This window comes from Sorex araneus, chromosome 1 (genome assembly GCF_027595985.1).
Source record: "Sorex araneus isolate mSorAra2 chromosome 1, mSorAra2.pri, whole genome shotgun sequence".
In the NCBI taxonomy this organism is placed as follows: Eukaryota; Metazoa; Chordata; class Mammalia; order Eulipotyphla; family Soricidae; genus Sorex; species Sorex araneus.
Window position 1 is genome coordinate 27312985 of NC_073302.1, and position 72089 is coordinate 27385073.

Consider the following 72089-nt stretch of genomic DNA (forward strand, 5'->3'; position numbering starts at 1 on the left):
TGTTGGCACAGGTGTCTGATGCAAGGACACGACGTAATGTGGCTGACCTAATGAGCAAGCTACAATTCAGAGTGCAGCACCCCAGAGGAAGGGAGGTGAGTGCACAGACCCCGGAGTCCGTCTTCAGTAGGGTGGGCAGAGGGCAGGATGAAACAGTATTGGGAGATTTGGCTCATTAAGGAGCACTTTGGAGCATTGGAAGTCATCAGGGAGACTCATCACTCACCTAGACCTAAAAGACTGACACAAAAAAGGGTTGACAGGCTCTGGGTGATGCCCCGGAAGTTAACCGGGACCTAAACACGGTCTATTTGGAGGAAGGGGAACCTGACACTGGAAGTGTTCGAGGGAAGGCTGGCTACAGGTGTGGGCCCAAGCCCCGTGTCTGGTGATTCCATGGCACAAAATTCCAAGTGCCTCTGGCAGACTGGGAAGACCGTCAGGAAAGCGTAAGAAGGTAGGCTTCAGTGGAGGACGAGAGCAGCCAAGGGCATTTGGTTGGGCAGGCGTGTGAGATTCTCCGCCCGGATGATCTGGAGGCAAAAGCAGCCTCCTAGCCTGCCTTCCTCTGCCTAGAAACCAACAGGAAAACACTTGGCATTGCTCAGGGCTCAGAGATGAAGATGGTTTGTCTCAAGGAGCCAAATCTGAGGCATGCTGCCCAGCTGAGTAGAAAGCCAACCCTGGCAGAAGGTGCTGCAGCCGGGGACAAAGGGCCCCTGAGATCAGACTGGAGAGACAACCTTCCCATCCTCGGGCCAAGGCAGGGAGGCAGCCAGCACCGTATCCAAACACCAAGCTGGCCATGACCCCCAGTGACACGGCCGATATTAGTGCTGACATGCAGTGTGAAGACAAACCCAGGCCAGCCTGACTGTGCAAACGCTGACCCCATATGGCTCCTGCCTGGTCTGAGCAGGGCTCCTGGGGGGGGGAGGGGGGGGCAGCTGTGGTCAGTGCCATCCAGCACATGGCGACAGAACCCCACCGGCTCCACAGCTCACCAGCTCCACCGGGCCACTCAGCAGCAGGTACCAAGGTCCCCACACCAAGCATCTGGAACATTTCATGGTGCCACAACTTTCTCGTCAGCCTCTGGATGGACGGGGCAGCAGAAGAGGCAAGGAGCCCAGAGCCCTGGAAAAGATGAATGTCTTCCCATTCGTTGTCCTTTTCTTCATTCAGCATTTGCTGGGGACCATTTAGTCCAGCTCAGAGGCCCCCCCCAGACCTACTTGCCCTCTTTTCAAGAAATGAGGGAGCTGGAGGGGGGGAAGCACACAGTGCTCATCGCCTCTCCACACTCCAACTGCACCCAAGGACCACTCCAGTAGAGGGCGTCAGCCTGCTGGGGAAGAGCCCTGCCGGACACTCTCCTTGTCTTGCAGACAATTCCACTTCTGGGTTCTCTGGTGGCTGTTCAGAAGTGACTAGGGAGGGCCCCTGGACCAAACTGACGGGAAAATGTCAGGTGAAGAATTCCTGGAGGAGAGGCCCCCTACAGTTCAGAGGAATTAGCAAGGAAAGGAGGTGGGGACAACTCACAGGCCAAGTGCCAGATCCCAGGGGCTGCTTCTTACTTGCCTAGCGCACGAATCAGACAAGTGCCCTGGGACAAGACACAGGCGTCAGAGGCTCATTCTTGGGGCCTCCTCGAGTAGTGCAGCCTGCACTGAGTTCCTCTCCTCCAAGGACTTCCCCCAGGAGCCGGCATTCTTCCACACGCACTGAAAGGCACTGGCGCCAGGCCCAAGCTGCTGGTCCCTGGGAAAAGCTCACCCCGCATTTGAGTTCCATGAGCTAAGAGATTCCAGGCGGCTAGAGACCGCGGCTGTGCCACAGCCTGGGAACAGACCACGGCCTTCTCCCACCCTGGCAGACACGCCGCTTGCCGCTAAATTCATGAGGAATTAGTAAAACACGTCCTCACCGCCACTGACGCCCAGTGAAAAGTCAAGTCACTGTAAACAGGAGGGCTCCAGCTGTGTAAAGAAGCGGCTGTGCCAGGGGCCAGCTTGACACCCCTAGAAGAAAGGCAGCCGAGGGCCGGAGGCTGATCTGACACACAGGGAGGTGAAAGACTGTGAGCCCAGCTTCTGCTGTCCAAGAAAGGCCTTCGAGACAGAAAGGGAGACGCTGCAATGACTCCTGTGGCGTTGGAGCTAAATCAAAGGGAAATTCACCCTGCAAAGTGTGTGCTCAATCTCTTACCAACAGAGGAAAAGATGAGGGGCTGGAGCGATGGCACAGCAGGTAGGGCATTTGCCATGCGCGCGGCTGACCTGGGTTTGAGTCCCAGCATCCCATATGGTCCCCCAGCACTGCCAAGAGTAACCCCTGAGCATCTCTGGGTGTGACCCAAATTGACCCAACCCGAACCCCCAAAACAAAACACCTCCACCATCACAGGAAAAGATGGCTACTGAGCAGACTCCAGGAGCACTGAGCATGTCTAGCACCGTGATGTGCTTTCAAAGTACCATCTTCATGAGGAGCAACCAGCACCTCCTAGACAAATCAGGAACCAACCCAAGAGGGTACGAAAACCACAAGAGCCTGAAAATAAAACCCATAAAGCCTTTTGGGGAGGGCAGGGGTAGAGAGGGGTTTGGGTTATCCACCTGGCGTTACTCAGGGATTACCCGTTTGTACTCCGGGGACCATATGGGAAACCGGGGATTGGACCCTGGTTGGCAGTGTGCAAGGCAAGCGCCCTACCCGCTGTGCTGTTCCAGTCCCTTGCCTGGAATATTGAGGCAGAAAGAAGTACTCAAGAGTCAGAAGGTGATGCCAAGTACAGAAGGCAGCTTTGAGAATAGACGCAAGGGCAAAACCTGGGGTAATCTGAGTATCAAATAATGAGAGTAATGAGCTGGATACTGGCTGATAAAGCAGGGAGCTGAGCCCAAGGAGATACACACAATAAAGGGGAACAGAGGTGCCAAAATACGACAGGAGGATGCTAGTAAGTGTAGGAATGACACCATTTGAAAATCACTACTTGGCAACCAAACGAAACAATAAATGTAAATAGTGAAATAAAAAAAACAAATATTAAAAATTTATTTTTGTGCTGCTGCTACTGCGGCCTCCTGACCTCATATCTCTTCATTCTCAACAATGGAAAACAAATTACCAAATGCTTTCTTTTCAGCAGATCGACTTTAGGGGGGAGAAACTCCAAATCAATAATAGTGAATTTTTTTGTTTAAATATTGAATGTAAGCAAAGTAAAGTGAAAGTAAAATGAAATTTACCAGTTACACATGCGGGGTGGGTGGCTGGGGAGGTGGGGGGAAGGGGGGAGGCATATCGTGATTCTTGGTGGTGGAATATGTGCACTGGTGAAGGGATGGGTGTTTGAGCATTGTATAACTGAGACTTTAACCTGAAAGATTTGTAACTTTCCACATGGTGAATCAATAAAAGAATTTAAAAAAAAAATTATTTTTGGCCTTTTCGGTCACACCTGGCGATGCTCAGGGTTACTCCTGACTCTGCACTCAGAAATTACTCCTGACAGTGCGAGGGAGGACCATGTGGGGTGTCAAGGATTGAACCTGGGTGTGCTGTTTGCATAGTAAATGCCCTACCTTCGTACTATTGCTCTGGCCCTACAAAGAAAATTAAAAATGAATACAACTTTAAAGTTGAAGATTAAATAAAAAATATTAAAATGGACAACTCCCCATCCAACACTTGCTAAATACAAGGGGCACTAGCCCTGTGCAGCTCCACGGTGGGGCAGTGGAGAGGAACAGAGTTTCTATGGCATTTCTCCAAGACCTTGGCTTGAGTCCTTTTGAGGAAACACCAAGCAAAAATTCAGGGATGTTCTATGAGGCTATTGTAATGTAAACGTAAAAAAAAAGAAAAAGAAAAAAGGTCAAGGTCATATAGATCAAGGACTTAAAAAAACCCCTATGCTTTTAAGGACGGTTACTAAATGAAGCGTGTTATCCTAGATCATATATCCTGTGAAGGACATTATGGGGACAAATGCAAAACTCTGAGTGGGTTGGCAAGGCTGGTAAACAGCTCTGTGCTGTTCCTGCAATGTTCTACAAGCTTAAAACTGTAAAAATTAAAAAAAAAAGTTCACGTTCTGCAAAAATGTGTAAAATTAGTAATACCAAAATCAGAAATATGAAGTATTTTAAAAAGTGAAATAAGCCTTTTCTTCAATTTCCTTAGAACTGTAGATTGCAAAAAGCAGTCAAAAGTCATAAAAGCAGAACCAGAAATCTGGAAACCCCTCCCCAAATACACTATAATGCTTAGTTGCAAGAAAAACAAATGCCAAAACCCATCCCTAGATTCATAATCTTTTAAAAATTAGAACTCCAATGCTATGTGCTTAAAGTAGACTATAGAACGAACATGATGGCCACTCAATACCTCTACTGCAGACCACAACACCCAAAAGGAGAGAACAGAAGGGAATGCCCTGGCCACAGAGGTGGGTGGAGGTGTTGGGAGGGATACTGGGATTATTGGTGGTGGAGAATGGGCACTGGTGGAGGGATGGGTACTCGATCCACTGTGTGACTGGAATGCAAGCACAAAAGTTTGTAACTCTGTAATTGAATCTCACGGTGACCCACCAATAATTTTTTTTTTGAAAGGAGAATATAAAAATAAATCTATCTGAGTGGCGGAAAAAAAAAAAAAGAACTCCAAGCTGTTCAAATGTGTATGCCATCATTTATGCTCACCTAATCTTTAAACCAATCAAAATCAAAGGAATTACGTGTTCTTTTAATCTGCTATTACATGCAAATAAAATCCAAGGCCAAAAGACAGCACAGGGAGTAAGGCACTAGCTTTGCACTTGGGGAACTGCAATTTGACCCGGGGCACAAATAGGTCCTCCAAGCACTGCCATGTGCTTTGGTTCTTACCCCCTTCACCCTATGCAACAGAAAACCCCAACAGATTATCAATTTAACCAGTCCTACCAGTAAATGTGGGAGGCCAGAGTTAATACAAGTGTAGAGCACCTCAACACCTGACCACAGCAAAGCTCTTTAGGAAAGAAAGTAAGGTCCCCAGAGGCTGAGGCTTGCAATGCCATGAAGTCCACCTCCTGTTGGGGAGAGGATACCATCTAACAGTATGATTCATTCTCATGAGTCAGATGGGAATGAATGAGGAGGATCTTAGAACAAGAAAGGGAAATGGAGACTTAAAACAGAGAAGTCCAGGATGACAATTTTCCTATGTGTACTCCTGAGGAAGTTATACTCCATTAAGGGATCCATTCCTATCCAGATGGGTTTTTAATGATCAAGCCCAGTGGCAGAGACCACTGCCTTCATTCCTTTGGAATCTGAAGAACCACACATACAAAGCTTATTTATCACAACTGATGTTTCTCTGGCCCTCACCACTTCCACAGTGACAATGCTTTTTCCAGATCTAACCAATTTGGGAAGACCTTTCACACTTGTCACTATCACTGGCCCTGTGGCTTCCCAAACATCGCTGGCCAGTGCTACATATGCTTTGCTCAAGCCCAAGCTTTGGTTCCTACCTTTCCCATCTTCCCATCACCGCCCCCCCCCACCCCCAGCCCACACACAATTACGAAAACCAGTTCAACACTCAGTCGTCAATAACTCACTCTAGGTAGGGGCCATCCACCCATTCTCTTTCCAGTCATTCCAAATCATCCCGGGTCCCAAAAGTTCGTAGAAATATTCATCTTTCTGCCTTGTTTGATTCTTTACTGTTAGATGTTTTTATTCATGATGCTTAGTGCTGCATTTATCTTACTTTAAGAGCAACAGCACAGAATAATTGACACGACAAACATGTCAGGCCGGCACAATACTCTTTCACCTGACAGTCAAGATACTGGGGGTGATACTCCTCCAGAAATAAACTGATGGGTCAGCAGCAGATCAAACTGAAGCTAAGACCCCCCAAGTCAAGAGACCAAGAATGCCAAAACCAGAAGAAAAATACCTAATTTATGACAAGCCAACTGAAGTTTAGGAAAGAGAAACTTAATTTTGTAAAGGGCTGAACAGCAATTATTTAGGGTTTGTAAGACACCCAAGCATAAATCTCTATTGCAGAGGTACTACAATCTGTAAACACACAAGCAGTTTACAAGCAGTTTTGTTTCAAGAAAACTACGGGCTACTATATTTGAATGATTTCTGTATCAGAAAAAAAAAGTTTAAAGGAAAGATTTGAAGATATAAAGACCACTCTTACGCAGTAAAGCCAGACTTGGCCCAGATCTGGCCAGCCCCTGGCTTAGAAAAGGCAAATAGAAAATGACGTGGAAGGTCAACTGAAGGAACATGTAGCTGAGTGTTGGGGCTGAGCAACTCATGAAAATACATTTTAGTCAGGAAGCACTTACTCCCTGAAACTGCTTAATTATTAGCTGGACAGTTGGTAGGAGTCTTCGGCTGATTGCCTAAGACAAGAAGTATAGAAAAGCTGGGAATTCACTGAACTAGTTAAAGCCCTAATGAACCTCAACTTACAAGCATCCCATCGGTGTTGATGTTTTGGTTTAGAAAATCAAGAGACCCAATAAAATTTATCTTGTGCCTGGTGATCTCTATGCTATGTTCACCAATTACTACAAAAACAAAAAACAAAACAAAAAAAAAAACAAGCATTGGTTATATAGGCATTGTCAATTTCAGCATGATTCTTTCACAAAACAATTTCAAAAAATGAGAAATGCAATGTTAGATATATTGAAAATATTTTATAATTCTAGCCATGTAATACAGAAGGAATTTATATGATGGAACACTACAGTATTTTTAAACAATGTAAAGACATATTTGGCTAGAGGATGGCAATTAGAATTTAACAAATATAAACTTAAGCTTCCTCACATTTTCCACAGAATAACTGAACATAAAAATATTTCATGAAATAGATGACAGAACACTTACTTCAAAAGCAAAACTCCAAAGTCAAATAGCCAAGTTAACATTGAGATTTACCAAGACTTAAATGAAAACTAACAGCAAAACTCATTGAGAAGCCTTTATCTCTCCATAGCGTCTTGGTTGATTCTGTAAGCACATTAACAAGGTACTGTAAACAATGATTTGAAACTTGGCCTGAACTGTCTTCTGGTAATTATTAATCCCAGTATTTGTAGTTTTGTTGTCCAGGGACAAAAACTCCAGGGCACAAACTCCCGCTGTCACTTTCCAGAGAAAAGAGGCAGCTTAGTATCTGCCCCTGCCCTCTGCTGGTTCTGAACAATTAGGGAGCATACACAATATCATAAAGGAGAGTACTCCATCATCCAACCACAACACCACCCCTCTTCCCAACTCATCACTCTGTCTTGAAAAATGAATGCACTTATCAATCCTCGTTTTATTCTCCTGAGACAGTTTGCATGATTTGTTATAAAACATATAGGTAATACAAAGTCCAAAGGCCTGTCACGCTTATGAAATAAACACATGAAGATTAAACTAAATGAAAACAGAGTGATGAGAAGTCATGGTTTCATTAATTTTCATGAAAGAAGTGATGAGTGTATGATGTAAAAGGTTAAAGGTTATCATTAAACTACTAAGGATCATTGCAAGAGATTTTTAGGAAGAGATCTGTGCAAATTCGTCTTCAGAACTCATTACAGATAACAGGGAAAACAGTACTATTTCTTTAAACATTCTTCTTTATATTCAGGAAAATAGACTTGACAAACTGAACAGGTAGACATCTACCCCACCCCCCATGATCAAATAACAATGCCAATGAATGAAATTCCAAAGAAAAAGCTGAGATGAAAAAAATATATCCAAGTAAAAGCCAACACTGCTATTCAGAGTTTTCTTTTAATAAGCCATGAGATATCTTGATTGTATATTTTCCAAAGTACTTTTTCAGCTGCATTTACCAAACCTTCCAAAAGACTTCGCCATTCTTTCCAACGCAATATAAGACTAAGGCTTATCATTTTGTCCACCATCTCTTTTTAAGAGCAATATAATCCTAATGACTTAATGGTCATACAGTCTTACCATAAGGAGAAACATTTACAAATATCAGAAACCCAATTTTGAAACATTTGCATTAATTTTGAACTGAATCAGACTTTTGCGGGTTTTGAAAAAAAGGGCAGCAGTTGTGAATTCACCATTTGCTGACCAACACATTTCTGCAGAGGAAGGGGAAGAAAGGGAGGACAACTGCTGCATTTCTCTATTGGCCCCAAAGTGCTCATTTTACAGAGGGATACATCAAAAGCAAACATGCATTGGTGTTTAAAACTTTACTGCAATGTAACAATGAAGTAAACAGTAATTAGACACCTACCATTTTCACCCCAAAAACAAACTAAAAAAATGTAAACAGGAAAATAACTCTGCCTATCCTTGTACGGCTTCTCAAATCATGTTAGAAGGGTCTCACATTCAGTGATCAGAAAATTTTAAAATAGCAGTTATTATTTTCATTTTAAGAGAAGGTTCTGCTCCCCACCCCCACCCCACCCAGTATTTAACATGAAAGAATGGGATTCCTTATATGTTTACTTTATACTTATTTGAGGCAGCAACAATAACCATTAATAATTTGGCATTTCTGTTTATAGTTGCTTCAAAAAAATTTTTTTTGAAATTCATAAAACCATTATCCAGTGTTGCCATGGAATAAATTGCAGATTCTAGAGAGCAAAGATTCTTTCTGAAACCAATGTTAAGCCAAAGAAATATAAAGCAGGGCATTACACTAAATTTCTGGATCTAGTACACTAAAAAGAGTAAAACCTAGGAAAAGTTACCTACTGTTTTACAGAAGAAATAAAAGACCTGCAAAAGCTGATTTTTGGTTGTATAATATTTTACACACTGTGTGGATTTGCGGCATCTGCTAATTGAAAGCAGACATGCACTGTATTTATCCCTGCCCTATATCCTAGATCCCTCCCTCCCACCCCCAACAATCAACTACCTTATACCAAGTATTGTGGATATGAGCCCAAGTCATCCCAGTCAATCCAGTGAACAAAGTTAGTGTAATGCACTGGTGTGAAGTGTGAGATTTTTAAAAAAGTTCCTTTCAATCTTCATCAAAGTTTTGCTGTAGAAGAAAATTGGCAGCCAAGTTCTCATTCTTCTCACAAGCAAAATATGCTTGTATCACAAGTCCTTCAGGAAATCCTAATGCCTTTAACTAGAGAAAAAAAAATAAGGATTACATTCAGCACTACTGGCTAATCAGCACTTGAAAACATATGATTAAAAAAAGACAAAGTTCTCCAATCTTTACATACAAACTTCGCTTATTTCACCCGTCGTCTTTCATTTTTTTTTGTTTTTGGACTGCACCTGCTGTGGCACCCAGGGCTAAGTAAAATAACTCTTGGTGCTGCACTCAGTAATCACTCCTGGCATATATCCAGTGCCAGGAACTGAACCCAGACCAGCCGCTTGCAAGATACACACCCTACTCACTGTACTATTTCTCCAGCCTCATCTTTACCCTTTAAAATATGGATAGGCAATGAATCAAGAAAGGGTCCAACCCATGGGACTAGAGGGAATCTTTTCTTCTACAAAATTCTTTACTAAACAATGATTGGCAGTAACACTAAAATGTTGTTTTAAATAAACAGAAACATGTGGATCAACTGGCTCAGAAGGGAAAGGACCTGGTCAAGAGCAACTAAAAGGTTCATTTAATTATTTGTAAAATAAAAATCATCTTGCATTAGACTATACGAAGAATTGACCTTAAAATACTGGGCAAAATTCCAATTCAACATTCAACTACTCATCCATAAAGGACACTAGAAGATTATTTTGTTTTCTAGATCTTATCCAAATTAAAGTAGTGCTAAAATATAAAGTAAAACGTAGACACACCACAATCCAAATATATGCATCTATAAAACATGCAGTTTAGAGTCAAAGACATATATGCTGAAGGTAAAAGGATGTTACACAGCCTTCTTAGTATGTGGAACATTCTCCAGAAAAACAATGTTATGCTGTAAATCCCAAAAGATTGGAAAAGATTAAAAATCATACAAAATATATTCTCTGACCAATCAACATAAGAGGGTCTGCAGAGAAAGGGCAGGAGGCCAGCCACTTGCTTCACAAATGCAGCCAACCAGGCTCACTGTCCGGTACCACATCTGGTTGGCTACCAAGCACCACTAGGCGTGACCTCTGAGCGCAGAGCCAGGAGGAAGGCCCCATTTTCACTAGATATGGCCCAGAAACATAAACAAAACAGGAAATATGTAGCAGAAGGAAACTGATAAACATGAACCTTAATAACTAAACAGCCAATGAACCATGGAAGTATAAATAAAATTAGAAAATATTTAATTACAATGTGCTAAAACTTAGGGGTTTCTGTGGCAGTGCCTAGAAGGAAGCATATGGCTAAAAACATCTGTATTAAGAAAGTCCTCAAATTAGTAATCTAAACTGCCATATTAAGAAACCGAAATGAAGAGGAAACAAAATTAAAAGCAAAGAGGGAAATAATATAAGACCAGAAAATTGACAACACCAAAACTTGGTTTTTAAAAAATCAGCAGAGCGACAAATCAAGCCAAATGACAGATTCAAGCAGCAGCAGAGTGTCTGAATAACCCTAACTATACAAGGATAAAGAATGATTACTAACCCCCCCCTAAAACAAAGGCTGAACCGACAGAGGTTCACTATTTCTAGTAAACATTTACAGAAAGTGACAGCTCTTCACTAGCTCTTTCAAACAAGAGAAGGGAATACTTCCCAACTCATTCCACGAAACCAGGATTATGAACCTAAAAGCGGCTTTGTAAGACAGGAGTTGAAGAAATAGCTGTGCATATTTTGCATGCAAGAGGCCCAGGTTCCATCTTCAGCAGCACACGGCTCTCCAAGCAAGCACCACTAGCAGTATACTAAATCCAATACAGAAACATAATTATGCATCATAATTTATTGTGGTATACTAGAGGGTATCGTGACTGGTGGGACTTATTCTAGGAAAGTATGTAAGACTGGCCTAAATACAAATAGCAGGAAACAGGGGCTGGAGTGATAGCATAGCGGGTAGGGCGTTTGCCTTGCATGCGGCTGACCCGGGTTCGAATCCCAGCATCCCATATGGTCCCCTGAGCACCGCCAGGAGTAATTCCTGAGTGCAGAGCCAGGAGTAACCCCTGTGCATCACCAGGTGTGACCCAAAAACCAAACCCCCCCCCCCAAAAAAAACCACAAATAGCAGGAAACAGAGAGAGCTCAAAGCACCGAGAGCATGCTTTACGTGCAGAAAGCCAGCATTCCTATTACTGGCACTGCACGGTTCTGAGGACTGCAAGGAGTAATTTCTAAGCAGAGTCAGGAGTAGTTGCCAAAACTCATTAGGTGTGCCCTCGCCCCCCAAAAATAATTTATGACTCAGGTTCTGATTTTCATTGTATACACTAACCAATTTACATTTTAGTGATGGCAGTGAAGAAAAATTCGAAGTATAATTTTAAAAAATGAGTAATGCTGAACTGGGCATATACTTTAAAATTACTTTTTTACCTCCTTGAATTTTAGAGGGCTGGATTTGAGGCATGGGGTAAACACCTGGCAGGGCTTGGGTACCATACAGGTTGCTGGGGATCAAACTTGGCTCCACCACATGCAAAGCAAGAGCCCTACCCACTGTGCTTTCTTTCTGACCTCCCTACTTGAATTTTAAAATAGCAATTAATGTTAATGTTGGGGCTGGAGCGATAGCACAGCGGTTGGGCGTTCGCCTTTCACTCAGTCTACCCGAGTTCAATTCCTCCGCCCCTCTCAGAGAGCCCGGCAAGCTACCAAGAGTATCGAGCCCGTGCGTATTGGATATGCCAAAAACAGTAACAATAAGTCTTTCAGTGAGAGACGTTACTGGTGCCCGCTCGAACAAATCGATGAGCGACAGGATGACAGAATTAATGTTGAGCTGACTTCATGATGGTATTTACACTTAACATATTTATGCTGACTTCACTGGTATTTATAAAAATGCAGCTGAGATTGCTGAACCAAGAAGAGACTGTCTCAATGCAATCTAACTACCGGGTTTGAAATGCTACTGTGATTAAGGAACCCAAATTTTATTTATTTAGGTTTGGAGGGTAGAGGAACATTTGGTGGTGATCAGAGATTACTCCTGGCTCTATACTCCTAACTCCTGGTGGGCTTAGGAACAATAAGGGGCACTAGGGATAGAACCCAGGTTGGCCGTGTGCAAGGCAAGTGCCCTACCCATTGTACTCTGGGCCCAGCACTTAAGTTTTAGCTGGACTTACGCTTACCCTTTCTATAGCTTCTTTTTCCTGAGGTGTTACTTGAATGTAGTTCATATGACCACTTCCAGCTTCAGCAATTCCTCCACTGCCACCTCCGCTTCCTCCTCCTTGACCACCAGCTTCTTGAACAGGTTCATTTAACATCTGAATAAAATGCTCCTGGTGTTGGCTAATTTGCTGTGGTAATTTGAAGGACAGAAAAAAAAAATTATATATATAGACACGAAGTATCCTCAGAAAAGAATTCTAAAACAAGATAAAATTGCATATGTAATATTTTAGAGAGTGCAGACTTTTCAGTCTTTGGGAAGATGTAATTTCTTGTATAAGACTGAAGTGTCAGCACTACACAGACACAAACGCTTCCACAAGAGTGAGCAACGGTGTTGTACATAACCCAGGTATTTCATGAACTGAGCTTTAAGTTAGTCCATGGCTGTATTTTCTAGAGGTAGTACTCCACTGAGTATAAGTTTAGTGGGAAAAACTCTCTTTAGTGGTGTTTTCTAAACTTATGTGATGAACTTAAATTAACCACAACTCCAGTTCCTAACTCTTTTTTCAGTGTGCCCATTACAGCAAGTGTAGATTACAAGAATTGTCATGAAGCTAAGGGGAAAGAAGGCTGGGTAGGGGTGAGTTTATGGGCTTTCACAAAATGAGATAAACACGAAACACACTTCTGAAGTTATTAACATGAATGAATAGTTACCTGCAATAATTGAGGATTTTCTCGACCTATTTGTTGTAGCAGAGCTGGAAGCAGGGAAGGATTCTGTTGAATAATTTGTCTCATCTGTTGAAACTGAGGCTGATTCCGTAAAAATTCAAGGGGATGACCTAAAACATACATATTTCAAAACGAAAGTTGAAATTGCAAATACAAAGAGCTCCTTCATTCACTATGCACAGCAACACACAAATATATTCTCAAAATTTATTTACTTTTGGATGGGGGCGTCAGACCTAGTGCTCAAGACTATTGCTTGGTGCTGAGGTTCAGGGATTGAACAATGTTGCCCCTAAGCATTATCTCTCGGTCCTCAATCATAATTTCTATAGTAAACACTTGCAAGTATAAGTTATTTGAGTTCTAAGTTATCTATAAGATGAAATAAATAATGACAAAATCTTCAACCTGTACCAACTTACAAGTCTAATACTGCAGAAATTAATGTTACCACTAAACAGAGTGCAGAATACAAGAGATTTTAGGATTACTAAAATTTTCCTACAATTGCTCTGGGAACTTTGGGAACTTGTGTCTTTGTGTCTTGTCCATGCATCCTATTAAAACAACAACAACAACAAAATCCACTGCAAGTTAGTTGTTGCTCTCAAGTTTCAAAGGGCTGGATTTAAGCACTACAATAGCAAATAATGAAATGGACACTGAAGAGATAGTACAGCAGGTAAGGTGCCTGAAATCGGTTCAAGGCCTGAAAACACACTTGGAGTGATCCCCTGAGCACAGAGCCAGGAGTATGCCCTGAAGACCACCAGGTCTATTTCCCCAAACACACAAAAAATACCTAAGTAAAACAGATGATATGAAAAATAAAAGCTTATTCTATAATACAACTAAAATTATCAAATACCTCCGAGTTCAAGTTTACAGATCAGAATTCTTATTAATAACAGATTAAAGTTTATGGATGATTTTTTATTATTACCATTTCAAATGGACTAGAGCGATAGCACAGCGGTTAGGGTGTTTGCCTGGCATGCGGCTGACCTGGGTTCTATTTCTTCATCCCTCTCGGAGAGCCTGGCAAGCTACCGAGAGTATCCCTCCCGCATGGCAGAGCCTGGCAAACTACCCGTGGCATATTTAATATGCCAAAAACAGTAACAAGTCTCACAATGGAGACGTTATGGTGCCCGCTCGAGCAAATCGATGAACAATGGGACGACAGTGCTACAGTGCTACCATTTCAAATATCTCAAATTTCAAATATTTGGATTCACATAAACTTGAGGTAAGTAAATTGCAAGAAATCCAATACTAAAAATTATTGGATTAATATCTAAATAATTGAGGATTCTTAAATGCAGTATCTAAACTCATTTAGAACTCTTTAGACCACAATCACTTTATAAGAGTATTAATGCCAAAAAAAAGTATTAAGAACTGTAACTTATTTCCAAACTACAACATCTAATCAGAGAGAGAGATCAAAAGGGACTACCCTGCCATAGTGGCAGTGTGGGGTGGGGGGAGACGGTACTGGGGAGGGTGGGAGAGATGCTGGGTTTACTGGTGGTGGAGAATGGGCACTGGTGAAGGGATGGGTTCTTGAACTTTGTATGGGGGAAACATGAGCACAAAAATGTATAAATCTGTAACTGTACCCTCACGTTGATTCACTAATTAAAAATAAATAATTTATTAAAAAAAAGAACTGTAACTTATGAATTTGGGTAGCAGTGTCTATTAAATTATGCTTTAGCAAACCAAAAACTACACGTAAATTAATTTTTTGATGTAGTTACCATGGTCTAAATTATACAAATCCTTTAAGTTAAAATGGCTATGTAGCAGAGGTAAAAAAAATTCCTTAAAAAGTCTTCACGTAGCATTAGTTTTACAGATGAAAAAACGAAACTGAGAAACTAAGTTACTCAATAAGATGGAGTAAACAGGACAGCATCCTAAAACTGAACCAAAGCAGTAATTTCTCCCCCATTCCCAGGCTGAATCTTAAAAGATGAAAAGTGTCCTTTGGGAGAATGTAATCAAAATGCTCAGGGATTTTTGTCTGTTAATTACCATAGTGAAGCAAGGGAATACACTCAAAAATGGTCTTTCAAAGCTAACAGTTCAAATTACTTATCAATATACAGAAGAATGCATAAGGAGAATGCTATACAATGTCTGTGCCTTCTACAGGATCCAAGCTTGGTTCTCTCGTTAAATGTTTGGCAATGGAAGTTTGATGCTAGCAAGTAGGAGATTATGACTTAACTCCAGATACCCTCTCTTCTTTCTCTCTTTTTGTTTTTGGGCCACACTTGGTGGTGCTCAGGAGTAACTCCTGGCTCTGCACTCAGCAACCACTCCTGGTGGGCCTGGGGGACCATGTGGGATGCCAGGGATCAAACCTGGATAAACCAGGTGCTAGGCAAGCACCCCACCCACTGCACTATCTCTCGTTATATAGCTTTCTGTCTCAACCAAGGAAATCAACCTTCTCTTGGCTTTATAATAATTATAGGATCCTATTTGAACTCACACATATTTCATTACAGTTGTAGGACAAAAATAGAAGAAAGCAAACTACTTCAAAGCAAGACCCATCTATCCTTAGAGTAAGCTCGCCAGAACATTCTCTCTGCCCAAACTGCAGCAATGACATTTAATATAAACAAGGGTATATCTTTTGTTGGCATTTTTTTCTATAGGGCTCTTTCCTAATACTGATGAACAGTTTTAACCTAAATGCTTTTGGGAATAAACCTCTCCCTAGTAACATTCCAGATTAAATTATTTTGCACTACCAATTCCGACAAATTCATTTTCCTCCCCATCCAGAAGATTCCCTTTTACCTCCAGAACTTGTTGTTGTAGTCGTTGCTGTTGTAGTTGCTGCAGCTGCAGCCACTGAAGACTGGGGAGTCACAGTACTAGCTGCCGGAGGGGGATCAACCACAGCCTGACTTTCTCTATCTCCAGGGATTCCCTACAACACAATTTCCAAGTTTTAAAATATCCCGTCATTGAAACTTTGGGTAAAGCACTAATCTGTTAACACCCTAATTTCAAAAAGCATCAGATGTTTAATTAAATTATTTGATTAAATGAAAAGGATCAAGGCATTGCTACAAAACATCATCATCTGCAAACCTGACTAGAAATAGTCAACGTGGCAGAGAAAACCTATACTGTTATAAGGAAGCACCATTCAATAAAACACCCAATAGCAACATCAAACTAATGAGAATTTGAACTGTAGTAATGTTGTTAATATATGCTACATCTAAAGTATCAGGCAAGATTTTAAACATGCATTAGCAATAGTTAATATTTGAAAGCCTAATCATTTAAAATTTTAAGATATTGAGATACAAATCGCCAAAACTGGACATGTCTGATTTTTATGCTACCTATTGCTGTGGTGTGTAGAGTTCTGAGCTCTAGATACATTTCCATCATTAGGTACTATTTACTGATACAAAGGATCTCATTTGTAACCCAAACCTTAAAATGACCGAAAATTTCTGATTCACACAAGAGTTCTGAAATAACCTCTGGAAATAAAGTTTTACCCAGAAAGTATAGAAAAAGAAATAAAATCAATAATGCAAAAATTATACAACAAATTTAAAATAAACCATTATTTAGGGAATGCACTAAACATATTTTTCTTGAAGCAAATGACTTCAGATTTATATGCAACTTATTACAAGTCATTGTAAGACTTAGAGACTTGTCTTAGAGAAGAAGAATGATGGAAATGCTACATCTGAATGAGATGGAACATGCTACTTTATTTCCCAATCAATAAGCAACATCCTAAACACACAAAGCATACAAGATGCTGAATGGTTGGGTAATGGCTGCCTACATAAGCTGTCACTCCTGAATTATTTCCTGGCTATGTAACTGTCACTGTCATCCCGTTGCTCACTGATTTGTTTGAGCGGGTACCAATAACGTCTCTCATTGTAAGACTTATTGTTACTGTTTTTGGCATATCCAATATGCAACAGGTAGCTTGCCAGGCTTGCTGTGCGGGCGCAATACTCTCGATAACTTGCTGGGCTCTCCAAGAGGGGCGGAGGAATCGAACACAGGTCGGCCTTGTGAAAGGCGAACACCCTACCACTGTGCTATCACTCCAGCCTGGCTATGTAACACAGTAAATATATCAAAAATACTTTAATCTGTTTGATGAACTTATTGCTCATGTATCTGTTTGCATATGATGCTAAATGATAGTGACAGCATCTTTGAAAATGGTTCATATTTTTCTATCCCAATATATCGAATTATTAAAGTTTTAAATCTATTCTGATACTATCAAAATTATACAGAATTCCGAACAATGCATAAATTCAGACAATTTTATAAAAGGGAAGGTAATAGGTGCTTTTTTTCCTGCAACAGTGAGGGCTGGGGGAGGGTAGAATAGAAGAGGACCATAAACAAATCGACAGTAATTCCTTATTTAATTACTAACAGATAAACTGCAATATTTTGGTTTTTAGCCCAATTCTGACAGTGCTCAGGGCTTACTCCCAACTCTGCACTCATAGATAACTCCATGAGGTGCTGGAGACTGAACCTGGGCCAGTTGTGTGCAAGGCAAGAGCTCCATCCACTGTACTACCTGGCCTGCATTGCTGGTGTTTAAAGACTTTTCTTAAGGAGGCAATGAAAGAGAACTCAAAGGATAAAATAACATGCTGAAAAAATAGTTCTTGTGAATCTCATATGCAAATGAGCAGCAAGTAAACTGGTGGAGACAAAGAGGCTATTTATTTGATGATGATCTTGCCTTTTAACCATTAGTATCTGAAAAGGCTATTCTAACAACCAGAAAAGGCCATGGACTCCAGTCACCAAGAGTGATTATTCAGGCTTTCTAAAGGGTTACTTAGGGCAGTTCAGATTTGGAAATACCCCAAGACACCAAAGAATTACAAAATGTTAATCTGATGTTACTATAAAACTCTATGTATGATGTTGGGCTGGAGCGATAGCACTGAAAGTAGGGCGTGTGCCTTGCACGCAGCTGACAAAGTTTGATCCCCAGCATCCTATATAGTCCCCCAAGCACTGCCAGAAGTAACTCCTGAGTGCAGCATCAGGAGTAACCTCTGAGCATCGCTGGGTGTGACCCAAAAAGCAAAAACAAACAAAAAAAAACCCCCAAACTCTATTTTAGTCTGTGCTACAAGTATAATCTCATAAATTCATCATGATAAAGTAGTTCAGTCTATGCCCACAATAACCTATTTAAAATTTCCTTGACTACTAATGATATGCAGAATCTCCTGCCCCCCCCTGCACCAGGCTGTCTTCACCCAGATCCCCAGTTTTCCAGTGGCTTGGCAGTCACACCCACAAACTGCCCCTGGTACCATGTCATCTCATCAATGGCTAAGATCCAAGATCTAGAGACTATAAAACAAAGCTCCCAAAAGAGAGTGATGCAGAATCTCGCATGGCAGAGCCTGGCTAGCTACCCGTGCCATATGTCATAAGCCAAAAACAGTAGCAATAACTGACCTCATTCACCTGACCCTGAACATGACAGGGACGAATGGAGACATTACTGGCGCCCACTCAAGCAAATTGATGAGCAACGGGACGACAGTGATAGAAAAATACTAATGATATATAAGCTAACATTAAAATGAATAATGAAATCAGGCAAAAAGCCTTAGGATCAAAAAGGTCTTTTAACTCCTGGTGAAGACCTAAGATTTGAATCGTCCCTATAAACTGGGCATCTGACTTCTGTTTTTTTCTACCACATCCAGCTGTGCCAAGGAACCTGTATATGATGCTGTGAAAGTCTGCTACATGCAAGCTATACTATCTCTCTGATATCTGAATTTTTAAGTGAACGCTCCCATTTTTAAAAGTTAATTACATTAGTAAAATGTTGGATTATACTGGGGATTAAAAATCTGCAACTGCCCACCCCCACCCCCTAATGAGGATATAATTAGGGTAGAAGGTACAAGTTCCAAGTGGACAGCCAACTTTATAATTTACTTTATCAATACAGTTGAAGTGCTATTAAAAAAATACCATGCAAATTATCTTATATAGTTTTTTTTTCTCCCTCCAGTGATTAGTTATTTTTCCTTTGAAAGCTTTGAGATTCCGGTCTTAAACAACTAGAATAAATAAAGCAATAAGTAAACATTTCTCACCATTAAGAGATATTCCACTGCTCTGTCAGGGTTGTTGAAACTGGCTCTCAGGGCTGCAATTACTTGCTCTCGTTCATAACCCATCGACATGATCTCAGTTACCATATTCTCGTAAGACTGACCTGTCACTGAAAGAGGATGTGTGGGACAGGAGAGAAAAGGAACATTAATGAATAAATGGTCTCCTCCTATATATATGTATACAATGTTTCATAGAGTAGACAGCTGGGAATACAAAGATGAAGAACAGCACTTAAACTATAATACATGATGTGGCAGGCAAAATAATACCCTCAAATCTGACTTCTATCCCAATTCCTAAAATCTACAAATACCTAAGTTTACAGAAGGCAAATAAAGTTGCTAAACAGCTGAGTTTAAAAGGGAAATTTAATGACTTATCTGTGTGAGCCCTGTGTAATCACAGAATAAGCACAAGGTCTCTAAAAGTAGGAAGGATGAAAATGAGACCGTCAGAGAAATAACTGTATGGTAGAAAGGACAAAGTGAGGGTCAGAGATGCTCTTCTGCCTTTGGTGACAAAGAAAGGGCCTTTGACCCAAGAATGTAAGTTTATAGAAATGAGAAGACCAGAATACAAATCTTCCTTAGAATCTCCAAAGAAGAATATATGCCTAATTTTTCTCTAGTGAGTTATGTCATCAGTACCATTATGAATAAATCTGTGTTACTCATCATATGCTTATTGTTACCAACAATAGAAAACATACAATCTAATGATGCCATTCTGACAGGTCTGACTGTTTGAGGGAAAACTCCAAATAATGATAGTGAGTTTTCGGTCAAAAATTGAATGTTATCATAGCAATAAGAGAGTTAATTGTAAATCATCTGCCACACAGGCAGAGGGGGAGAGGGAGGGAGGGGTGTCTGGGGTTCTTGGTGGTGGATCATGTGCACTGGTGAACGGATGGGTGTTTGATCATTGTACGACTGAGACTTGATCCTGAAAGCATAAATTTAAAAAGAAAAAAATCTGTTACTTTGAATCACTAAATTTGTGGTATTTTATGCAAAAGAAAACTAATATAGGAAGATCAATAGCAAACAAAAATCCAGTATAAATGAAGCTCAAATATATAACACGATATAACAAGATTATAGAAGAATTTATTTCTGAAAGCAAGTTGGGTGGATATTTCCAATAGTTAACTCTGCTGTAAACAAATTCAGTTTTCCTTTGCTGCCTTTTATTTTCAAAGCAATGGGGGTGAGAGGAGAGGTGGCTAAAAGGTAGAAATTCACCAGACAGAGTGGTAAGCACAGTTAGCCTACAGTCTCCAACCTTCTCTCAACTCTGTGACTTGCTGCGCATGGAAACCTGCGACAACAGACAACAGAAAACACCGATATGGAAAGAAGGGGAAATTCCTTCTCTTCCCTAACTTACCTCACATAAATCACCTTTATTCCACTTCTATTCTAAGTACCACTTCCTTTCTGACATAATAAAAATTTGGATCCTTTACTTATCTTCTCTCTTGCTCATCTTCTATGATATATTAAGTGCATTTGTTAACTATGCCCTATTATGTCGTGCTAATAGCAAATAAATATACTTCAAGTCCTTTTAGGAATAAGTGGTTCTTTTCCTTGCACATGACTGTCATATTTTCCCCTTTCCTTCAGGTCATACTCTCCTCAGTGGCAATAGTGATGCGCCTCTGAACTTCTACAGAACTTCCCTCCAAATGTATCACAGCACAATCCATTTTTAATATAAGTACTTCTATCCTACTAACTGAACTTTAGCACAGCGGGTAGGGCATTTGCCTTGCATGCGGCCAACCCGGGTTTGATTCCTCTGTCCCTCTCGGAGAGCACGGCAAGCTACCGGGAGTATCTCGCCTGCACGGCAGAGCCTGGCGAGCTACCCGTGGCGTATTCGATATGCCAAAAGCAGTAACATCAAATCTCACAATGGAGAAGTTACTGGTGCCTGCTCAAGCAAACTGATGAGCAACGGGATGACAGTGATACAGTGAACTGAACTTTAAACATCAGTGATTTCAATCCCTCTTCACATTTTCTACATCTCACAAGATCTTCCTCTAAATGACACCCTAGACCAATCTGGTGTCCTCCTCTCTACTGCCTTCACTCAAAATCAATCACAACACAGCTCGAACCTTCCTCTGACTCCCAAGCCTACAGGCTGTTGCAAATATAGGTTTAACACCCCCCCCATCCCATCATACTCCATCTCAGTGTCCCAGCCTTTGACAATCCTTTACACACAACAAACTTTAATCACAATGAGCTAGATTTTGCTTCACCAGCCATACTATCAACTACCCCAAGCCTATATATAACGTTATAACATACTTTGATAGCTAGTTATGTATACTCTGGTTCTTAGTGTATTACAGCTTCAGAGATGTACTGCTTCATTATTCAAAACAATCTTTCATTTTTTCCTTATACAAAAGGAGACTAGTAGTGATGAGGAACCTATAAATGTCATTAGAATAAAGTTCAGACTTATCTTTCATACCATGAGAAGAAAGTGCTTCAATTGACCTGCCTTCTAGAAAATTGTTTAGTATAAGGAAGAGAGCAGCTAAAAGAGATAATGCAGAAGTCCCAGTGACTGAAGAACATTAAGGAAATGAGGTGTCATGGAAATAAATATTTCAGAGATATTAATAAGAGGATCAGTAAGACTCATGGGTTCACGGAGTTCAGGGAGGCAGAGGGTCAAGGATGCTTGAGTAGAGGGTGAGAGATGATGATGATGATGATGCCAAGAAGAAACAGAAGATACAGATATAATAAAAGGCGAGTCAATATTGATCTTAAGAAATCTGTGGAAGTTCCAAGTATTCCAGTATTCCAGATGGTTTACAGAATGAATCTGGCAAGAACTGAGTGCTGAAAGGAGGTAAAATGATGTACATGATAACCATTCAGTACCAGTACTGTAAACCACAATGCCTAAAAGGAGAGCATTGTAAGAGTGAAACCCAATTATAATCAACCGTGTAACTGTACCCCACAGTGATTCAGTAAGAAAGAAGGGGAGGTGTGGAAGGAACAAGGCTGGGACCTGGGGAAAGCTCTGTTGGAGCGCAGATATCTGCAGCTGAGAGGCATGAGAGCCTGATGCCTGGAACCACCGCGCATGCCGAGCATGATGGAAGCAGTGGCTGCTGTTTGGAATTCTCAGCACCACAGTGTGTGATCTCCAGTGGATGGCAACCAAGTGTATGCAAGTACAGCAAGCAGGAGTGTGAACCCTGGACACAGCAGCAGCAATAACAATAGGAAGGGGGAAAAAACAACAACAAAAGTAGCCTGGAGATCTGGAGATGTAGTTTAGTAGTAAACCACAAGCCCTGTACGTGTGACGCCGTGGGACACCCAGAAAAAAAAGAGAGAGTGCAAATAAAAATAAAATTTAAAATATGACTGGGAGGGGTCGGAGTGATAAAACAGTGGGTAGGGCATTTGCCTTGCATGCAGCTGACCCCAGTTCAATCTCTGGCATCCCATATGGACCCCCCTGAGCACTGCCAGGAGTAATTCTTGAGTGCAGGGCCAGGAGTAACTCCTTGAGCATCACTGGGTGTGATCCAAAAAGAGAGAAAAAAAAAAAAAGACTGGGCATTTAGAGGAAAATGTGTAAATGTGTACAGAAATCTTGGGAATCCACAATGTACGCAAGTCGTATCTCTCATTTTTATAGTTTGAACTTCTGAGTTTGGGCCCAGAGCAGAATCACAAACCCACCCCAACCCCTTACACACTCACACTCAAGATTAAAAAAATTTAATAACAACAAAACACTAACTAGAAAGTCTAAGAAGAAATGGTCAGAAATATTATTCAAGAAAAGAATGGTATCAAGAAGCCAAAAAAAAAAAATTTAGAGAAGGTATCAAGATAAATGCAGGATGAAGAACGCTTAAAACGTCAGGGGTCCGGAATAAAGTCGGGAATGGTTGCTCTGGGAGATGTAGTAAGTTGTGAGAAAGTAAAGCGCCATCAAGGGTTTGGGTGGAAAGCAGCAGCTACAGAACAGCTGTGTACAGATACACAGATCCTTGGTATATTACTGAGCCCTTGCAGCATCTTCGTAACAGTTGCCCAGGACTGCCTAAACCTCTTCTCACTTGAAATAAAATGGTTAAGCTTTCCTGACAGGGACACTCACTCCTGCTCATTTTGTAGTGAGCGGCCCCAGAAAATAGTCATAGATGAGTTTGAAACATGCTGGCAATATAAGCTTCATTATTCCACAACCACTCTGCCATTACTGTGTCCATGGGCAACCAGTACAATATTTTCCACGCAACGGGTACCTGGAAATTCAAATCAAGCAAGGGAAGAAGACCAATGCCAAATCTGAGGAGGTACAGTTGCTGTTAGAACTCTGCTGCTGTAGTAGCAGAGTAGGACTCCAAAAGACTTCACTGAAGCTGCTATCCCCCTGCTCCTTTCCACCCTGCCACCGTTTCCAATAACATAGAAGAGTTCCAAAGGGAAGGAACAAGGCTGTCAGCCAAAGACAAATAATTAGAGGCACAGCAGGAGCAGTAGAGATGTTTTAATGAGGAAAAAACCAAAATTACTTCTGACAGATTGGTGTAAAAGTTGAGTTAAGATGGTATACTCATTTCAAGTACAATAAAAAACAGGATGAAGGTGGAACCCTGGAAGGCTAAAAAATGGAATAAAGGCTGGAAATGAAATGAAATATATAAAATGAGGCACCTGGAGTGACGTTTTATACCCATTGCAAAGATACCATGATAAATCAACACAAAAAGCATTTACTTTTTGTAAAGAGAGGCATATGCTTAACTCTCAAATTTAAAGGATTAAAATAAAACGCACTCTCTAAAAAAATTTAATCTTTAAATCAATCATTTAGCAACTTGACTAGAAGGAACCATAAAAATTATTCTATTAAAAATAAATCTTAGCCCTCTTCCCTTCCTTTTATAAGGCTATTTACCCTGTAGCTACTTACCAAGTGCACTTGTTGCATCTTCAAAGAGGTTTGACCTAGAAGAATCTCCTGGTGTACTGTAAAGATTTTTGGAAAACAATGTATCAGAAAGTATTACATTAAATTTCAGGAGCTGTGAAATTTACAAAGAGATTTTTCTTCACTTTAATGAAATGTGAAAGTCTGGCAAAAGGTGTTTTAAATTAAACTCCAAAGTTTTATCTGTAAGAGCCATGACTTTGCCTGACCTTCCAATCTTAATGCTCAATTTATTCTGCAAATTCACATTTGGGGGCCGGGCGGGAAGGGAGGAGAGAGCTGGGCCACACCCAGCTGTGCCCAGTATTTACCGCTGGCTCAGCACCAAGGGATCACTCCTGGAAAGGGGACAGAGATTAGAAGATAATGTTTGTGTTGCTGGAGCAAGTGCCTACTACATTTTCCAGCTTTCTGCAAACTTAAACGCCCAAAGATACAAAATAATGCCCGTATCCCCATCTCCACAGTTTACTAATTAAAGATTATGGATTATCAGTACTTTCTGAATTTGGGGATTCATATACAGGAATGATTTCCCCCAAAGTTGTTATTTCCACCCTATGTTCTCTTCTATAGTTTTACGTTAACATTGAAATATTTACCTAGTTTACTTTTATGAGTGTAAGGTATGAGATGGTACCACTCCCCCACTTATATCCACTAAGCATTTATCTGAAAAGCAGATCCTCATGTCCAATGGTTTGAAATTACCTTATGTTAAATTACCTTAAATTACACCTTTACCTTATGTTACATTTCTGTATATACCTGGGTTAAATCTAGACTATTTCAATGAGCAGTCTTCCTATTAGGAACCATATTAAATCCTGTTCAGTATCATGCTTAAAATATTTTTGAATATGTTAGGGCCCAGTCTACCTCATTACTAGTTTTTATCTAGCAATCGGTATTATTTTCATAATCACTTCAAAACTTACCGTTAAACATTAAGACTCAGGTACTATTTATTCTCCGTTCCTCAATCTCAATCTGGCTTTATTTCCCCGTCCTCAGAGAAAACTGCTTACAAGTGTCATCCCTTTCCTCCTGCTTTCCTCCACATTGACAGCACAGCCATAGGAGATAAACATTGTTGTTTTGGCTTCTGCTTGGTTTATTGTTATTGCCTTGATTACTAGCAATTTTACCCTGAATACGTTGTTCTGCCTTTTCCATGTAGTAACAAGACCTTGAAATAATATCCATTTAATATACATTCATAGAGATCCAGATGTGGCTCAAAGCATATATAACCTAGATTTGATCTCCAGCACCTCGTGTTAGAAAAAAAGGTGCATATATTTGACCAGCAGTTCCCAAACTAATTTGCCCTACCATCCTCTTTCAGAAAAAGCACTCAGCACACTGGAGATCTACTTTAGGTCAACAGAGAGCACCCCATAGTTGCACCCGAGGTTACTACTGACCCCCTGAATCAGCTTAGTGCCCCTGGAATTGGACAGGGTTTCCCAAACTTTAGTAATTGTAAGGATTCAGAAAGAGAACTTGTTAAAATCCTTTTCTGGGATTCATCCTAGAAGCCTGGGATTTCATCAACCCTCCACAGATGTTACTGCTGACTACCACATTTTCAGTAGCATTGTTCTTCTAAATGAGTCAATCACGGAGCAAATTACTCTGGTTGGAAATTCAGGTTGTGTCCCCTATTTTCCTCTATTACAAACATCAGTCATTTTACTCAAGAGAGCGAGGGGGATCTGCATCATAAAGTGGTTTTCCAAGAATAAAACTAACCTGGACAAACAAATTCCGAGTAATGAAATCAGACCAGCAGCAAGGGGCCAGCCTCAAATTCATACTGCTTACCTCCAGATATGTATCATTACTCTAAATGCTGTGCTTTAAAAGGCATTACAAATGTTTTACAACACAAAAAAAGAGCTGCTCCATTCATCACTCTCCAGGTTATATTTCTTTAAGGTGTATAGTTTGGAGAATAAGAATAAATAGCGCATGTATGAAGCCCTACTAAGCAAGGAACTCTTGGCACTCTATGCTTCTGGATCGCTGACCATCAACTCATCGCAACTTCTATTAAGTCTGTACAGGCAAGCCTAGCTCTGTTAGAAAGGTAAATAGGGGCTGCAACGACAGCACAGTGGGCAGGGCGTTTGCCTTGCACGCGGCCGACCTGGGTTGGATTCCCAGCATCCCATCAGGAAGGATTCCTGAGTGCAAAGTCAGGAGTAACCCCTGAGCATCGCTGGGTGTAACCCCCCCCCCAAAAAAAAAGAAGAAGAAGAAGAATAGGGGGCCAGGAAGAAAAAACAGGGATTAGAACACAAAGGAGTCAAATTTGCTCCCAGCACCACAAAGCCTGAGCAACACATACTGTATCCTTGTGCCTGAGCACCAACCCAAGGAATCACTCAGAGTAGCCCTGACGCCTCTGGGAGGCACCTACATACCCCAAACCCTCCCTGCCCTCAATAAATAAATAAATAAATAAATAAATAAATAAATAAATAAATAAATAAATAGATAGATAGATAAATAAATAGATAAATCAGCAGATAAAACCAATATTCCCAGAAAGAAACAAAACACAAAAAAATAATAGAATTGACAGTACCCAGCAATTTCACAATCCTCATATCATGAGCCTTATAAGATTAAACACTTAATAAAACATACTGAACTGACTCAAGACAATAAATAGCTTTGAAAAACAATTTGTTGAATTGGTATGATCCCTACCATATACAGATCTAACCAACAGCCTTTAGAGATAATAACGGATCCTGACTTTGGGTTATCTCCTATAGGTTGAGTTAGTTTAACACAATTAACAGGCAAGTGAGATTTGCTTCTTTTGAGATACTGCTACTGACTTATGCTCCTTCTGGGACACTGATGTATCTCAGAAGAGTTAAGTCACATCTAAGACAGGTTTAAACAATTTATCTATTAAGTTTCTGGGTCTCACAGTCAACAACTCTCAGGGGTAACTCCTGGCTATATGGAGTAACTCATGAATGACTCCTGGAGTGCTTGGGGAAACATGGAATGCCAGGGATTGAACCAGGTCAAGCACACTCTTGGCAAGCACCCTACCTGTGTACTATCATCTCTCTAACCCCAAAACAATTTATCAGGGACTCTGTGTCCTCTTCCTGATTCTTCGTGAAGAAGCCCCAAGGAGCAAGGAATTAGTTAAACTAGACCCCTCCACCAAGGCCGACTGGGTCATACACTTAAAGATAGAGAATACTAAAAGGTTCTTTCTGATCATCATCATCACGATCACGATAGCCCATTAATCACCAATTTCTCAGGCGGGCCCAGTAACATCTCATTTCGTCCTTTCCCTGAGATCTTAGGAGCCCATCTGGACTTGGACTTCCCAACGATGTTGCACTGGGGGCTCTTCAGGGTCACAGGAATGAGATCCAGCTTGTTACTGGATTTTGCATATAAATACACCATGGGAAGCTTTGTATGGCTCTCCCATGTGGGCAGGAAACTATCAGAAGACTGCCAGTTTCTCCCAAAGGGAGAAGCAGGCTAAAGATATCGCGCTTCTGAGAGCTTGCTTTTAAGTCTCTTTCTGGATGTTGGCCGTTGATGGGATTACACACACCTGGGTTCCTCTGTCGGTACCTTCATGCATGAGGCCTGTCCGAACGTGTGGAGAGAAGCCTCCAGCATGGCTGTAGCTAGGTTCCGGTGGTCATCGGCCGCCGGGAGCTCTGCTCAGTGTGGGAAGGGAAGATGGAGCCCATCCCCTCCTAGGGGTCCCGGGGAAGACAGCCAGGCATGCGGGCAAGAGACTCTTTCTAATCATCATTATAAATATCAAAAACATGCCCTCACGTGACTTTTCTAATTGCTAGTTTTCCACTGTTTCTGGTTCTGACTCCAAGGAGACCATTTACTCCACTGAGGTCAGCAGTGCAACCCTGACATATTAACAGCGCCACTGCCAACGCACACCAGGCAGTGTAACACTCAGAGGGGATGCCCTTGTAAAATTCCCATCCAAGAGAACGGAAAGCATTAGCTTGGGTTATTTTATCACTGGCGGGGTAGGATGGAAATCTTCATTATTTTCATAAGGAACTCTTGCTTTTTTTATTTTAAAGTTCTACGTAAGCCAAAGCTTAAGTTTTCACAAATTTAATTCTTATACTAACACTACTAGATGAATCCCATTTTCACCCACTTTAATAGTGAAAAGTTTTATGACCCAATACAATGTTATGTGGCAAATAAAAATATTAACTAATGTGCAAGAAATTTTATAATATATATTACAAAAGAATATAGATTAACTATGAACAGGAAGGCAATGCCAAAATTTTCATAATATGAAATGTTTTTTTTTGTTGGGAAAGGGTTTGGGTGACAGCCAGTGGTGTTCAGGGCTTATTCCCGGCTCTACCCTCAGGGATCGCACATGGCGGATATGGGGAATCCTACAGTGTGTCAGGGATCAAAGTTGGGCAAATGCCCTGCCCATTTTATTATTATTCTGGCCCCATCAAACCTTTTAAAAATCTGACAAGTATTTACTAATATTTTTAACTAAAGTGAGTTCAATCCCCAGCACTGTTATGAACCTCCAAGCACACAGCCAGGAATACCATTGGTGTCTTACTGGTCCCCCAAACCAAAAATATATATGAAAAGAATAAAATGAGTAAGGATTCTGACCTCTTTCCTGGGGTAGAAGAGAATACAGGTAGAAACCGTGGTAAACAGCTGGCCTTAACCCACATTACAGAAATTTATGCACACACAACTGTTTTCAAGCTCACAGCTCAGAAAAAAGGTAAACTGTAGGAATTCAGTTAGATCAAACCAATGATCAAACCACAACACAGACCATTAGTTCTTGGGATGAACACATCCTGAGAGCCTACTTCCTAGAATCTTGCTCTTACCTGTCAGTTGCTGTTGGGCTGGCAGCCACTACTGGTGTTTCTGCTGGTTTTTCTGCAGGTTTCTCTTGTTTAGTTGCACTGGCAGGTGCAGGTTCAGAAGATGCTGTGGTTGAAGCTGGAGTGATGGATGCAGGTGTGGGAGTGGGAGCTAAAGCAGGGGTGGGAGTTGAGGGCTGAGCCACAGCTGGTGCTGCAGGGGAACTAACTGTGGTGGTGGTGGTGGTGGTGGTGGTGGTGGCGGGGTTTGACTGCTGGGCTGTGGGTGGTGCTGGTGCTGGTGTTGTCACTGCCTTGGGCTAAACACAGGAAAAAGAAAAGGAACGAGTCATGGATAGAATACATTTCTTCCCAGTCTCTAACTAAATGCATAGTTTCATGTTTTGTAGCATCTTGTACAAATACAAACTCGTAACTTAAAAATAATTTTGTAAAATGACACAATTTACGAATTTAAATTATTTTATGTTAATTCTTTCAAAGTTGATGAGTTTAATATTAACAATCAACTTTAATAAGCTTTAGTTAAGAACTTCAGGCTCGGGGGGCTGGAGCGATAGCATAGCGGGTAGGGCGTTTGCCTTGCACGCGGCTGACCCAGGTTCGATTCCCAGCATCCCATATGGTCCCCTGAGCACCACCAGGGGTAATTCCTGAGTGCAGAGCCAGGAGTAACCCCTGAGCATCGCTGGGTGTGACCCAAAAACCAAAAAAAAAAAAAAAAAAAAAAAAAAGAACTTCAGGCTCTGTATCCAAGTAAAAAAGAATAGAAATCAATACCCGAAAAAGACCACACAATTTCCTACCTAACAATTAGCCTCTACAGTACTAATAAAAAAAAACCCAAAAACCAAAAACAACACCATAAATGTAACTAGAATCTCGTGTAAAGGTAGACTAAGTTCAGATCTTAGCTAGCTATTCTCAAATGCACACACCTACTGAGACCTATTCTGCTTAATTCTTAGTCATGCTCTAAACAGTCACGGTTACTAAACTATTGAGCACCAAAAGCAAGTATATATCTAAATGTATGACCATCATATTTCCCATTATGTACAATAAAATTACAGGATGACATTACACTAAGAAATAATTACAAAGGGCAAATAACGCAGAGGTGGGGGAAAGGTGGAATGGAGGGGAGGGATACTGGGGACATTGGTGGTGGAAAATGTAGGGATGGGTATAAAATCGCTGTATGACTGAAACTCCAACACGAAGGTTTTGTATCTCAAGGTAATTCAATTTAAAAAAAGGGGGCAAATACTGTATAATTCCACTGATGCTACAAGATGTTACAAACATAACCCTAAAGCCATTAACTCATGGTCACCTAAACAGTGGTTGGCAGGAGCATGGCAGAGGGGAAGAAATGGGAGAGCTACTGATTAATGCGGGCAAAGTTCTAGTTTGGGAAGAAAAATCCTCTGCACACTAATGACGACACTGGTGGTTTAGCAATGCTGACGCTCACAGAACTTTACATATTAAGACGCTAACTGGGAAAATTTTGTGTTATGTACATTTGACCACAACAAAGTTTCCTCATTTGATTCTATTTCCCTGTGTTCAAATTGCTTGAATATGGCATGTCAATATAATTCTTTTTTGGGAGGAGGAGGTGGCGGTGTTCAAGACTTTCAGCTGGCTCTGTGTTCTTGGATTATTCCTAGTGGGCTCATGCAATAATACAAGGTGTTAGGGGAATTGAACCCAGGTCTGCTGCATGCAAGGCAGATGGCCTACCCACTGCACTACCGCTCGGGCCCAATATTACTCTTCATGGATTTAAAGAGGTTTAAGTCCACATATGTAAACTGGTTTGTTTCAGCTCAAAAGTGCAGTAATTAAAATTTCTTTAATTCTACTGCATATATAATTTTGTGAATGTAATTAATATCAAGTGCTGTCCCTTCTCTACCTCAATGTTCATGATAATGTCTTTTTGGGCCACACCCAATGATGCTCAGAGTCAGGGATAATTCTTGACTCTGCACTCAGAAATTATTCCTGGCAGTGCTCATATGGGATGCTAGGGATTAAACCCAGGCCATTCTTGTGCAAGACAGGCACCCAACCTACTATGCTATCTTTTCAGCCTCTGATTTTGTCTTTTGAACAAGTGCATGAGCAAAACAGAACCCTTATTCATTCTGTGCTTCTTAGGAAAACTTTGACTTTTACAAACTATTCTAAATATAATGCCTTAAAATTTATGGGTGAGGAAAAAACCCACACTATTCCAAATATATCACAGTGCAATTGAATCACAAAAAGTTCCTGTTGAAAAATTTCCTCACAATAATCATTCTATTATAGCTTTACTTGCCTTTTCCTTTGGTTAGTATCTAAAAGTCTATGTCATTCACTAAAAAGTATGGAAATACGAATTTACATGATTCTCCTGCTTTGAGAAGTTTGTCAAATTGTGTGCACAACTGGCAAGTCAATTTATGATACCCTTATTAAACACTACAAAATAAGAAACATACTAATTCCTACAAAGCCTGCTTCCCAATAGTACATAATTAAAGGTTTTGGTACTCTGTAGCACTGTCATAGCACTGTCGTCCCATTGTTCATCAATTTGCTTGAGCGGGCACCAGTAACGTCTACTTGTGAGACTTGTTACTGTTTTTGGCATATCGAATACGCCACGGGGAGTCTGCTAGGCTCTGCCGTGCGGGTAGGATACTCTTGGTAGCTTGCCGGGCTCTCCGAGAGGGACAGAGGAATCAAACCCGGGTTGGCAAAATGCAAAGCAAACACCCTATCCACTGTGCTAACGCTTTGGTATTCTAGCAAAACCTAATAATCATTTTATTGTTTGTTTTGGGGCCACACCAGATGATATTCAACAGTTATTCCTACCTATGCGCCCAGTAATTACTGCAGACAGTGCTTTGGGGACAACATGGGATGCCGGAGATTGACCTGTGTGAAAGGTAAGCATCCTACCCACTGTACTAGCACTTCAGCCCCCCAAACCCACTCATCTTAACATAACTTACATGAGAGTAAGTCACTATGAATGTATATAACTCTAGTCATTTAAGATGCCAGATTTGGGATAAATATTTTAAAGACATGCATAAAGATAATGGGATGAAACAGAAACTTACTTTTGTCACCATAACCACCACAAAATTTTTCTCATCAATTTTATATTCTTTCAGCGCAGTCTCATCGTTGAGGATTTTACCTAACATAATGAGAAAAAAAAGAAGTTACTTAGAGTAAACACTGTCTTATGTATACATAACAAACTAGAACTATCGCCACCACCAATCTGCCCCTCCTCACAATGCTGGGGATCAAACTCAGGGCCTCCAACAGGAAAGGCACTTCTATCAATTAATACTCAAAGAAAAACATGAAATGATCATCCCAGATAAAGGGAAATGGAAACATGATCAACAGGACATGAACATTTGACTAAAAGCTATCAGACATAACCTGTACATAGAGATCCAAAGCCAATCTTTGAAAAGACATTACTTTCACAAAGCTCTGCTGGTGGAGTCGGAGTGACAGTCCGTCACGGCAAGGATTTACTTGCCTTCCCATACTGTCCTCCATGTCTGCCATAATGATCCCTGAGCAAAGAGCCAGGAGCAAGCCCTGAGCGCCAGCAGGCGTGACCCCACTCAAACATATAGTGTTGCTGCTAGGAGAGATCCCTGAGCACAGAGCATGAGTAAGACGTGAACACAGCTGGATATAATCCCAATCCCTCACCCCTACAGATAAAACATCACTAAAAAGAAAATTAACGAAATGTGAAAATTAATATCATTTTCAAATATCTGCCCATTCTACCTATATAATCATGTTTTTCTGATCAACTTGCATATAATACTGTCACTGTTACTGTCATCCTGTTGCTCAACGATTTGCTCGAGCGGGCACCAGTAATGTCTCCATTGTGAGACTTGTTACTGTTTTTGCCATATCGAATATGCCACGGGAAGCTTGCCAGGCTCTGCCGTGCAGGTGAGATACTCTTGGTAGCTTGCCAAGCTCTCCAAGAGGGGCGGAGGAATCAAACCCGGGTTGGCTGCGTGCAAGGTGAACATTCTACCCGCTGCCCTATTGCTCCAGCCTGCATCTAATACAATTGAGAAAAACAACAATTTCTAAAACTAGATGTCACTGTGATAAAGTAAAAGACACATTAAATTTACCATTTAATTCATACCTGCATAAATTAATTTTTGTCCTGCAACAGGAAAGGCATCTTTCCCCTTTTCGGATTCAATCTTCTCTTTCAGTGCTTTCACCTATCAGAAAAACAAACATTTCAGTTTTAAGTCTAAGCAACAAATAGACCCAGAACCTAAATAGAATGCAAGATGAAATTTTTACATTTTAATTAAGGCTACCCAAGACTTCCATGTTTTTACTATACTGCATCAAAACAAACGAACAAGAAGGCTGTCAAACTGCTTTGCTGGCTCAGAGGCTGAATTCAAATCCTGGTCCTGTCGTTTGTGATTCCCAGTCAGGAGGAGCTGGAGGAGGCTTGAATGCACTTGCCTGGCAAACATGAATCTGCCAGTTTAATCTCTGATGCTCCCCAGCTAGATGCTCTGAGGTGATTCTGATATCCCATGATCTGGGATGCCCAGTGAGGAAGAGGGAAAAAAACCCCTAAGCTTGTTTGTGGCTTATTTCCAGAGGACAAAAAAGTAAAGAAAAAGCAGTCTCTCAAAGGTTTCAGAGGGTTGGGAGAGCGCTCAATAGACTGAATACATGCACCAGGATTTGACCCTGGAACTATATGGCTCCCACAAGAACTGCTTAAGTGATCCCCCAAACACCAAACTTGGAATAATCCAAGAGTCACAAATTGACAACAAAAAGGCGTAAGAAATAGAATTAAAAATAGTCTAACAACAATAATTCAATGTTAATAGCTAAAAGTGAGTGTTAAAAGGCAAATGATTCATTGTGCAATCATTTCAGATGAACAATTTCTGAAGGTGTGGCCTACACATCAGTATGTCTAAAAAGCTTTAGTTCCAAAGTTCAGACAAGGCTAAGAAACACCTACACTGAAATTATCTTAAACCAGTACACTGACATAGGGTCCTCTATAAAATAAGGACTAGATGTTATTTAGAGCCTGTCTCTTTAATTCCTAAAATGACACAGAAAGATTATAAAACTTAAAACCAATCATTTTTGGGAAACTGATCAGGAAATAGCATGACAGGAGTCAAAAACAGGCAAGACCCAATACTTGAAAGTAATTCATTACTTAAGTAACTCATACCATTTCCTTCCATTTTTTAATTACTCCTGATAACTGCGTAAAGTATATTGTTCTGAGTTTTATATAAAAAACTATTTGATAAAAAGGGACAGAAGTTTCATTTGCACAATTAAGAAGCAAAGGCGTACTCTTCCAAAGCAAAAAAAAAAAATACTGCATACAGCTTTAAATATATTAATATACACAATTTCACATAAGCCTCAAAACTCTGAAACAAATGGAAATAACATCCATATAATTTTATTTTATTTTGCTTCTGGGGTCACACCCAGCGATGCTCAGAAGACTACATGGGATGCTGGGAATCGAACCTGGGTTGGCTGTGTGTAAGGCAAACACCCTACCCGCTGTGCTATTGTTCCAACCCCCCCATATAATTTTAAAGATGAGTAAATAGATGTAAAGAAGCTAAATCATTTCACCAATTCACACTGCTACCAAAATGTAGCTTAAACCCCAACTGGTTCTTCAGTAATTTGCACTCTATAAACTGACCTTATTTTACTAACTTTTCATTTAAAAAAGGTATAGTAGCATCACTGCTATTCTGATGTTCTCTAAAGTAGAAATGTACCAAAAAAAAAATTACTAGTCTCAGTCTTCTATTATTCTGAATTTCTAAGGCAAGACTAAGGATAACACAAGAAACAATTCCCTCACCCCCCCATCCGCCAAAAGCTCACAGAACACTTGATCTCAACAGCAGGAAATTCAGTGTCTCAGTGATAGAGATCATGGCTTACATGTGTAGAGGCTGTGGGTTCTATCCCTAATACTGCAAAGCATGAAAGGAAAAAGAGGTTTTGGATTTCCCGTCTTTTTCCAGTTCAGTACAGCAGGCCCTCAAATGTTTCGTTTTTATTTTGATGAGAAGAAAAAAAATCCAATTTCAATCTACATTTAGAAAGACATTATGGAGGACTTAGTTGTCATTTTAGTTTAAAGTGCCTGTTTCCAACAACTCATCCATGATTGTGTGAACTGACTATATACTATTGTATTAAATCAGTGTTTCCCAAAGAAGGGGGACAGTCTGGAGACACTGGAAAGAAAATATGTGTATGGGGGGTTGGGGTGGTGGCAGCAGCCTTGGGTGAAATTGTGAAACATTATTTGTGCACTTAAAGAAGGTAGAGGGGCCAAAGAGACAGTACAGTGTCTTTGCAAAATGCAAGGGCACTTGTAAGTAGCTAACCTGGGTACTGAATGACGTTCCCCTGAGTACTGCCAGGAGAGATCCCTGAGCACAGAACAAGTATTAAGTCCTTAGCATTGCCAGGGGTGGCTCCAGAATAGTAACAACGGACTTCCAGGGGGACACTGAGTAATCAATCACTCTTCTTTCCCGGAGTGGACAACAAGTCAAATAAATTTGGTAATGAGCATATCTGATGGCATATTTAACACTACAAGTGGTTCAGAATAATGAATAATCCACAATTTATGGTTTATCCCTGATTATAATCACGTTGATGGTTCTGATCTTATACCCTGTTAATATTTGATGAAGATCATGATGAGACAGGAATTAAGGTAATTTCAAAGGTATTATGGTTTGCAGGTTCAAGGCCCCTGGTTTTACCCCTGGCACAGCTCATTTCATCGAGCACCTCACACTGCCCTAGTGCCCCTGATTCAGCACTCCTTGGGATCTGACCTACCAAAAACAACAGTACCACATTTCTTGGGTAAAGGTCAGAGACCACTGCCTACTGGTGCCTTTCAGGGAAAAAAATTTTTTCTTAATTAGTATACCCCTGGAAATCGACCTTCTTTAAGCAAGCAGGAAGTGCCTCCAATTCCACCACCAGTACTGTGTGGGGGAGAAGCGCATCCTACACACCCCCACCCCCACACTCACACTTGTGCAATTACTCATCTGGGTAAACAACTAGTTAACCCTTTATACAGCCATCAGATAAAAAAGATCTAGAACACCCTTAAGGTGGTGCCCAAGGAGTCAAACCCCAACTAGGTGGCTTATAACACCAAGACTATTTTGCCTTTTTTCCTCCACTGTCAATTTTTCACACGTATACATGAGTGTCTCTGAAGTTCTAAAGCAGGTAATACCACAAAAAAATTGTATACTGAAGCAGATGAGAATCCATCTTTTATCAAGTCAAACATTAAAAGAGATTTCATGGGCAGGAGAGAGACAAGACACTAGAGGCTCCCTTGAGCCCCACCAGGAGTAAGCCCTCAGCAGTCCCCTGTGGCCCAATGCCCCTGGCCCCACAAAAGGTAGAATTGTATGTTTCAGACAATAACATAATTGCTATATGATGGCCACTCAACACCTCTATTGCAAACAAAAGGGAATGAGAGAACAAAGGGAATGCCCTGCCACAGAGACAGGGGTGGTAGTGGGGTGGGGGGTGGAAGGGATAATGGGAACATTGGTGGAAGAGAATGGGCATTGGTGGAGGGATGTAAACGATCAATGTATGACTGAAATGCAAACATGAAAGTTCATAAGTTTGTAACTGTACCTCACGTGATTCACTAATAAAAAAATTTTTTTAAAGTTATAAACAATTTTCCCCCATGCTAATAGCATAGTGTTTTGCAATGTCAGTGTCCTTAAACTGAATGTCTGCATTAAGAGTTCTAGGGTCACTGCTTGTTTAATAGATAAGCAATAGGATATTCAAATTAACACACTAGCTTCTTCACTATAAGGTAGGATTTTTCTTATTCTTGTCATAACTATATGTAGCAGAAGAATTAGAGAAGCTTTAACTGACATTGACAGTCCTGAAACATGAAGGCAGAATGAATAAAAATAGCTCATGGGTGCTACGCCTGCCTGTAACATGTGCCATACAGTACACAAAAGGCTTCATATTTAACTCATTTGTTCTGTACTATGTGTCTGAGATCATGATATGCATTCTCCAGGCAGGCCTCAAATGATCCTTGCCCTCCTTATTTTCAAGCTTTTATATAAACAGACCGAATTCTCACTAATCCACGAGAACTAAAATAATGCCAAAATGACAGTGCGTTGGGGCTGGATCGATAACACAGTGGGTAGGGCGTTTGCCTTGCACGCAGCTGACCAGGTTCGCTTCCCAGCATCCTATATGGTCCCCGGAGTAACGCCAGGCACCACCAAGAGTAATTCCTGAGTGCATGAGCCAGGAATAGCCCCTGTGCATTGCCGGGTGCCCCCCCCTGCAAAAAAAAATGACAGTGCCTGAGTGACTTCCAAGACTAATTTATAAAGCCACCACCTTTATCTTGCTCTCCTGAGTTGAGAGAAGCCTACACTGGAGAAGCCAGCAATAATGTCATACAGACTGGTAAGAAGGGTATTTGGAGAGAAACTCAGGCAACTCTAGTCAACAATCAGTAAAATTTGCTAGCCAGGACAGGAAGTCCCTGGTGAAGGCACCCCTCAAGTCACAGTCAAGTCTGCAGATAATTCCAGCCCTTGACACAATCACATGCGTTACAACAGTCTCAACCTTTTGCTAATCATGGCACCCTTCTGACATGGTTTCCTTCCTAGACCCACCCCCCATCTTACCAGCTGCCCTCCTTGGTCTCATGCTGTGTCCTCTCCCATTTACTCAACTTTCACCTGTGTGCCCCGGGTGAGAATCACTGAGTTAGAGAACTCCACAAATGTCTCTTCTCAGATAAGGAACTGTTCAGCACACTCCCTTTGAAAGCTGCCATCTTTAAGAAAACAAAATGCTCCTCAATTGCATCCTAGGATATGATCCCCCCACCCCCCATATTTCCAGCATTCCCTGGGCAGCAGCAGCACCTACTTTGAGAAATACAGAAATAAAGTGACCAACCGGACTCTGAGCCAGAGTATCTAAGTTAGTCTTGAATTCACAACTTAAAGAAATTATGAATAATGTCTATAAGCCTGGCAAGCTACCCGTGGCATATTGGACATGCCAAAAGCAGTAACAGTAAGGCTCACAATGAGACGTTACTGGTCCCTACTTGAACAAATCGATGAGCAACGGGATGACAGTGACAGTCTATACTTTAAGCTACTGAATTTTGTTATTCCATTATGTAGTAAAAGTGAACACACACACACATATACATATATAATTTATTACTACAGTTCTCAGTTTGAGATCACTGTCACTGTCGTCCTGTTGCTCATCAGATTTGTTCGAGCGGGCACAGTAACGTCTCTCATTCAGAGACTTATTGTTACTGTTTTGGCATATCCAATATGTACGAGTAGCTTGCCAGGCTCTGCCGCACGGGCTCGATACTCTCGGTAGCTTGCCAGGCTCTCGAAGAGGGGCAGAGGACTTGAACTCGGGTCAGCTGCGTGAAAGGCGAACGTCCAACCGCAAACACAGAAACAGAAAGACTAACACTTGAGGTACAGTATTCAGCTCTAAATCCATATTGGTGCTCCTATAATCTGTGAGTAGAGAGGGGGGCATTTTTTGGATAGTCTGTTAACTTTTTGTGATTCCACATCTACCAATCAATTCTTTGGAGATGCTCAAATACTTCAAAAACATGAACAAAAATTGTAAACCACAGTAATTACACAATATACAATACTGAAAACCACCCTAAATATCCATCAGTGGTAAAATGATAAAAATCCTTCACTGCACTCACTTGAATACTATACACTACAACAAGACTGATATAAATGGCCCAACTTCAAAAATAGGTAAAGGAACAAACATAATAACCTCTCGGTACCTGTATGGCAAACCATAACCCCAAAAGCGGGGGGGTGGGGGGGTAGGGGGGGAGGAGGAGGAGAGGCCTGCCATAGAAACAGTCTGAGGGGAGGGTAGAGGGAGGGAAACTGGTGGTGGGAAATGGACACAAGTGGAGAGATGAGTTTTCAAACACCCATCAGTTGAAACTGAACTTTGAACAGCTTTGTAACCCTGTATCTCACGGTGATTCCATTTAAAACAAACAAACAAACAAAAAATGGCCCAGCTTCACAAATGATCTTGGAAGAGATACCAAGCCAATGAAACTCACCCAGGGTCTCTGAGCTGAAGACTGGGCCTCTCTGGAGGCAGGCAGGCTATGTAGCCACACATGTGGCCTCATGTCACCAAAATTCCACAGCAGGAGCACAGTAAATTAGGTGGGAAAGCAGCAAAGAAGCCCACTAAACTCAATAAGTGAAAACACTAACACAGAAGGCCCAACTAGCAAAATACAGTTCTGTAAAGCCTCAATGATTTTGTAACACTACTGTGGGATATAACAATTTTTTTAAAAGCTATTTTTTGATAATTCCACTTAACATCTTGTAAAAAAAAAAAGTTGATTATTCTGTCCCTGCTAAGGGGACAGGCTTGAGAGGTGGATAGGAAACTAAGAAAACAGGGAGAGAAGGTCACACTGGGGTAGGATTCTGGTGCTGGAACATTGAATGCTCAAGAGAACTGTATTATGAACAGCTTTGTAAACCACGGTGTTTAAATAAAGTTAAAGAAGGAATGACGACATTAGATATGCAAAATACTAACTGAACACACACACAATGTCACCCCGTTGCTCATTGATTTGTTCAAGCGGGCACCAGTAACGTCTCTCATTGTGAGACTTATTGTTGCTGTTTTTGGCATATCCAATACGCCACGGGTAGCTCGCCGGACTCTCTGAGAAGGGCGGAGGAATCGAACTCGGGTCAGCCGCGTGAAAGGCAAACACCCAACTGCTGTGCTATTGCTCCAGCCCCACACACATGAATGAATAAAGTATAAACTTTATAAAGGAAAAAACTCTAGTTGCTGATTAGGGGTGGGGGGGGGGGGGCTTGAGCCACAAACCACACTCAGGAAATCATTCCTGGTGGTGCTCAGGGGACCACTGGGGATGTCAGAGATTGAATCGTGTCAGACTCTTGCCTTACCTGATGTATTGTATGTCCAGCCTCCTGCTAATAGATTTTTCAAAATATGTAAGACATAAAAATATTTTTAGTTCTAAAAGAAAAAAACCCACTGCACTGCCCAACTACTGCTTACCAATATTATAGTGCAATTTTGAAAGCAAATTTCATTTTTTAAAGTATCAGGCAATAGTTTTAATACTTAAATGAAAAAATAAGAACTATAAGAATTAACAATTAGCAAAAAAGAAGTTCCCTAAACCAAACAACAATTTCCACTACAGATAAAGCTATTCCTGTCTGGTTCTTCAGCCTTTCACCTGAAGGCTTCCATTCAAGCCTTCCACTTGAATAGCACCAGGGAGGACTTCCTAAATCTCTCACAGAAAAACAGGGTCCAGCTAATTCTAGAGGTCAGGAAACTTCAGTGCAAGAGAAGAAACAACCCTGTGCGACCCAAGGAATGAAAGAATGTAAAAGATAGTTTTCATTCAAACAGGAGTACCACAATATGAAAATGAAAAGCAATCAAACACCAAACTGGAGCTATAATCCAAAAGGCAGCAGTAATTTCAGGTGAAATTTGAAATTCAGAATGCAATTTTCAGAAAACTATGCTATTTATACCCCAATGACTCTACAAGTATCAGTGCAACTAATTTTATCATAAAAAATACATTACGGCAATGATTAAAAAACACTACCACATAGGCACTGAAGATTGAGTACACTGGAAAACTGAAAGAAAGTAAAATGGGGCTGGAGTGATAGTACAGGGGTAGAGTGGTTGCTCTGCATGCAGCAGACCCAGGTTCGATCCCCGGCATCCCATATGGTCCCCTGAACACCACCAGGAGTAATTCCTGAGTGCAGAGCCAGGAGTAACTCCTGTGCATTGCTGGGTGTGACTCATTATGCAAAAAATAAAAAATAAAAAAATAAAAAATAAAGAAAGAAAGTAAAATGAGGGGAAAAGTAAACAGAATTGAGCTACTCTTAACGCTTTATTTTGAGGGAGAGCAGAGAAATGGGACAATAAAGCAATGTGTCGATAAAGGAGATTTTTGTTTTTATGATTTTTGAGGCCGTACTTGGCAATGCTCAGAGATTAGTCCTGTTTCTGCACTCAAGAATTATTTCTGGCTGTGTCTGGGAACTGGAGCAATAGCACAGTGGGTAGGGCATTTATTTGCTTTGCACACGGCCAACCTGGGTTCGATTCCTCCTCCCTCTCAGAGAGCCCAGCAAGCTACCGAAGTTTCCTGCCGGCATGGCAGAGCCTAGCAAGCTACCCGTGGCATATTCAATATGCCAAACACAGTAACAAGTTTTCACAATGAAGACATTACTGGTGCCCACTCGAGAAAACCGATGAACAAAGGGATGACAGTGCTACAGTGTTTGGGGGATCATGGGGGATGCTGGGGATTGCACCAGGGTACACCACGTGCAAAGGATAGGTTTTATTAAGATGGTGAAAATGTCCGCATGCTCTGGAAATAGAAAATATGATGCAGACAAAGAATCGATAAAGGTGATGTCCTTCACAGGTAAGTGGAGACAGGCTTTAGCCCCATTCTTAATAGCTATCCTCAATAAAAAGAAGCACGCAGGTAGGTAGCTCAGGAAAAGGTCCTTGTGTAGCTGTGTCCCAATTGTTTTTACAGTCTCAAAAACTAAAACCTACAGTCATCCACTGAAAATAGGAGACAGGAAATCTTCCTGTGGCAGTAGAAGGGTAACAAACTAGTGAACGAACAGTGTGACTCTCACGAAATAAGACCTAACGAACATTCTTCAATTTAAGTGAGAAAACTGAAATGTTGCTGTATGTTGATTTAGCTGACCAAGTGCAAGTAAAAACAATGAAATGCATTTAATCACATTTGTCATTTTCTAAGCAAGACCAGAGTGTGAGTGAGCCCATGCTGCCCAACACTGTACTATCTCAAACCTTCACAGCAACACTCTGAGGTAAGTACTTCTAGTATCAGTATTCTCATTTCACGGATGAGTAAACAGGCACAAAATTGGGTCACACAGCAAGTGTGTAACCAAGGACTGAAATTCAGGCAGCCTAGCGCAAGGGCCAAACTATGAAGACCCTTGCAAGGGAGTGACTATAGTCAGTGACCCTATTTAAGTAATAACATGTAGGGAAGGGCCAGAGATTAGCATCAGAATCAGAAAAAAAGGTAAAGTAGGCAGATAACTGGAACTTCCCCATTCTACAGTACCAGAATGGAATGAGCTGGTTTATTAAAGATGGGAGTTCATAACTAGGAAGAATAGAAAAATCACTAGATAAGATTAATGTAGAAAAATCAGGATGCAGGCAGTAATACCTTTCTTTTCCTATAGAGAATATATATAATATTAAATTCCATTTCTATATATAGAATACATTTCTATATAGCACTGTCACTGTAGCGCTGCCATCCCGTTGTTCATCAATTTGCTCAAGCGGGCACCAGTAATGTCTCCACTGTGAGATTTCTTGTTACTGTTTTTGGCACTATCGAATACACCACAGGTAGATTGTCAGGCTCTGCCGTGCAGGCGGGATACTCTCAGTAGCTTGCCAGGCTCTCTGAGAGGGACAGATGAATCAAACCCAGGCCAGCCGCATGCAAGGCGGCCCAACCTACTACGCTATCCCTCCAGTCCATATTTCTACATATAGTATATAATTTCTTAATATGTAGAATATAGAATATATATATTTTAAATCAGATATTTTTTTTTTCTATATTCTTGAGCCATACCTGATAACAGTAGTGCTCATGGGCTATTCCAGGTTCTGTGCTTAGAAGTGTCCCCTGGAGATGCTCAGGGGAACATGTGGTGCCAAGAACCAAATGGGGGTGGATGGGAAGGGAGGTCTGATGCATGCAAGACAAGTACCTTACCTTCACCACTATCATATATGGTGGGTCAGAGAGATTACTATACAGAGAGTCCTACCAGACTTGCATGCAGCCAACCCAGGCTGGACCTCCCAGCGCCACATATGGTCTCTCCTGGGCACAGCCAGGAGTGATCCCGGAGCACAGTGCCATGAGTAAGGCCAGAATAGTTGGGTGTGGCCCCCCCAACTCTAATAAAGAACTGTCACTGTCATCCCATTGCTCATCGACTTGCTCGAGCAGGCACCAGTAACATCTCCATTGTGAGACTTGTTACTGTTTTTGACATATAAAATACGCCACAGGACTCTGGCCAGGCTCTGTCGTGTGAGTGGGATACTCTTGGTAGCCTGCCGGGCTCTCCGAGAGGGATGGAGGAATCGAACCCAGGTCAGCGGTGTACAAGGCAAATGCCCTACCCACTGTGCTACTGCTCCAGGCCCATCTTTATCAGTGTAATGTAGATTTATAACAGTATCATGCTGTGAAGCTCAAAATTATTGTGAAAGCTTTCACAAAATTTTAACCCATACTAATGGCTACTACATATCAGGAAAATGGACAAGTATTAGAAGAAACTAGCAATGTCTCCATTACTATGTATACTCATCTTAGACTCATTCTTCTCAAATTTAGCTTCTACTCGACTTCTCCACGGAGACTAACGGGTCACTAATCTTCAGGCTGCCAAAATTGAAACCCATGTCTATTTTTTAATCTTATTTTTGATTTCCAAGCACTAGATATATCTGACCTTTTCCTACTCTGTGAAATGTTTTCTTTGATTTCTCCTATCTCAAGATTACTCCTGCACTATTCGTGTTTTTTTTTGTTTGTTTTTTTTTGAGCATTCAGGATTCAGTCCTACTTGCCATCTTATCACTGAAAACTGTCACCAAGATTCCTCAACTCAAGTAGCATATAATATGCAATGGATAATACAGGAATTACAGTTCAATTTTCTTAAGGAATGGGCAATGTAAAAGACTGCTCTTGTCCAGTGACATTAACTGAAACAAACCATATACAACTAGTTACACACACAAACACACACACACACCAACCACATATACTATGAAAATTTTGATTGCTATTTCCAGTCAAAACCTCTCTGTATCAGAGCTCGTAACAAATTTCTCGTGATCCTTATTTGTATGTTTAACAGGCTATTTTTTTTTAATGAACCATAATTTACAGTTATTGCTACTTGAGTTTTAAGCATGCCAACACCAACCCCCCAACCAAAGTCAACTTCCCTCCACCAGTGTCCCTAGCCTGCCCTTGCCCTCCTGCCACCTTGATAGGCACATTACAAAGTTCAGTGGCTGTGCTTTGGATCTCAGGTGTTTCAGTGCTCCTGGGCCTGTGCTTTCGTTATGTAACTATCCACTCTCCCACATCACCAGTGTAACCAGATTCCTTTCCCCATCACTTCCCTTTCTCCATCTTCTTCCCCCACTTGATTTCTCTCCTTTTCTGTCCTTCCTAATCTCTGGGGTCAAGGGTGATCTAAGCAATCCCAAAAAAGGAAATTTTTAAAAAAATGAAACTTCATTTAAACACTGTGATGTACAAAGTTGTTCATAATTCAGTTGTTTCAGACATTCAGTGTCCCAAAACCAATCCCACCAAAGTGTGACCTTCTGTCTACCGACACCCCCAGTTTCCCATGCCCCTCCCGCCGCCCCCCTTAGCAGGCACAAAATAATTTTATATTGCTTGTTACAACATATATCTCACAACGGTGTTTATACTAAAGCCTTTGTCTGAGGATTTACTGAGCTATCAGATGTGAGTAGAGCCTTCCATATTACTGTTTTCCCTCACTGAGCTCAGCAGACTTCTATACAACTTTCCTGCCTAATTTTCTATGCTTCTATTCAGCTGTCAGTACTGTTGAGATATGGAAATGCTGCACGGCCAAATATATGGCCGTGTGCTCCAGGAGGTAATGACTAACTTAAATTTTAAATTTTTATTCTAACTCAAAACCAGCTTATTTCCCTGGTCTCTACATTTCAGTACTGAACGTAATTATTCATACAAATTATACAGCCAAAATTTAGGTTTAACTTTTGCTTTTTAAATTACCCCCCACTCCAACCCATCAAAAAATTCTCACAACCACGCTAAATCTACTCATATCTCTCCAATTAACTGCTCCTACCTCCCTACTCAAAGTTTCGATTCCTTAAGACTGATTTCTTTAACCCAGGTATGCAGGACTTTGTGACTGAGAACTCTGGATTCAACGGGACCAGGAAGGGAGATCCCTGGTCTCAGGCGACTCAGCAGCCACACCCATAAACCACCTCTGGCTGGCGCCCAATAATCTCATCATAGGCCACCATCCAGATCGCATGTCCTTCTCTCACGGAAGGGAACATAACATGACACTCTCCACAACCATGCCCCAGGACCCTGAGTCATACTTTCACTCGAGGCACCCTGGAGGGGGGCGGGTGAGAGCCCTCCCTGCCCCAATGGACCCAGTCCCCGCAGCCGAAAACCTCCAGAACCCAACTGCCACCACGCTCACATGCTCAGGCCAAGCCTCACCCATGAGTGAACATATTTTCCTGGACCTCACGGCCGCAAATGCTTCATAGGACACACCCTACCAATATTCCAAGAGTACCGCAACATATTTCATGGGGTTCACAGTAGTAGGCAACCAATTTTAGAGGGAAAATATATACACATCACACACACACACACACGCACAGAGGGCTAAACCTTTAACAACATGTTAGTGATCTTAGAGAAGGTCTTAATGGCCCCTGTCGAGATCCAACCTTCAATCTTCTAAACCTTCCAATCCTCTAAGGATACTTTTGTTGTAGCATCTTCAGCAGTTTTTTTCACAACAAAAATATATAAAATACATTATTTTGGCTGTTTTGGGACAGGAATTGGGGTTTGGGATGGAAACATCTGAAATATACTGGTGGGAAGGTGTAATGATGGTGGAATTGGTGTCTGAATATTAAATGTAATCATATATTGTGAACTACCCTATCAAATAAAATTTTTTTTAAAAGTCTGGTGTCTTTGCTTTCAGTCTTCCACATCTTACTATCCCTTTACATTATAACTATGAGGTGGGGCAGGGCATATTGTCAAGGCTTACTCCTGGCTTTGTGCTTAGAGCTCTCACTTCTGACAGGCTCAGGGGACAATATGTGGTGCCAGGGATTAAAACCACGTCAGTGCAAGCACCTTCACTTACTGTCTTATCTTAGGCCCCAATATAACATTTTTTTAAATCATAAAAAAAATTTGCTTAAATATTTTTTAATGCTTAAATGCTCAATGGCATTCTATTTTATTGTGAAATGCCCTACTTTTTTCAAAGCTTCTTTCAAAGTCTTGCCTGACTCCATATCTCAACTGCCCAGGTTCCCCTCACCTGCTAAGATCAGGTAAGACAGGCCCTCTGTTGATTTAAAACACACACACACACACACACACACACACACACACACACACACACACGAGACTGGAGATGTTACTGGTGCCCACTTGAGCAAATCGATGAGCAATGGGATGACAGTGATACAGTGATATATATACATATACCTATCCCATAAGGCCTGTGAGCCATTAATTTAATCATCTGCTCATTCACTATCACATCACACACTTTTCTAACTCTCTACACATAGCCATTTGTCAATTTTATTTTTAAAATTAATTCCAGAATATATGTATCATAACAGCACAGTAAGTAATCAACAAACAGCAAGTAAATGAATCAATATGGAAACACAAGAAGAGGGGCTGGAGTGATAGTACGGCAGGCAGGGCATTTGCCTTGCACACAGCCAAACTGGATGCGATTCTCAGCATCCCATATGGTCCCCCCAGCACTGTCAGGAATAATTCCTGAGTGCAAACCCAGGAGTAACCTCTGTGCATCATCAACTGTGACCCAAAAAGGAAAAAAAAAAAAAACCAACATATATAGTTCACCAAATACTCATTTCACCCAAAAGTTCTCTGTAAATGCCTAGAGTGGCCAGCAAACATAAATTAATCTGGTAGAAACTATACACACCAGATTTCCCAGGTACAACGATTTTCCAGTGTTTCCCCAAGTAGGTGAGGGGAGCTGGAAAGAGGGGATTAATAGCTTTGGGTGCAATTAGAAAACACTTTGTTAGTTTAAAGGTAGTTGGGGAATGTGGGGGGGAGGGGCCGGAGAGGTCTGATCTCTGAAAAGGGAGCAGCAGCCTGAAGTTTGGGAACCTCTGTATTATACCAAATATGCTGAGAAACCTTAATTTCACTTCTGCTTATGACACATTAATAATTTAATACTTAATATTTTAAGAAACCTCTATAATAAGTCACTGTTTTCACACTTTCTATTTAGCTTTTTGAAGTTTTATTTATTTATTTATTTATTTATTTGATTTTGCTCAAGGGCTTCTCCGGGTTTAGTGTTACGGAATCGTTTCTGGTAGCACTTAGGAAGACATAGTTGGTGGTGAGGAGAAACACTGAGGTAGGACAGGCTGCATGAAAGACAAGCATCTTAATCCCTGTACTATTCCTCCAACTCCCTGAATGACTTTTTAAAATACGGTGATTGCAAAAGGAAAAATTCAATATACACTTGGCAGCAAATATTGTATACAGGGTGGGAGGATAGTATTTTATAGCTGAAACACCACTACACAAGTAGTCCATAAAGCAAAATCTTTTTTTCAAAAACTGACTAACAAGCTAAATATATTAAGTTATTTAAAACTGGGATGAAGCGACAGTGCAGCAAGTTGGGTACTTGCCTTGCGCACAGCTGACCTTGGTTAGATCCCTGGCGCCACATGGGGTCCCCCACCCTGGTCAGAAGTGGGTGTGGCCCCAAACCAACCAAACAAAAAACTTGTGGTTAAAATTACCCTGTCTTTACAATTCTTTTACCAAAAATTTGAAGTGTACACACATAGCTTTGACGTCACAGAGTAAACCTCATTTTTTGTGCATTTCAAGTCTCACCTCAACCTGTTCAGACTCTTTGTGGGTTAATTTCACAGAGGAAGGAACAGAGAACCTGTTCTTCAACAGGCACTCATCACAGGCAGTTGCCATTTACATGACTCAAACTTCACCTTCTTTGACTATGGTAACTGCTAGGTTTTCTGTTTTTCTCCCAGCAATTCAAAGTACTAACAATGGCAAGAGTTAACAGGCTGAAGGATTTAACTTATAAAGCACCTATTTTTTATCATCTCATTACCATTTTTAGTGAACAACAAAAATGTCCACTTGACAACCATCCAAACTTTTGTTCTTTGATATACCTGTTCTTTGTTTTGGGGCCACATCTGGCACTGCAAAGGGGTCATGCATAGCTATGCCGGGGAACCTTATATGGTGCTAAGGACCTACCACCTACTGGGGACCTACCTACCACGTGCAAGGCAAGTGTGCACCTTATCTCTTGTCCTCTCTTCTCAGGTCCAATATACCTGTTCTTAATGAGCTTAGGAGCAAAACGAAACTATTGAGTGACCATAGATTTGATTGTAAAGGCTGCGTATATACCATCTGCCTCCAAATGTCCATCATAACACCACCAGAAGTTTAAAGAACAGCAATTAGGTATCTCAGAACACTATTAATCCCATCAAATTTCTCTTACTTTTTTTTTCTTTTTGGGTCACACCCGGCGACGTTCAGGAGTTACTCCTGGCTCCACACTCAGGAATTATTCCTGGCAGTGCTTGGGGGACCATGTGGGATGCTGGGAATCAAACCCAGTACAGCCCTATCCGCTGTACTATCGCTCCAGCCCCTCTCTTACATTTTTACAGCAAGTCATGTTTCATAATAGAACACCAGACATACAACATTACTCTCTTAGCTAGTTAATTCATCCCACTAGTTTTGTTTCTAAGGGTCTGAATTTTTTTGTAATAAGGGATGTGTAGGATAACATAGCATCAGGTAGTTTAGGTTTATTGGGTTATTCCTGTCACAGTGCTCCCATTCCTCTGTTTATTTGTAACTTCTTTCTTAGTGTTCTGTTGACTTGTATATATTGTTTTTCTCTTCTCCTTGAGTCCTTTGCATAGTTTATTCAGAGCCATGTCCTTTTAGTATGGACACAGGAAGACTTAGCAAATGCTATGCTTTTGTAACCTGGGAGTCATTTGACTCTACATGATTATTTTCCTCCTGGGCATCTGTTCTTTTGACCTAAGCCTCAGCTGCCCTTACTTCCTAGCACCCCCAAAGGCAGGGTCCTGAGAGGGATGAGACGGACCCAGGGCAAGCAGTGAGTTGTGTGCTACCTTGGCATCGAGATGGGCCTGGCCAAAGTGCCTAATGCTTAACTCTAAGTTAAGAGCTTGGGCAAATGCTGTCATGATCCAAACGTGATAACTAGATTTGGACCCTGCTAGGGTTAGGAATGATTAATCTGGCCTGAGTGCTGTAGTCTGAGTCTGTAGCAAGATGTTGCTAGGAGAGCTGCCTTGCAAGCCTCAAAGTATCTCTTGCTATGTCCACGCAAAAATAACTAGTATTAAGATGTTAATGAGTGTTTGGACTAAGGAAAGGAGAAAAACACGTTAAGAGTCAGGAAGGGCTTTGGAATGCCCAGCCCTCAGGAAGGACTTTCTTTTCTTTTTTTTTTTTGCTATTTTTGGATCACACCTGGCGATGCACAGGGGTAACTCCTGGCTCTGCACTCAGGAATTACCCCTGGCCGTGCTCAGGGGACCATATGGGATGCTGGGATTCGAAGAACCCGGGTGCGCTGTGCTATCGCTCCAGCCCCAGGAAGGGCTTTCTTATGATGATTTTGCTACCAGGCTGCGTGTAGCCTAGGGGCAAGGGGGAGAGAGAAAGAGGGAGGAGAAAGACTAGAGAATCCAGGGTGGAGTAGATCCAGAGAGAGGACAGAGCTGGGAGTGCTGGAGAGAAGAAAGATGGAAGATTGAATAAACGGTAACTAATCAGCAACCAGCTTGGTCCTCGTTCTTCCTTCACCTGTCCTGGCCAACAGCCGTCCCGATCCAGTCCAACACACAGCGGTTCCAGAGCACCGAACGCAGGCGGTGAGACAGAGACGCCCGGAGAGCCCTCTCCTTGGCATGCTTTAGTTTTTTAAAGGGATGCACTTCTTTTTTTTTTTTTTTTTGCTTTATGGGTCACACCTGGCAATGCAGAGGAGCTACTCCAGGCTCTGCACTCAGAAGACCATATGGGATGCTGGGAATCGAACCCTGGTCCCCTGGTGGGCTGCGTGCAAGGCAAACGCCCTACCCACTGTACTGCTCTAGCCCCTAGGGGATGCACTATTAATGTAGTAACAAAAGCCTGTTTTGCAATGATTAACAGTGGAAGATAACAGTAAGTGGTTCAAAGCACTTAATGTTAGGGAAGAGACCAGAGAAATAATATAGTAAGTCACTTGTCCCAAAGCCTGTCAGAAGTGATCCTTGATTGCAGAGCCAGGAGTGATCCCTGAACATCACTAGGGGTATCCTCCACCTGCCCCCAAAATTGAAGGCTGGAGCAGTAACAGTGGATAGGGCATTTGCTTTGCATGCGGCCAACCAGGATTTGATGCCCGCACCCCAGAATGTCCCTTGGGCGCGGCTGGATGTGGCCCCAAAAACAAAAATTGTAAAAAAAAAAAAAAAAAAAAGGAAAATTATGCTAATTTAAAGGGAGAAGAGAATTAACAAATTCAAGTATAAATATGCACACCTTGAAAACATAATCCTCTTACTTTTCTGTTTGTAGATTCCCTATTCTACTGAGCTCCAATTAAGCCAATAAGGTTCCCAGGAAAGAAAATACAGACGTGTCTGACAGACATCCCAGTACTACATTCCTGTCAAAGTTCACTCAAGAACTGCGTGTAAAACAAATGAATCATTACCTGGTCCTCATCTTCCAGTCCATTTTTGCTGTTCATCTCAAAAGGAGTTTCTACATTCCCTATATTTCCAGTTACTTCTAAGTAAAAACCAAAGACTAACACTCAGCAGAGAATATAGAGGTCTCAGGATATTATTCACTTAATGTAGCTTTCCCTATAAATCTTACCAAAATCTGATGTTTTCTTTTTTAGCGATGTATATAATAGCTATATATATAAAATTTTTGTTTTAATTCCACAAATTAGAACAAAGTCTCCTTGTATTAGAATAATTTTCATTGTTTCTTCTTACTGTAATTCTTCTTAAGCGCCATGTCAAAAATAAATGTTGGGGCTTAGAAAGAGTAGATGAGGTAGGTCACTTGCCTTGCAAGTGGCCAACCCAGGTTCGATCCCTAGCTCCCCATATGGTTCCCTGAGCCATGCCAGGAACAAGCTTAAGCACTAGGTATGCCCTCCACCCTCTCCAACAAAAAAAGTTAATTTAGGGGCCAGGAGAGACAGTACAGTACATAAAGTGCTTTCCATGCAGAGCCAACCAAGAATGGTCGATCCCTGGCACCATATGACCCCCAGATCACAGAGCCAGGAGTGAGCCAAGAGCACAGCTGGGTATATAGCCCAAACTCCCCTCACCCGTCCTGCCTCCCCAAGATAATCTATATGCAGTGTGTGGGTGGGTGGGTGGGGGATTAGTTTAATCTAAAAACCTACAGAAATGGAATTATAGTAGTTGTAGCTTGAAAATGTTATAGTAATCCACAAATTGTTTTAAGTAAATGTTCAAGAATCTGGTACTTTTCCTTCATTGCCCAAAATTATTAATTTTTGTTTCTATTAATTGCAACAAATTATAACAGCAACAAAAAGATGAAGCGAGGGTCCCCAAAGATGGTAGAATGGGTTAACTGCTCAGGTTTGATTCCCACCCCTCAGATGGTACCCCCAGCACCACTAAGGGTAATCACAGAGAAAGAAGTAAGCCATGAGTACCCCTGGTGTGGCCCAAAAGGTAGAAGCTGTGGGGACCTGAGGAATAGTAACAGTGCTTGCATGGCTGAACTGCAATCTCCAGCATTAATGGTGGTCTGAGCCCACCAGGAGTGATTCCTGAGCGCAGAGCCAGAAATAAGCCCTGAGCACAATTAGGTGAGCCCCCGAACCTTCGAAAGATGAAGTTCTGAAAACAATAAGCCTTCCAAAAATATACTTTCAGAATCATATTTGAAATTCATAGAGCTAAGGTAGTCCCTGCTCTTTCCTGAAACAATCTGGAAAATAGCAAGTATAGTTAAGAATGTCTACAAACACTAAGATATTTCTAAGTATACATAAAGTGCCCCAAGAATCAGTGAAGAGGGGCTGGAGCGATGATAGCACAGCCAGTAGGTTGTCTTGCTCTCGGCAGACCCGGGTTCCATTCCCAGCATCACATATGCCCCCCTAGCACCAGGGCAGAGCCAGGAGTAACCCTTGTGCACCACCGGGTGTGACCCAAAAAGGGAAAAAAAAAAAAATCAGTGAAGCAAGTAGCAGTCACTTTCCAACTTTAAGAAACCCAAACAACGATTTTTATTAAAAAATGCATTTAGGTTTCAATGTTTCTGTAATTTTTGAATATCATATACTGGTAGATAAATTTCTTGTGGGAGCAACATTTATAAGCATAAAGAATATATAAAGTCAAAAAGCCATTATAGTCAAACATTTACGAGTGTAAAATTTTATCTAAAAACATTAAAGGCAGCTGCACTTTAACTTTCATTCTTCAACTAGTAAGGACACAACCAGAAAAAGAATTTGACCTTATTGGTATTATGAATTCACAGGTGGTTAGAATCGACTGAGAATATTGTTTTATAATTGGTATCTCCTGCATCTTAGTAAAGAATTTATCACATATAGACACTACACTATATCATCTCATAATCACTTGTCACAATTTCCAAAAAAGTTACGAATCTGTTAAGGACCTAAGCATATAGAGAGAGAACTTAACATTAAGTAATGGGTACATTATTCACTGATTAACAATCTTTTTATTATCAGTAAAAATAGCATGTAATCTTCACGTCCCCGCAAAGGAGGCATAATTCCCACGGAGCAGAGGATGCAAGTAGAAGAGATTACCTTGTCCCGGTCATATTAAATAAACTGCAAGCCCACGCAAAGAGCTCAGGTCTGTAGTCCCCGAGCTGCACCAAAAAGGAACCCAACTACTTCTTAAAATACAGATGGACAAAAACTCGCGGGTTTAAATTTAGCATGCTGCCCATCCTAACCGTGCCTAGAATCACAATTCCAAAAACACGAGCAGCGAATCCCCACGGGGGTGTATTACTGGACTCTGCGCTTTTTTGTAAAAAAAAAAAAAAAAAAAACCTGTAAAAAGTTCCTGCCATTTCAAACTAGGGACTCCGAAAGGCACAACTCCGGCGGCGGCGGCCGCGGCGCAAACGTACCACGTGGACGTCTCCGCGTCCAAGGGTCTAAGGACAAGCGTGATTTCAAAAGTTCTTTTTCTTTCCCTCGAAACGTTGCTAAAGAGATTACAACGAGGGGGTGGGGGGGGGGTGTTTCGGCACGGAGGAGGGCCCGAGTTCTGACTCCCACAAAATTTACACGATTGAGCACTCAGGCGACACGTTAATCCGGGGGTGGCGGTGGTGGGGGAGGGTCGAGTTTCAGGGTGGGATTTCAAAGACCCGAAGGCAAAAAAAAAAAAAAAAAAAAAAAACCCACCCCGAGGAGGCCTCCGAGCCTGCAATCTGGGTCGGGGGTCCGGGGTGGGGGGCTTCGCGGCGGCGGCGGGAGGGCTGCACTCGACGGTTCCACCAGGTTTACGCGGATAAAAGGGTTAACCAAGAAAGGGGAAGGAGGGGGGTGCGCAAATATCGAAAACTTCCAGCACCCCACCCCCTCCGCCTCTCCTCCGCGCGCGGACGGAATCTCTTAATATATATGGATTTTGTCCAACTCCTAAGCTGCGACCCTCACCACGCCGAGGAGCCGAGGGCCCGGCGCGGGTCCGGCAGCCCCCGCGGCGCCGCCTGCATCTTCCCTTTCCCCAACCCCCCCTCCCCGGGGCGCCCCCATCGGCGCGGCCCGGGGCTCCCCTCCCCCTGCGGCCGCGCCGCCGACAGCTCCCCGGCCCGGGCCGCGGCGGCCTCGCGGGCGCGCTCCGCGCCATCTGCCAGCGGGCCCGCGGCCTCCGACGGCCGCCCCGGCCCTCCCGCGGCCACAAAGCGCCGCCGCCGAAGGGCGAGGGTGGGCCGGCAGCCGCCCGGGGCCGGGGGTGGGGGGTCGGCCCTGCAGGCCCCGAGCCCGCGCGGCCTCGGCCTCCACCTCCTCCCCCAACGCCCGGGGCACGCGGCGCCGTTCCGAGGCGCGCCGGGGGGCGCCGGGGCTCGCCGGCTCCCGGGGGCTGCGGCCGCCGCGGCTTCCCCGCACGCTGCCCAGGCCCGGCGGCGGGGCTCCCTCACGCTCCCGGGGGCCGCCGCCGCCGCCCCGCGCTCGCCCCCACCCCGCCCCCGCTCGCCCCGCTCGCCCCCGGGGGCCTCCTCGCACCGTCTCGTCGGGGTCGATGTCGATCTTGAAAGTCTGCTGCTGGAGGGTCTTCAGGGTGACCTGCATGGTTGCCGCCGCGCCGCCGTCGGGGCCTGCCTGCCTGCCTGCCTGCCTGCCTGCGCCGGCTGCTGGCCGCTGGGCGGGGTCTGTGGCCTGGCGGGGCCCCGGGGTCGCCCGCGCGGCTCGGCGCACTCGGGAGGAAAAGGCGGCGGCGGTGGTGGGGGGTGGGGGCTTGTCACATTCGCCCCGCCGGGCGGGCCTCGCCCCCAAAGCCCTGCTGGCCCCGGGCCGCGCCGCGGCCTTGGCGACTGCGGCCTCTGCCCGGCCCCCGAGCGCACGGGCCGCCGGCCTGCTTCTCCCGCGCGCCGGCCCGAGTCCTGCAGAGGGCGGCGGCGGCGGCGCGAGCGCTAAGCGGCGGAGACCGAGCCGGGGATCCGCGGGCTCACCACAGGCTGGTGGTGGCCGCCATCATCGTGACTCGCCGAGACGCGCCCCCTCCCCCACCCCCCCCCAAAAAAAAAACCCTGGTGGCTGGAAACCGGGCGGGCGTCAGCGCGCAGGCGTAAGGGTGCGGCGAGGTGCTGCGCAGGCGCGGCTGTAGCTCCGCCCCCCACCCGAGGTCGGGGGCGGGGCCGAGCGCGACGCGGAGACGGCGGCCGGGGCGGACTGGGCACGCGCATGCTCGGTCCGTGGGCGTCTCGGGGGCTCCTCCTGGGGCTCCCTCGTCGCGTCTGCAGCCAGGGGTGTTCTCCCGCCTGCAGCAGCGGCAGCGGCAGCGGCAGCTGCTGGGCCCGGGTCCAGACTCCGCCCGGCTGCCGGAGTTGCGCAATCCGTAGCCGGGGAAGCGCTACGTGGAGACCGGCCGGAGTGGATGCCAAGCCCCGGAGCTGGGGAACTAGAGGGCGGTAGGTCGGGGCGGGGTTGGAGTGAGAGGATGGTGGCTGCCTCTCTCCCGGACCCGGCGCATCGGCCGTGGAGCTGAGCCTTGGAGATAATCAACTGATTGTTTAAACCCCGAGAGCTTGGACCGGAGTGCTGAACTGCCTGGGTGGATCCTGAGCCGATTTAGGAGGTCAAATTGTGCCTGCCCTGGGGGGTTTCCCCGTTTCGCTTTTGTGGAAAGAATTGACTATGCAATCCAATCCAGAAAGGAAACCCCCTTTGCATCTTCTCACGGCCCTGGTTTGTCCTTGGCATTGATGTCTAGGCCTTTGCTCCCGCCGCGGCTGTTCACGCTCTAGGCCTGGGAGGCCGCAATCTGGTCCCCTTCAAGCCTTTGTTCAAATGTCACATTTTCAATTCCAAACTTGATACCCGACTTTAAACCCCAACTTCTCTAGATCTGGCTTTTACTGTTTCTTTTTTTCCCCCCAATGCCATGTATCATCTAAATATTACATAATATACGTTTATTCTGTTGACTATTTTTCCTTCTTCTTTAAACCCCAGAATGGAGCTGCACCGTGGCAAGGATTTTGTGTTACCGGCGTCTCTTCAGCATGAAGAAGCATAGCATGCCTGACACATAGCAAGTACATAATAAATAATTCCAGGATGGGCGAATGTGTTTCCAGTGGTTCCTTGCTAAGACAGGATAATAATAACAGTCAACTCCATTAATTCTTAGAAGGGGGGAGTATTTAGTAATGCATTTAAAACCATAGTAAGGGGATCTAGGAAATAGTTTACTAGTTATTGATAGGATACCTTTATACGGACGCAACTGAAATAGTTATTGGATGATGTGCCAGTCAGCCATCCAGAGACCGATCCAGACTTGGAATCCAAAGAGAGCAACTCCAGATCCTGTCTTCCTGGTGTCTAGCTATTCTGTGTCATAGGGTATCCTGTTGCACATTTTTACTTAAACATGGTTTGAATATAAAGGAGGACTGGGAAGTAACAGTAGTAGAGGATAATGACTTGGAGCTCTGGACTTGATTCCCCCTCCCCCTTTCATACACAAGAATATAAAGGAAAGTTACAGCTCAACCGTTAGTTGTATGACTAATTCCAAACATCCCCTTTGGGCTTGCCTTCTCACTGCTAAGTGTGACTGTAGTTTCCTGTGGATTCCAAGAGTTCCTCAAGCATAAGTCTTCCACAGAATTTTTCCTGACCAATCTGATATTTGCCCTGTCACAGCACACCATTCCCTGGATGATAATTCAATATGTAATCATCTGCTCAGCATCTGTTCTGTATATAACTAGTCACCAGTTGATCTCACCTTGTCCCTTGTTTTGAAATGCCTCTGACCTGTACCTCTCTCCTTAGATTAAAGCCAGAGTTAGGCAATTGCCTGCACAGTATTTTGAATTCAAATTTAATAAGCCTCTGAAATGCATCATAGCTAAACCGAGCCATTGATTCCTTCTATTCCCTCTTAACTCCACCCACTCCCCAAATGTCCTCTTCTTCCTCTTTTTTTTTTAACCCCCATAAGCACCATCTAGCTGCTGAGATCAAAATTCTGGTCATCATCCCCAATAACTTTCTTCTTCCCTCTACAACCACCACATTTAATTTCTTAGCCACTCTTCTCATCCCTAGACCCGGAACGAAATCCCTAACTTGTCAACTTCTCATCATTAATACTTGTCCAGTCCAAGGTTATCATTATCCTTTACCTGCCTCCCAGCGTGGCCTCTCTCCACTCAGCAGCCTCTGCAAATTGAATCATGTCACCATCTGTTCTTTTTTAAGAAAATATTAATTTTGATGTGTGTGTGGGTGGGGGGAACAGCACCCTCAACCGTGCTTGGGGATTCTCCCCACTCAGTACTGAGTAGACCTTGTGGTGCCAGGGATGAAAGACATGGGCTCTAGCATGCAAGACATGTGCTCCAGTCCTTCAAGGCATCTCCCTGGCCCTCATACCTATTCTTAATACCTAGTTTTAAGATTAGAATAAAATGTAAATTCTTTATCAGGCCATCAGGTGCTCACATGATCTGACCTCAGCCAAATTCTCTGACTTCATCATTCCAACTCCCACTCTTCACTGGCTGTCATTCTTTAAGCCTATCTTTAAGCCCTCCAACAGGCTAGACTGGTTCTAGCCTCAGACCTTTGCAGTTGCAGTCGATTCCAGTTTGAAATTGCCTTCCCAGATCTCTAAATGACTAGCTCCTTTTTATCATTCACGCCCCGAGTCAGATTTACTTCCTTATAGCGTACAAGGATGTTGATAATACATTTAACCTTTACACACCATTCTAGGCATTTTACATGGATAATCTCATCCTAGGACCAGAAAACTCTGAAATAGGAACGTGTTCGTGGGCCGCACCAAATAGTGCTTAGGGGCGATTCCCAGCGCTCGGCTTACCAGGCCTCCTACTTGCAAAGCATGTGGTCAGCCGGTTGAGTCATCTCTCTCTGGCCCCAAATAGGTACATCTTTATCTTGCTGTAAATTCTTTTATGGATCTACCTGAGATTGTTTTTGTATTTGACTTTCTGTTGCGAGGCCATACCTGGTGGTGTTCAGAGCTTGGCTCTGCACTCAAGAATCACTGGTGGTAGTTCTCGTGGGACCATTTTGGGTACTGGGGATCAAACACAGCTTTGCTGCACGCACGGCAAGCACCTGCCTGGGATACTCTCTCTCTGGCTCTGAAATTATTATTTTTAAGTTTTGGAGTTTTTTTTTTTTAACCTGTTTTGCATTTCTGCTCATTCCCCATCCTTATTCACAGTTCTTCCCCATTACTTAGAAAACCCTCGGTGTTCAATAGGCTATATTGACTAATGCCAACTCAGCTGTAAGCTCTGTCACCAGGTGTTAACATGGCCTTTCTTGTTCATAATGGTATCTTTAGAGGCTTACATAATACGGATATAAGTTGGTGGAAAAAATGAAGTCATTTTAGTTAAAATTGATAAGTGTGGTGTGAAGACATGTAAAAACCAATATTTGCTGTATAGAATTATTCTCTTTAAACTGGTTTTGCTATAGCAACTACTGTGTAGAAAGAGGACAAAATGACCAAAAGATGCTTCTGTGAGGTCTATTTGTAGTATATTTTTCAGCTCATGGCAAAATCCAACAATATAGAAAGGAAAAAAATAATGGAATTGGGGGGGGAACCCCTACTTCTTAGAAATAACAGTTGTTTTGAATGCCTTTGGGATTTTGTTAGAAAACATATAGGAATATATTCACTGAAGTGAGTGTGACAAGATCAGGTTTTATTTATTTATTTGACCTTTAGGTCACACCCAGCTGTGCTTGGGGGTCACTCCTGGCGAGGGTTGAGGGACCAAATGAGGTACTGGCGATTGAACCTGGGTCAGCTGCAAGAAAGGCAAGCGTCCTAGCCACTCTTCTGCCTCTCAGCCCTGACAATAACAGGTTTTAAATGTTAATTAAAAGATTCATCCAGTAACATGCAGTTTTCTGAAGTACATTTTTTTAAGGTTTTATTGTTTTGTCTTAATTTCTGGAAAAACAATGTGTCGGAGATACCCACTCTTGACCCATTAATACAAGTTGGGCAGCTTTTTTTTTTTTTTTCCCTCATTGAATCACAGTGTGAAACAGTTCCAAAGCTGTTCCTGGTCTGCTTTCAGTCATACAGTGTTCCAACACCCATTCCTCCACTATTGATCATTTCCCATCACCAACAGTTGGGCAGATTTTGTCTCTTTGTAAGATATAGTTACCTGAACCCAGAGTCCCACATGACCGATCATAGGGACCTCATCCCCTCCCCCTCACCCTCCCACCCCTCCACTCAGGCCACAGAAGTAAAAGCACTATAAGCAAAGCCTTGTAGGATTGTCCTTAAGCTACTTCAAGAACTACTGGGCCAAAGGAAAGAGAGAGAGAGAGTGCATGTGAGAGAGAGAAAGAGAGAATAAAAGTGCCTACCATAGAGGCAGGCAGTGGGTAGGAGCGAAACTGGCAACATTGGTGGTGGGACATGTATACTGGTGAAGGGACAGGTGTTGGAACTTTTGTTATATGACTGAAACCCAATCATGAACAATTTTGTAACACACAGTGTGTGTCTCACTGTGATTCAATTTAAAAAGAAACTTTTTTTTTTTGGGGTCACACCCAGCGATGCTCAGGGGTTACTCCTGGCTTTGCACTCAGGAATTGCTCCTGGCAGTGCTTGGGGGGACCATATGGGATGCCGGGGATCGAACCCGGGTCGGCCGCGTGCAAGGCAAACGCCCTACCCGCTGTGCTATCGCTCCATCCCCAAGAAACTTTTTTTCTTTAAAGAACTATTGAGCCAAGAAAAAAAAAAACATGGGAGCCAGTTGTTGATTCCAGATAGCTGGTAATAAGCCAGGGAATTTTGCTTGCATATTTGGAAATCAGATGATTTATGGGAAAAGGATGAGTGAGCAGATGCACCAAGTGCTGACTTAGGGAATTCCAGAATGACAGTGCCAGACTTTAGATCACTCATTCATTCAAGGCCAGAGCTGCATACAGCAAGTGGGGTGCTTGCCTTGCATGTGGCCAGCTTGATTCCTATATGGTCTGTGCATCCCTGAATTCAGCCAGCAAAACATGCTGAGCACCACTGACTGTGACCCCAAAACAAAAGCACTCAATCATTCAACAAATAATTTTCGAAATTCTTCCTTGCCAGAAACTAAACTAGGTGCTGGGGTTATAATAGGGAACAAAACCAAGTCCTTGCCCTCAGAGAGTTCGTATTCCAGTAGGATCACAGATACACATAATAAACTAAAAATGTGTGTTAGGCATTTTTATGAGTGAAGTACAAATTGGTGAAGACCAAAATTGCTTGGGGAAGGAAAGAGCTTGCTGCAGTGAACGTGCTGGTAGCTTTTGTTCCCCTGCCCTCTTCATTCAACCATTGAGCCCCAGAAGGGGTCTGTGGGCTACCCGAGTGGATTTCCTGAGCCTGCCTGCAGGAGATAGGAGTGTGAAGTTTGGGAACTTGCTCCTCTTTGTGTTCTTTGTCAAGGTCCTGCAGGTGCCTGCTCCAAGTTCTGTTGACTTCCCCCTTTTAGACCCAGGGGGCCCCTGTCTCTTATGTCAGAGCTGTGTGCTGCTGAAGCTTCCTTCTACTTTTCCTACATCATTATCAAGAATTCTCTCACAGAATCTTCCTGAGAACTACCTGTATTCGTTTCATAGAGAAGTGAGGGCGGGAGGGGGGAGGGAATGGTCTGGGGGATAGGTTGAAAGGGGAAGCTTAACCTTAAAACAACTGAGATGTATTGTTTTTACAGTTTTGTCGACTCACAGTCCAGAATTAATTAAGGATTAAGGAGCTATGCCCCTGCTGAACTCTGCCACAGAGACCCCTCCTGTCTACCTAGCTGCTGGCAAGGGGGCTGGCAATTGCTCGTGATTCACTGCTTGGCTCCCCTTGGCTTGCAACCACAGCTTCTTAGTCTCCGCTTCTGTCATCACGATGGGCTCGCCTTGTGTGTCTGTGTCTTTTAAAGACACCACTTGAATAGGAAAGCCTTTATTACGTCTTCTGTACTTACCATATTACTGCTTTCAATACTGCTCGTCACCAGATATGTGGGGTTCTTTACCATGCTGAGTAATTGTCTCGTTCTCTGCAGAGAACAGCTTGCTTTCAACTGTGATTCAGTTCCGTGCTGACATTCTTCTGCCTGGAGTTCGCATCAGTTCCCACCAGACTGCCCCCACTGTAGATGCTGATCACAAGTCCCAGTTTGTCTCCTGGACTGCAGACTGACTAGCTGTAAATTGGGGCTCCCACAGTTCCCAGAACTCAGGGAGACACCAGCTTATGATAAAGGATCCAGACAGATGAGGAGATCCACTGGGTACCATCAGAGAGCATCCCAAGCATAGGAACTTTTGTTTTTTGTGGACTGGAATGCACTGCCCTTTGGATGTGGATCCGTTCATCAGCACAGAAGCCCTCCCACTCCCACTCTCTATGGAGGCTTCTTCAGATAGGCGTGGTAGATTATTAACTCAATTTTCAGCACTTTGCTTCTCCAAAGTGTGGGCGGTAAGTTGAAAGTTTCAGCCTGAGTTTTCTGGCGACTGGCCTCATCCAGGAACCCACCAAGTATTACATCATTAAAACAAAAGTCCCTGCAATCACCTAGGAAATTCCAAGCCTTAGATCTGACACTTCTATCATTCAGGAAACTAACAGGGAATTTAGGAGCTCTGTGTTTAAAACCAGGGTAAAAGACTAAAAGTAGGAATCAGAGGCAGAGGCCAATATTTATAGGCACCTATATTTATATGTGTTTATGCATCATCATTGTATGCCTGTTTATTAGATAAAGGGCTCACCCTGCTCCAACATGATCCTGTTTATATTTGCATTGTCCCTGTTCCCAAATAAGGTCACATTCTGACATCCTAGGCACCAACTTATTTGTGGGAAGATTTTTCAACCCACAACTACCTTTTTTTTTTGTCTGTTTTGTTTTGTTTTTGCTTTTGGGGTCACACCTGGCGATACACAGGGATTACTCCTAGCTCTGCACTCAGGAATTGTTCCTGGTGGTGCTCAGGAGACCATATGAGATGCTGGCGATCAAACCTGGGTCAGTCACATGCAAGGCAAATACCCTACCTGCTGTATTATTGCTCCAGCCCCCCACAACTATACCTTATGTGAATGTGGCCTGTGTTTCTCTGGAGTCTGATGGTTGTATGGTTTAGTCAAAGAACATCTCCCTGATTCTGTGATACTTGAGAGCAGCAAGGTGCCAGCTATACAGGCATATTTGAGAGAGATTAGGAGAAACAATTATAGTGGTAATATATTCATACTCATGTAGTGTTTGCAGGCATAAGGTCATGAGGCAGGAGCATCCTTAGTGACTTAGAGGAATATCCAGGAGATGCCTTAGCTCCAGAGGAAGGAGAGTGACCACTGACATTAGATGTCAAAGAAGTGTGGACATTGGTAGATGGTCCTTGCAGAGACATTGGTTTTTGCTGGGAATAACATGGAACATCACTGGAGGATTGAGGCTGAGGAGTGACAGAATCTAACTGATGTTTTACAAGATTTACTCTGCTGTGTGGAGAACCACGGGGAGGGAAAGGAGATGCACAGAGAGACCAGTTGGAAGATCATTACAGTAATCCAGAAGAAGGTGCTGCTATAGCATAAGAATTGGTTGATTCTGGGTTTATTTTTACTACTTTTCCTTTTGTTTTTTGGGAGTGGAGAGTTTGGCCACACCTGACTACGCTAGGGTTTACTTCTGGTTTGGTGCTCAGGAATCACTACTGATGGGATTCAATATATGTGATTTCAGTGATGGAACCCAAATTGGCTGCATGCAAGGCAAGTGTTTTACCCATTGTACTATCTTTCTGGCCCTGATTATTAGTTTATTGAAGAGTTCACAGGCTTAGCTGATGAAGCCTCTATGGGACATGAGAGAAAAGGGCTCAGCACATGCAAGCTCAATGTGTGGAAACACCGTTGGAATTCCCTGGCTGACTTCAAGCATCTGTGTGGACTGATGGCATGCTGCAGGGTGCTCATTTATACCCAGCAAATGTATCTCAACACTGTTCTGTATCAGTCATAATGTTGGAGATACAGCGATGGACAACCTGGTTTTGAATTCTTCTCAGAAGGCAAAATATGGCTCCCATTTCTACTATTAATGTAATCAGTTGATTTATGGGGCCAAAGTGATAGTACAGCAGACAGCATTTGGCCTTTCATGCTGCCAACCTGGGTTTGATCCCCAACATCCTATATGGTCCCCTGAGCACCACCAGGACCGGTCCCGGAGCATAAGCCGGAGTGAGCCCTGAGCATTGCAGGATATGGCCAAACACCAAAACAACAGAACTGATTTATGATATCATAAAACTCTCCAAGTCTTTGATGTTTGTAGAGTGGTAGAAGCGTTTTCTAACTGAAATCACTATGTCACTGTATCACTGTCATCCCATTGTTCATCAATTTGCTAGAGCGGGCACCAGTAACGTTTCCATCCATCCCTGTCCCGTGCTAGTGTAGCCCAATGGTGTTTTGGGGACTCTTTCAGAATCAGGGGAATGAGAACCGTCATTGTTACTGTTTTTGGCATATCGAGTACGCCATGGGTAGCTTGCCAGGCTCTGCTGTGCAGGTGGGATATTCTCAATAGCTTGCCGGGCTCTCCAAGAGGGACGGAGGCTTTTGGGGTAGCTTCTAATCGCCTTTACAGGTGTTCCCAGTCTACTGAATGTAAGCTTTTGGTCGACTGGCATGTTGTAACGATCTACACGCTGACAAACACGCACCTGCCTGCGTCTCTGGGCAGCACCTGGAACATCTGCGGCCTCAGGTTGATCTTCTTGAGGTTGATGGAGTGAGTGTGCCTGTAGGTTATTGAGCAGCTGGCAGAGCAGGACCCTATCACGGAGGATCTGTGCCAGGTCGAACACCTGCACCAAGTCCCAGGCCACCAGGTGGTTAGCTGACAGCACCCCACAGTGGATGAGCTACTGCGTGCACTGCTGCCAAGGCTCTATGTCTGACATCGCTGCAACTTGGCCCAGCTGGGGCAGGCAGCGATTCTGCAGCCGCCGCTGTAGTTTCTCCATGTCCCGCTGACGCCATTCTGTCCGAATCTTGCAGAACAGCCGGCGGTGTCCATCAGGAATCATACGTAGAGTTCCAGTAGAGGTCACATGTAGAGTTCCATGCCTGGTGTGCTGAGCCTTGCGTTGTCTAAGGCGAGATGGTGAGCCAGGTTCCGGAGAGCATGAGGGGTTCAGGCAGCGTCGGTGCCATCTTTCCTCCAATCAATTATGGAAAATGAGTAGGGAGTGTCTTATGATGCTTTACGATGGTTTAGGAATATGTTCGCTCATACATGAAGCGAGTTCGGCCCGAGCTTGTGGAAAGTGGCCTGGAGCATGGCTGCGGTCAGGTTGTGGAGGTCAGCTGCCGGGTCTGGGTCCCTTGGGACGGGGAGGGCTCTCACCCACCCCTTCTCTGGGGCGCCCCAAGTAAAAACAGCCTGGCGTGGAGTCCAGTGGCATGGTTATGGGGGCCTCATTTTATGTTCCCTTCTGGGAGAAGCAGTCTTGAGTTCTGGACAGTGGTCCATGAGGAGATTATCTGGCGCCTGCAGGAGGTGGCTTGTGGGCGTGACCCCTGGGCCACCAGTGACTGGGGGAAGCAGGCAGAGAATCTCTGCTCCTGGTCCCTTGAGCTCAGAATCCAAGGTCACAAAGTTCTGCATTACCTGGGATCCGTGGGACATCACTCATGCATGAGGCTTGGCCTGAGTGTGTGGAAAGTGGCCAGGAGCTTGGCAGCAGTTGGGTTCCTGAAATAAAGTTTTTTTAAAACTTTAATAGATGTATTTCTATGTACCACAAATGAAGTTACTTTGTAAAACAATTTCAGCCTACATCAGTTAAGCTTTACAAACACTTTTTTAAAAAAATAACTAAACATATAGAAGAGAATGAAAGTACACAGATTAAAGTGTCTATATGGCATGTGACTGACCCTGATTAGATCCCTGGTACCACATGTTCCCCTGAGTAATCATGGGGTATGGATCTGGTGGCTCCAGAGTACCACCAGGCTGACCTGCGTAATCCCTGGCACTATAGGACCTAAGGAAATGGAACCCTCAGTCCTCCTCATTGAACTCCTGGCTCAGCCAAGAATTGCCCACAATTCTTGTTCTCCTGAGCACTGCCTGAGAGCTCTCCCCCATTTGTTTATTCTAATTTGCACTTGAAAAATTAAAATATCGTTCTATATCCAGTAAACTGTATAGTTTTTAAAATTTTATTTAATTTTTATGAAGTTCACAATAATTTATTACATTGAATATTCCAACACCAATCCCAACTGCATTATACCTTCCGATCCATTATTTTGAATTTTCCCACCACCACCCAAACCTGCGCCCAAAGCACGTACTAAGTTGTTGTGTATTGCTTGTTATGAATTATCTGCTAAAAATGGTCCAAAAAGGTTTCCTTCAAGGAAAGTATGTAATGAGTGTTAATGTCTCACTCTGGAGCCATTAATAGTCCTTGTATAAGAGATTGCTAACATGTTGTTACAGGCTGCCCCTTGTGTGCTAATATATGTATGTATATAAATAAATATGTATGTATTGATCCAAATATGTTGCCGTCTACATTATTCCTCATCAAATGTGGTGTGCTACTCTTGGTATATCAGTGGGGCAGAATATGAGATGTTGCCAGCTATGTGCTCCAGTAATTCTAAAATTTTTAATAGGGTAATACAGCTAGGATTAATTTTTTAACTGCATGGTGACTTTGGGTGTATGTAGCGGCATCTCTGCAGCATAATGCTCTCTCTTTCTTTTGAGATTTATTTGTGAGTCTTTGGATCATGGCCTCACTTAATGGCACGAGACGCAGTTCATCTGCGTGACTGCCTGGCTCCCAGAGAACAGGGAGATGTGGGGAGGTAGCCCATTCCTGAGTCCATGAGAACCTGGAGATTTTGGTTACAAAACCCGTATACCCAAGTTTCTCAGCAGATTCATTCTCATGGATGAAGCTCATCTGGAGCCTATGGAGGTGGGCTGTGAACATGGCATCATTTGGGTTCTGGAGTTTTTCGGCTGTCAGGGCTCTGTTGGGGCAGGCGGAGGGACTCATCTGCCCCCCTTCGGGGTCCCTGAATGAGACAGTCTGGCACAGGGACCTGAAGCATATTTGTGGCGTGTTGCTCTCTTTCTCTTCCAAGATTTATTTTGAAATACCTTTTGTTTTTAACTTGAGCTTCTAGCTTCCAAAATCTCCATTCTGCCTTCTCAATGGCGGTTTGCTCAGCCTCGTGAATCCCTTTCATTGTTCAGTTACTATGTCAATTTGAGTGGAAGAAGCAAACACTGCAACTGGATTTCAGGGCTGGAGAGTTGGAAGTTTGTGTGTGTGGTTTGTTCTTTTTTTAGGAGTGTTACTCACTGTGAAATGAAAGAGAAGGGGCAGGAGTTGGCAGGGTGAGTCTGTAGACCACAGTGTTGATGCTTGCTGTAAAGGGACTGAGAGAAGGAAGCAGAGCAGGTAAAGAAGTCCCTGACTGATGTCGAGTAAACATTGTCTCAGCAGGCCCAATGAGCAGCTCTGAAATGAAGATGACCTATTGGAGCACTCACTTTTTCAGACAAATCACCACTCTGGTGTCCCTGCCATACTCAGTGGCTAGGGCCTACCAGGACACAAATTTTTCCCTGAAGGCCACAATCTAAGCAGGATGCTTCTGTGAATGCTACAGGACTCTGCTTATACTGTGCAAACTCCTCTCTCCACACACATTTAGGAAGCAGCTGCTCCTGCAATCCAATGAGCTTCTCTTTTTTTTTTTCTTTTTGGGTCACACCCGGCGATGCACAGAGGTCACTCCTGGCTCATGCACTCAGGAATCACCCCTGGCGGTGCTCAGGGGACCATCTGGGATGCTGGGATTCAAACCCGGGTCGGCTGCGTGCAAGGCAAACGCCCTACCCGCTGTGCTATCACTCCAGCCCCTCAATGAGCTTCTCTTGCTCAGAGGAAACTAAAAAAGGGGTAGAAGAGTGGGACAAATGACACAGTCCTACCAGCAGTGATCTTGGGACCAGTCCTTGATACTCACTATTTCCCTGCCCCACTAGCCATACTAAATTCCTTTTATACAGCCATCACCTCTCCTGCTCTTGATGCATTGCTTTGTAGTCGGATTCAGGTCCTTACTCCTGAAGTCGCATTTCTTTCTTACTCCAGGGTTTTTGCACTTATCCAGTCACAACTGGACAAGGAAGTAGCATGTCAGTGGCATGCACTTTTTTCCTAAATTTTTATTAAGACACCATGATTTATAAAATTATGCATAATTGTGTTTCAGGTATGCAATTTTCCAGCACCACTTCCACACAAGCGTCACCTTTTCTCCACCAGTATTCCCAGGTTACCTATACACCTGCTTCCTAGGCCGGCAAACTTTAAATTTGGTTGGTTGTTGTGGTTTGGGTCTCCGCTTTCAGTGTTGGCTCTGTAGTTTAAGATATATAGACATGTCACACCTTACCCCACTGGTGTGCCAGAGGCTCCGGCCCCTACCTCTATTACTTCCTCTCTTCTTCCCCTCCCTTGATTTCTTTCTTCCCTGTCCTGCCTATACTCTATAGAGTTGAGGGTAGTCTATGTATCACCCCTTCATACTTTATATTCTCTCATCCTGTTACTCTGTACATCACAGATGTGTGAGATCATCCTGTCTGTTCTTCTTTTGACTTCACTTAGCCTTTTATCCTCCAGTTCCATCCAAATTACAGCAAGTGGCATGAATTCCATCATTCCTTGCAGCTGCATAGTATTCCATTGTGTATACATACCATACCTTCATACTCTTCTCATTTGTCATTGGACACCTAGGTTGATTCCATGCTAAGTGCTGTAATGAATAATACTGTGCACATGTCCTTATGAATGAAATTTTTGTGTCCTGGGGGTATATAACCCAGAAGTAGTGTTGCCAGGTCATATGGCAACTTAGTTTTTTTTTTCCTGAAAAATCTTCATGCTATTTCCCACAAGCGTTAAACCAGATAACCTTCATTCCCACCAGTAGTGGATGAGAATTTATCACCAGAACTTCACCAACACATATTGTTCTGTTTAGGTTGTGTGTGTGTGTGTGTGTGTGTGTGATTCTCACTGGTGTGAGATAAATCTCATTGTCATCTTTGTTTGAATTTCACATCCAGGGGCCCAGAATACAGCAGGTAAGGCATTTGCCTTGCTTGCGTGTGGCCAACCTGTGTTCTTTCCCTATATGGTTCCCTATATAGTTCCTATATGGTTCCCCAAGTCCACCAGGAATGTTCCCTCACTACAGAGTCAGTAGTAACCCCTGAGCACTGCCAGCTGTCCCCCCACCCCCACCCATGCACACATCTTGACCAAATTAAAGGAAAGAGTGGATTTCCCATCCCTAGCTTTTTAATCCCCGATATGTTTTAGTGAGGCTACCTCCCCTTCCTAATGATTGCCCTTCCCAAGTTGATGGCTCTCCTTGTTTATTGGTTTCTTATAGATGTATTGGCCATTCACACTTGTACTTCAGTGGTGTCTTTACTATGTGCCCTGAGACCAGGACTTATAAACTTGTAGGACCAGAATTGTAGAGACTGAAAGTTCCCTAGTGGGTCATGGGGAGAGATAAGGACTCCTGCTTCCCTATCTTCTAATTTTCGTATAGTGCTATGTAGGGTTAGAATTCTGGGTGTAGGTTTCACTCTGAAGATGGAAACCCTGTTCTTGAGTGCTTCAAATGCACCATCAGCAGCGCATTCCAGCAATCAGACTGGCTCCTCTGGAGACAGTGTATCTGATAAGACAAATGAATCTCATAATCTTAGCATCACTCTCAAACCTGCATCACCATGAAGAGGGTCCTCAGACTGCATGCTCTGTTGGGTAGAGTTCCCATGCTTGTGACTTAGGCACTCTGTAAACTTTTGTGTAGTCATACAGCTCTGCCGGCAGGGAATGTAAATCCTTAGGATAATTGTTCACTTCTGCCAGAACATATTTCTTGTTCTTCTACCATGCAAGAGACCCTCTATAGTCAACTTGGCCACCAAATGGTCTGCCGATCCTTGGAGGGAACCAACGAATAATATTATTTGGGGGAATTCAGCTAGTTTCTCTTTGGGGCAGAAGAGGGGATAGCAGTTAAATTAGCCCCTTTTTGCAGGGATAGGTGCCAGGAATCAAGCCTGGGATCCGCTGCTGAGTCACATCGCTGGTCCTAGATCAGAAGTAGCAGAGTCTCCATCTTTGCCTCCTTGGTCACTCTCTGCAGGTGCCCATCATGTCCCTCTACTCTGGCTTCCTGATAGTCTATCCCAAATACAATAGCCACATGCTTTTAGAACAAATCCTATCTGTTCACACCGTCTTAAAGCCCTATAATAGCTCCTCAATCCACTGAGTAGAATGGCAAGTCTTTGCAGAGTCCTCTCTCCTCCCCTCACTTTTCTGACCGCATCAGCCCCTTGTTCCCCAAGTTCACTCTGCGCTGGCTGTGCTGGCTTTTCCCTTCCCCCGATATCTCGGGTCTTTCATTCTCTTTCCCTGAAGCACTTTCTCTAGTCTTGACTCAAGTTCTCAACTTTTCAATAAAGCCTGTTCTAGTGTCTTTTATCTCATACTATTATTGGTGGGGGTTGGGGGGCTCCTAGACAGTGCTTGGGAGACCTGTAGGCCACACTGGCTGTTCTTGGCAAGGACAGTGCAGTGCAAGGACACAAGGCTGCCGTGCTGGGCATCCTCAGGCCACCCTGGTGGTGCTGAAGACCACGCGGGCCACTACACGTGATACTTGGGACCACGTGGTACCAGGGATTAAAGCTGGTAAGGTATGTGCCCTAAGCACTGTACTATGTCCAGGTCCCCTACCCTGACCTTTTATCACCCTATTTAATGTGGCAAAATGCCCTACTCTTCCCATCCAGCAATCTCCAGGCCCCTTAAAAGAAAAGCCTGCTTTTCTTTTCCCATTAAATTTACTGTTTCCTAATTTGCTCAATAATACAATAGCACTGTCATCCCATTGTTCATCAATTTGCTCGAGCGGGCACCAGTAACGTCTTCATGGTGAAACTTGTTACTGTTTTTGGCATATCGAATACGCCACGGGTAGCTTGCCAGGATCTGCCGTGCAGGCGGGATACTCTCGGTAGCTTGCCGGCTCTCGGAGAGGGACGGAGGAATCTAACCCAGGTCAGCCGTGTGCAAGGCGAATGCCCTACCCGCTGTGCTATCGCTCCAGTCCAATTTGCTAAATAATATTTATTCTATTTCTTATTTAATGTCTTCCCAGCTAAAAGATCTTTGTTTTGCTGCTTCAAGTTCATTAAGCACCAGGAAGAGTACCTGGAACAAAGAGAATTCAATAATATTTTGGAGCCCCCCCCAAAAAAATTGAAAAAGTAATAGCGCCATGTGTCAAAATTAATGAAGACTTAATAACCTTCAATAGTATCAAGAAGTATGTGAGAAAGATGTTTCAGTGGTGAGTTTACTGTTTGCTACAACCTTTGGAAAGTCACCTAGCTATCAAGTTGGTTCTTCAATTCTAGAATTTCAGTTTCAGTACACCACAGAAATGTTTTTAAGACAAGTTTTCTTGGCTTCACTACCCAACTATGATTTGAAAGGCTGATTTGTTAGTGCTGTCAGCCATACACTGGGGCAAAGGCCTGACATGCGCACTTTTTTGTATTTAAACAGTATCATTTATGCAACCCAGCATTCCTTTTTCTTGTAAGTACTAATGTTTGCCAAAGTTTTGTGAGAGAGTAGGAAAATTGTTAGTAATTTTGAAATGAGATCTTTAGCTAATAATGTTCAGTATGTTAGCTAATGTCCAGTATGTTTAAGGAGTCGTGTTTCTTTTGTTTGTTTGTTTTTCTTTTGGAGCCACATACAACTGTGCTCAGGGATCACTCCGGGTGAGCTCAGGGGACCATATGGGATGCTGGGGATTGAACCCAGGTTAAGGCAAGTGCCCTATCCACTGTGCTATTACTCCAGCCCTGGCTTGGTTCGTGTGTTCTTTTATCCTAGATCAGCATTCTTTTGTTTTTCTTTTTTTTTTTTTTGAAAATGAATCTACTTAATTTTTTTAAATTATTTTTTAATGAATCACTATGAAATACAGTTACAAAGTTTTCAAATTTGATCCACCACCAAACACCCGCATACCCCTCTCCCACTCCCCCTCTGCCTATGTGGCAGACATTTTTCACTTTACTCTTTACTTTGGTTACATTCAGTTTTCAACAGGAATCTCACTATTATTATTTGGAGGTTTTCCTCCAACAGTCAGACATGCTGGATGGCATCAATAGATTGTATGTTTTCATTTTTCAGAGGTTATTCCTAGCTTATGCACTCAGGAATTACTCCTGGCGGTGCTCAGGGGTGGAGCGGGAAGACCATATGGGATGCTGGGAATCGAACCCGGGTCTGCTGCAAGCAAGGCAAATGCCTTACCCACTATGCTATTGCTCCAGCCCCTGGATCAGCATTCTTTTCCTCACACATTAGTCTTTTCATTTCTACCTAAAATGACTTCAAATATTTGACCCTGGCTTTGTCTTTTGAACTGAAAATTAGCATCAGTTTTTTTGTTAGATGCATGTGTACTTGAAATTCTCCTACAGTATCTGGGGTGAAGCAGTTACCCATCAGCCCCTACCGTGGTTGAGTCTCCAAATACCTCTCCTTACAAGATCAGGAGAAGGAATACACAGATGATAGTGTGTTGTGTTCTACCATTGAGGGGTTGAAGCTCTTTCCAGCAGGGTTGGGCACATAATTGGTAGTTAAGGAGTTAAAAGTGGGGAAGAAATAGACATAGAGACACTCATCTCTCTCTCTCATTATTATTTCTTTCTCTCCTCTCTCTGCGTGTCTCTGTCTCACACACATACACACAATGCATTCTCTAATCTATGTTGTCTCAAGTGTTCTTAAACTCGTTCTAGAGTTAGAAATTTTTTTGGTCTTGGGGCCACACC

The 72089-nt window shown here is 43.0% G+C and overlaps 1 protein-coding gene across 1 annotated transcript; it reads right to left on the reverse strand.

Annotated features, from left to right (window-relative positions):
- Positions 1-7807: 7807 nt before the first annotated feature.
- On the reverse strand, positions 7808-55102 carry RAD23B (RAD23 homolog B, nucleotide excision repair protein). Its single transcript, XM_004600285.3, has 10 exons — positions 54577-55102; positions 33279-33360; positions 32203-32282; positions 29081-29376; positions 24159-24214; positions 19166-19293; positions 15828-15960; positions 12993-13120; positions 12287-12457; positions 7808-9165 (listed from the first exon to the last, which is right to left on the reverse strand). The coding sequence occupies exons 1-10, from the start codon at positions 54640-54642 to the stop codon at positions 9052-9054; spliced, it is 1254 nt and encodes a 417-aa protein (XP_004600342.1). The 5' UTR covers positions 54643-55102; the 3' UTR covers positions 7808-9051.
- Between the last annotated feature and the right edge of the window lie 16987 nt (positions 55103-72089).

Excerpts from the sequence above, each read along its gene's own strand:
- RAD23B (XM_004600285.3), bottom strand. The coding sequence starts at position 54,642 with ATGCAGGTCACCCTGAAGACCCTCCAGCAGCAGACTTTCAAGATCGAC. Across the intron at positions 24,215-29,080 it reads AGCCCAACAGCAACTGACAG|TACACCAGGAGATTCTTCTA; the intron begins GTAAGAGCAAGA and ends AAATCTTTACAG. Across the intron at positions 9,166-12,286 it reads AAAAAGAAGCTATAGAAAGG|TTAAAGGCATTAGGATTTCC; the intron begins GTAAGCGTAAGT and ends TTTTTTCTCTAG.